The 72,089-nt window shown below is 31.3% G+C and overlaps 1 protein-coding gene across 1 annotated transcript; it reads right to left on the reverse strand.

Moving 5' to 3' along the window:
• Positions 1-9,699: 9,699 nt before the first annotated feature.
• On the reverse strand, positions 9,700-32,299 carry LOC117910776. The gene is made up of 6 exons (XM_034824926.1): positions 31,873-32,299; positions 24,895-25,471; positions 22,775-22,975; positions 22,108-22,147; positions 15,754-16,288; positions 9,700-10,594 (listed from the first exon to the last, which is right to left on the reverse strand). Exons 2-6 carry the CDS (start codon positions 25,421-25,423, stop codon positions 9,827-9,829), a joined length of 2,073 nt encoding a protein of 690 aa, XP_034680817.1. The 5' UTR covers positions 25,424-25,471; positions 31,873-32,299; the 3' UTR covers positions 9,700-9,826.
• Positions 32,300-72,089: the final 39,790 nt, after the last annotated feature.

Raw genomic sequence — 72,089 nt, forward strand, 5'->3', positions numbered from 1 at the left:
AAAAATTATGAAATTCTAAGTTAAAATATCCATGTAAAATTATGAAATTGTATGTCAAATTATCTATGTTCTTCCTATTGTTAATATCTATTATGCATGAAATTTACAATTTATTGGTTCTATCTATTTAACCAATTAATGTAGTCGATATGAAGTATAATGTCAAGAGAAGAGCTAGCTTACAAGGGCATATTAACATCTAATCATGTGAGGATATCTATTATCCTAAGTATACATCCTAAATATGAAACTTACATGAAATGATTTTCTAAACATGAAATTTATTCATAAAATTAACAATAACCTAAACATCTTACCTCAATATTCTTTTATGAAAATTTTCAACTATTGCAGGGTGTCCTTCATGTCATTGATCATGTTCAGGTCTGAATAAGCAAGAGTAGTAGTGATGCACTTAAGAGAATGGCCTATGTATTTCAGTACAACCTAAAGAATATACAATAAACAATTTAGAAACAAATTAGATTCTTAAAAGTTTTAACACATTAAATTCAATAAGCTTATTAATTTCAAAGAAGGTTGGTAGCCAAAGGTAGAATAATTGAGATAAACAAACTAGGAATGAAGATAAATTAATTTAAGCTAAAACATTATAATTAAATTGATCTTTTAACTTGACATGTTATGAATCCATGAAAAATAATACATTGGCAATACTTTATTGATTAAAAGAGTAAAATAACACCAAAGATAGCAAAAAATAAATGATAGGGACAAAAGGTTTATCTTTGTAATAATGATCAGCAGACTAAAAGTAAAAAGGCCTTGGTGGAGGAAAAAACTATTATGTCAGAATGACTAGTTTCTTTCCTTACAATTGCATTTAGATTGAGGAGCTAGTATTCACGTTGATACCCTATTTTAGACAAAGAGGCTTTAGAGGCTTATTTAAGGAGAAGGAGTCGTTATTTATTTATTTTTCCCATAGGCTTATTTGTAAGAAGTCTTAATCTAACTTCCTATTTTTTTAATCTCAAAGAAAATATAAGTACAAGATATTTTAAACTTTAAGCCCATTAGTTTAGGAGGAGGCCTCTAGAAATTTAGATTGAAAAAGTTATAAAGTAAGTGATCTTAAGGATCCAAAATGGTTTTTTTTAGGATAGACATATTCCTAATGCATGCACATGTAATGAGACTAAAGACTTTACAGAAAAGAGCTTCAAAATGCATGAATTTTTGTACCATTACAACACTAAGACTTCTACAAATCCAACTAATAAGGATGTGTGCAAGAAATACACAAAGGTTGTGACACCTACCATGTCTATTAAGCTTCACCTCTCAATTTGCCAATTACACATCCATCAAAATAAAGCAACCATTGCATGATCCATATTGAAAACATTGCCAACTAGGAGTACCAAGATATACATTAACAAATCATGACTAAGAATAAATTATAAAATTAACATTAACAAAATATTCACTAGATTTTTAGAATAATATGATGTTATATTATACTATAGGTCATACAAGGTACCTTCAAGCATGAGTAATGATTAATTAAGTCATTAGCATAACCCAATATGAGCGAACTTCATTAATCTCCATTTCACTATATGTTTTTCTTCCATTAAATTGAAATGGAATAACATACACCTTCACTAAGTTGAATTGACAAATCAAATGCTATAGTAAAATGACCAACCTATGAATTGCATTGTGTACAAACCTTTGATGTTAGTTGGTTTGGATTAGCAATGATTTCTTTCATGTATCTCATCACTTAATACCCACATTCCACACTACCTGGTTGTCTTGGACACTATGACAAAAGTATCAACAATTACAACAAACGTAGAATGATATATGTTCTTACTTCTTTAGTATCTAATTGATCATCATATTAAAAAACCATCCATTTCCTAATTTTGTGTAGTGAATAAAGTGGTCAAACAATATATTTTAATATAAAGGAATAAGTACTTACAACCACTTTCAGCCAAGTCGGCTCTCTCTTTGATGTTTTTTATTTTTCTGGTGGGTTGATTATAATTGCCTTATAAAAAAGAAATGATGTTCTATAGACAATATGCATTGTAATAAAATATGAGCAGTACACACTTACATGTTAACTATCTCCCTAAGATCATCACATGGTTGACAAGCCATTGGATCAAGGTAATATGCTATCATTCTCTTCATCTCTAGTGCCACTAAGACCTAGTGGAAACTAAAGAAAAAAGAAAAATAAATTAATTTTGTAATATAATATCCACAAATTAATACATCACAAACTAACTTATATACACCATATCAAGATTTGGGATAAAAGGTTACTTTGGATTGTATGGAATAAGCATATATTCAGCATGTTTTGCATTCCTTAATCAATCCGCAATGACCCTTGACCTGTTTTCTTTACTTCCTTCTCCCATTCCAGCTTTTGAAACCAATGTTGGATTGAAAAAAACATATCGTTCAACTTGCTTTCCATCAATCAACTTTCTATGCAGGTGTCTAATTAAATCCCACATAATAAGTTATCAACAATCATTATAGGTCATTAGCAAATAACCTTTTACCTTAAAAAAGTGTGAAGAGTAATTAAAAAAATTATAAAATCCCTCACCAAATGTAGTATAAGATATAATTGAATGACACTTCTTTTGATGATATAATCATGTCCATATCTTCTTTCATTAGGAAGCTCTTGAAACTCTCACCAAAAACATCATCGGGGAAGTCAATAGGTTGTACTCTTGAGGTGCTCAACATAAGGCCAACCAATGCCTCAAAATTCTTGATATCTTGTGTTTTTTCACCCTTAGATTTGACTTCAACTTCATTTTCTTTTTGTTTCTTTCCTTTCTTAGATGTCTATACAATTAAAAATCATGATATAAATCAAATCAACTAGTTGAATATGAAAAAAAATGAAAAAAAAAAAATTAAGGTTATCATAAAGCTTGGTAATTAAATTTACTTACCGAGATAAGAGTATGAATGATGACTAAATAAGCTGGCCACAAAACTTGGTAACCAATTGTAGCCTCAACAGTAGTAGTTTGTCCAAGAATAGGAATGGGAAGGGGTGCACTTGAATCATAAGGAGCATCAACAACTACTAGATAGTTGGGACCACATTCAAGTATAATTGTGCCACCGACCACTATATTTTCCTTGGTCTCCATGGCCAACTCACATTTTCTAACCTAAAAAATGAAGTTATATTATTAGATATGAGCCAATATTTCTCTATTTCATTCTTTCAAGTCTATATCTTCAAATTAACATTGGTGAATATTGAAAACCATCTATAAGGTACAAGCAAAAATTTGAGATATGAAGTAATTTTAGATAACATTGGAAAGATTGAATTGAGGCATGCAAATTATTATGTGGTTATATAAAGAATAGCTATTCTTAAAATAAAAGAGGTTAGTAATGCATAGTAAATCAAAATAATTACTGAATATTAAAAAGTTTCATAATATAAGAAATAAAAATCCCATATGATCTAGTTATGTAGACAACAAAATTATATTATCTATTTTGTGAATGAACAAAATGCTAAAATATTTTTTTGACAACTTTTTTATTTTCTTATATAATCACCACATAAAAGAAGACCATATATGTGCCACCAACAATTGAATTAAATTCAAAAAAACAAAATTTACATAAATTATATCTCTTATTACAACAAACATTATCATCAAATTAGCTTAACTAGATAAAATACCTTGTTCTTTGGTTCTATTGTCATTGGTGGGGCTGCATCTTCACCTCTACAAATTGGCTTCTCCACTACTTCTAGTAGGAGAAATTTTTTTTGTTTCATGTTCAAACTACTAACATTAGATTGGGGAGTGACTACTCCCACTTGAGACAATTTTGCTAGCACTTCTACCTAAAATTTTCTTTGTTCTTCTTTAGATGCTGCTATAAAATCCTTGATAGCACGATCTACAACACTATTAAAATATTGACGAGGTGTGTGGTGCTTCCCTTTGGCCCTAACTCGACCACTATACTCAGGAGTACCCAATGCTTCAACAAGTATGTCATTACTCCCACGGACACTCCTACCATTCTCTTAAGACTCTTTCAATAGCTTATCCTTAAAAAAATGTTAATTATGAAGTCCAATTACAAATTTGTTATCATAAATTAGCTATTATAAATAAATGAAATTAAGGTTGAAAATATCCACCTACTATTTTCTCAATCACTGGTATGGCCACTTCATCAAAGGTGCCATCCTTTTTTCTCTTGTTTTCTTCCATAATATGCCTTGATCAATAGTTTCAATTGACCCACTTGCAACCATCTTTTAAAAGGAGACAATGTATAATGTAATAAGCATATAACACTATTATGTATTATGTATAAAATAAATCAAAAAACTATAAATTAGTACAAACTTACCATCTCTTCCTCAAGACCAACATATCCTTTCCTAGTTAGATGGTGATTATAAATGTGTTTCTTTCTTCTTTCTTTTTGAACTTCTCGATATTCCTATAAATAAAAAATATATAATTAATGAATGTGAACACAAGATATGTAAAGACTTGTAATTATACCTTAAAGCAATTAGACGATTGATCTTTAACAAACATTATCCAATCTTCATCCTTAATAAAAATATATTAAATTGGCAGTTTTTTAAGGAGCTCCGATTGGTCTTTGAAATGAAGAATGTGCTTCACTGTTAGCATGTTCTTAAGTGATCGAAAACATTTTCCAATTGTTAGCATACAATTCCTCCTATTTTTGTTATTTAATGAAAAAGCACCCTACACATTAATAGTATACATGTTAGTAACTTCATGTGGTTAGGAATGATTGATGTTTTGCATAAAGGTGATGCAAGTAAGAATGTGTTACCTCAATGTTGTCCTATAACTTATCCTTCAACTATTTAGGCACAACGTGCCAAGTTTGATATCTTATTGGCACCATAGTGCATGCTAATACACCTAAATAGCTTGTTAGATGAACTATCGATTTTCCTATGTAAATGCCATCGAGATTGTACTTAACCTGCAATTTGATCCCTTTGCTTCTGCTCTTGGTAATCATGAACTTTTGTGTCATTCCTCTATACTTCCTTTTTGTGGGTTTTTCTCATTTCTCTGGATCCATTTTTGTAACAAAAAAAAAAAACTAATAAAGATTAGTTAACATTATATTAGATATAACTTTGTTAGAGAAGAGTTGTAAAAAGAAAATTTTAGACAAAACAATCCCTCATCATTGCATAATGAAATGCCACCAATGAAAGGACCTAATCTATTCTCAATTTCTTATTCACTAGTGCCATAAAAGTGAGACAAAGACAATCTTTAATTAGCTTAATTCAGTTGTGTGCTTCAGTTATTTATACTTTTTGTTGTTTCAAATATTTATTTTTTTTAGTGAATTGTATGTATTCAGATCATAAATTTCATAAACCTCTTTTTGGAATGGTTCATCACATAACAAAGTTGACATTTTAGTTTAGCTATTTTTTCTCCCTCTTTCTTGCTCATTTGATTTATTTTAATTTAAATTTGTTTTATTTTATGAACTTGTATATTCTAGTATGTGTTTCTCTTATTATTTTTGCTAATCTATTGTCATTTCTTTTACATTTTCCTATGAGAGCCTTTTAGAATTGCATATTTAACTTACTGAATTGTTAACTTGTTCCTATGAAAACTAAAAATTGCATATAATTGAATGATTACATTTTATTTTTTACAAACAAGAATTTTACAAGAATCATACTTGATATTTGCTTTAGTACGTTGAATTTTAATGACAAGAAATGTCAAATGTAGAAGAAAAAATAATAATACTAATAGTAATAATAATAATAATAACATCAAAAGGGCATCAACTTAGGCAATCAACTTGATGTTCTTTGGAAACAAAAAGAATAAAAATTACCTATTTTGTGGGATCTGCAACCCTCTCGACATCCTTTATTTGTACATCATTATTATAAGTTTACAATTCAACTACATAGAGGATTTGTTCTCAACCCAAATCCCCTCATAGTCACCTCTTATAAATATTGCATATGAGTTAGCCATTACATCAAACGCTTCAACTTCTGGCAATACCCTTATAAAGGGATGGTGTTCAAAAGAATTGTCTACAAGGCCATCTCCTCCTTCCTTATCCAAGAAATCTTTTTGAGGAGTTGACAAAACAACTGACCATCTTGGATCAAGTTGGTCTTACACATAAAATACTTACTTGGCTTGACATGCCAAAATGAAAGGATCTAATTTATGAGCAATTTTGTTAAAGTTAACTAATGTACAACCAAGATCATCAACTTTTATGCCATTCTTATTATCAACCCAATCACACTTGAAAACCGGTATCCTAAACATGGTATAATCAAGGTCCCATATCTTGTTAATAATCCCGTAGAAACAAAGCTTGCCAAACACTAGCTTTTGATCCTTGGCACTTGGAATTTGTATTATTGAATCTACAATACTAACTATGCTATTTTTGGTAGCTCATAAGTCATCATGCTTCTTGCTATGGTATCGACATCCATTAATGACATATCTATGATATTTCGAGACATGGTGGCTAGGACCATGAGCTATCCAGTTAAGGGTTTCAAATATAGGTTCATTGTTATCAATTGCAACTTCAATCTGTAATTATAAATAATAGTTACTATGTATGTTCAACATTAGAAAAAAGAATAGTTCAAATTTTAGCACCAATCAGATACTTTTTTCGAAACCAATAAGTAAATGTTAGCATGTGTTCATCCTGGAGCCACTTTTGTCTTTTAGATTGACGATGATTTTTCAATTTCAACCATTCCATGTGCTCTCTATGCAATTATTTATAAGAAGTTCAAAGTTATTGTCCTATAGTTAATTTAAGTATAACAGATAAATATTAAGTGTTAATAGTTCTTACTCGATATAAGGTTGGACAATAGTTGTGTTCTCTAAAACATAATGATGTGCATGGAATCAAAAATTAGAATCAACGATCATAGATTGACCTCCAGGTATGGGTGCCCTAACTTTTTGGTTAATGTTTACACTAACAGGAATCCCAATTGCATCTACATTTGATAATTACCTTGTACAAAATTCAATAGCTTCTTCCCTAATATAGCATTCGACTATGCAACCTTTGGGTCGGTTACGATTTCGTACATACCCTTTAAAAATTTTCATGAATCTTTCAAAGGGGTACATCCACCTTAGGTAAACTGGTCCACAAAGTTTGACCTCTCTTACAAGATGCACAGTAAGATGAAACATGATATTAAAGAAGGAAGATGGGAATTACTTCTCAAGTAAGCATAATGTCACCACTACATCATCTTGCAACTTATCTAATGTAGGCACATCAACCACTTTGCTACAAAGAGCATAAAAGAAAAACTCAATCTATAAATAGCATGTCTTACATGCTTTGGAAAAACTGATCGTAATGACACTAGCAATAACTGTTGCATTAATGCATGATAGTCATGGGATTTAAGACCATAAAGCTTCAAGTATTCCATTGACACAAGGTTTCTCATGTTAGATCAATAACCTTCAAGAACCTTTAATTGTGATAAAGCTTGGCAAAAAAGCTTCTTCTCCACTTAAGATAGTGTGTAACATGCAGGTGGGAGATAAGTTCGATTTGATTCAAACCTTGGCCCTAATTCACAGCTTAAGCCCATCTCCATAAGGTTTAAACTAGAATTAAGTCCATCATTTGTCTTACTTAGAATGTTAAGTAAGGTACTGATGATGCTTTCACAATCATTTTTCTCTATGTGCATTACATCCAAGTTATGATGAACATGTAGGTATTTTCAATACTCAAGATCAAAGAATATGAACTTTCTCTTCTAACAATTTCTAGTTTTGACATTCAACTTATCTTGAGTGATCTTATTTTTTTCCCCATGAATTACAAATGACGTCAATTTTCCTTAGAATTTCTTCTCCACTCAATGGTTGTGGAGGTGATCGAAACTCTTGTTCCCTATTAAATGCCTTTTTCTGTTTCCTAAAAGGATAATTGCAAGGAAGAAATCATCTATGACATGTATATGAGTTCTTTTTCCCATGCTTCAATCTATGAGAGTATGTATCTTCCCCACATATGGGGCATGCAAAATATCTTTTAACTATGCAACCAGATAAGTTTTCATACGCAGGAAAATAATTGATTGTCCATAATAGAACAACTCTTAATGTAAAGAGCTCTTGTTGGCGTGCATCATAAGATTCAACCCCCACCTCCCACAACATTTTTAGGTCATCCAATAATGGTGCTAAATAAACATTAATGTCATTTCCGGGTTGTCGTGGAACCGATATTAACAAAGACATCATCATAAACTTCCTTTTCATGCATAACCAAGGCGGAAGGTTATAAATGACCATTATAATAGGCCAACAACTGTGTCTACTACTCATTGAATTGTGAGGATTTATACCATCTGCTAAAATGGTAAGTTTAAGGTTTCTAGGTTCTGAAGCAAAATCAGGCCATCTGTGATCAACTAGTTTCCATAATGGGGAATCGGATGGATGACGCAATTTGCCATCAAATTCTCTTTCTTGGGCATGTCATATGAGGTTTTTTGCAACTTTTATGGATCAAAACAATCTTCTAAGTCTTGGAATTGGAGGAAAATACCACATTACTTTTGCAGGGACTCCCTTTCTCTTTTAGTTTTTGTTCTATCTAACTTCCATCATGAAGTTCCACAAGTTGGACATGAAGATGCATCCTTTAAATCATTCCTATACAATATACAATCATTTGGACAAGCATGCATTTTCTCAAATTCTATTCTCAATGCATTCAATGTCTTTTTTGCTTCATACATAGACAAGGGCTACTAGTTGGTGGTGCACTTGGAGTAGCATCTCCATACCAATACCATGTATGGTAACTCTAATCAATTCCATAGAAAAATAAATGCTCTCTAATTTTTGGAGAAGTATGGAATATCATATTACCACATTGAAGGCAAGGGCATTAAATGGAGTTTTTATATGCGGAATGTTTTAATGCGAATGCAATAAAACTTTCTACCTCATATGCATAATCCTTTGATCTCCTATGCTTTGACATCCAAGAACGATCCATTTGATGTACAAGAGAGAAACAAAACTCCTAGATACCACCAACCACTAAAGTTATTAATAACTATCCTATTAATAGCCTCAAAATATATGATCCACCAATTTCAAAATATATGATGCATCGGAGTCCGACGACATGGTGGGCGAGGTGAGAGATGCAATGTTTAAGGTAGGTGGGTACTAGGGTTAGGCTTTGATACCATGTCAGAAAGTTCTTTTTCTATTCAATATATTCTTATTTTGTTACCACAACCCTATGACTATATATCATAATATATTTTCTATTCTAAGCTATACAGATTTTGCTCCTATAATTAAGCTAACCTGTGAAGGAAAGAAATCCCATTTTCTATAATTACTCTAATTTCCTTTTACTATACAACTCACTCCAACAATATATAGGTAGAATGAAGAGAAAATTAGAACAAATGAACTTTAATTTTTTGGTATTTTCGAGACTAAAAGGGTGTTTTGATACAAATGAACAAATGAACATTTTGCTGAGAGAAATGCTTGGAAGGAGTGAGAAAACCCTCTCTCTCTCTCTCTATATATATATATATATATAGTCTCTAAAATTAAAATTTAAAACATACATGCATCAGAATGAGTCAGCAACTAATACTACACTCTCAATATGCTAATTATTAACCTTACACGGGCTGTTACTTTATAGAAAAAGAAGAGAGGACAACATGCTCTGAAAAAAGTTCTGAAACGAAATTATGTTTTTTCTTTCAAACTTGAGTAGTAGGAGCTGCAGTTGGCTGTGGAGATTGGGTATCGGATTTATTCCCACAAATCCAACGAAAAGCCTTTTTCACGGTCCAGAACAGTCCTTTGAAAGCTAGATATAAACAATAGAGGGGGACAAAGGCGAATATTACAACCCCAATGGCAACACCTTTGAGGAATTTTGCAACAAAATATTTGGAAGATTCTGTGCAACGTCCCAGGACTGCTGAACGTAGAGGTGAATATGAGAGAAAAAAAATGGGGACAGGAAGAAATCCAACCACACTCCAAACAGCATTTGTCCAATTATGTGTCATGATCAGGATGATTGTTGCTCCAAACGCCACCGCCATCATTGAGACCGAGAGGATCATACATATAATTCCCTGTGTCAGCTTCTTCAAAAGATATGTTTCGAAGTCTTGTAGTGGAAATGAGGATGTAAGGATGGAGAGAAATTTACCCACAGATGTCAAAGCCAAACTGAGGGAGAACACATCAGCTAATATGAAAACCACAAACAAGGGTTTAGAGTTAAGGATTGGAATACCAGTGTTTTGATTAGGACCTCCTGGTACCGTGTAGGCTGCTGCAAAGGCAACAGTGGCTATGAAAATAGAAAGAATGGTGCAATTCTCAGTGGTGCGCATTAGCCATCCCTTGGCATCTCGATGGAGTCTCTCATTCCTAGCAGCAAATAATTCTTCAGCAGTCTGGTTATCTTTGTTGAGAGGCTTGGTCAAATGCATCTTACAGGCTGACTTCACTTTCTGCACCCACACATACAATCACAAGTAGCACCGTTATTCTAATGTAACACATACAAGCATTTTTGTTCTTTCTAATCCCTCCATTTATCATTGACTAAATTAAAAATATTTGGGAAAAAAAAACCTTCAAAGTAATTATTCATGAACTTTTAGGTTGTGTTTGATTCTTAGACGATTCTTAAATAATTTGAGGGAAGTGGAGAAAAATAAGGGAAAAAGTAGAAGAAAATAAAAAGTGAAAGAAAAAAAAAAGATTTAAAATCAAAAATCATTTTTATATATTACTTTAAACTCATTTTACTTATTTTAACTCTTATCTAAGAATTAAATAATTTCAAAATATTCAAGTATTTTTTTTATTAATTTTAATTATATTTTATTTTTACATTTTATATTTTATATATTAAAACAAAAATGAGAAAATTATTTTTTAATACTTTTTTCTTTCTTTAGTATTTTTCTAATAACTTAAACTTTAAGGTCAATTAGTGGATTTTAACATGGTAAGAGTAGCTTGGTCTTGAGTTTGAATCTCATTGGTGTATTGTTTATTCTCTCTATGCATTAATTTAACCTTGTGTAAGCCTAAAAAAACCTATAGTGATAACTTGAAGGATCATTTTACAACATTGAAAAGCTAATTTTCATATCATACACAAAAGTGATGGCCAAATAAAAATTGATAGGTGGTAAAAATGATCTTATTTATATTTATATTTGTTAAAAAGGTTCTATTTATCTCTATTTGTGAAACCGATCTTGGTTTTGATAATAATAAAACAAAATTCAAAACTAATAATTTATCCTAAGTATGTTTAGGCAAAAAGATTTTCAAAAAAGCAATAAAAGATAAATTAAATCAAATAAAAATTAAGAAGGAAAGTACCTCATAGAAAAGAAGAGTCAAGACCTATTCCCTAAGATCTCTTTGTAAAATTGTTGGTGCACTAGGTTCATAGCACATTACATTTTTATTGAACACATAAAATCATCCAAATGTCTAAATAGATTTTATATTCTTGAATCTAATCCTTCCTAATTAAGCTTTTTTTAAAGGTTTATGAAGTTGAATAAAAGTTTCCAGGAATTCCAGACCTCAAGCTAGCTAGGGTCTTTTATACACTTTACAATATAATTGGTTGAAGTAGAGAGGAATCGATTAAGCCAGTTATGCTCGACTTAGTAACCCTAATAACTAGTAGCCAATTGATTAGTCAAACCTAGACTGTGTCTAACTACTAGTTTGAGTTTCTAAATCCTATTTAAACCATTCTTAAATATTATTTAAGCCTTTTTAAAGTGTTTTCAAAGTGACTTGCTTTCAAACTTGTATTTCATCTTAGTACTATAGGAAAACCCATATTTCTTTGTTCCTTATACCCAGATCAGTTTAGGTACATGCAAATCTTTCCTAGGCTTTATCTAAATCCTATATTTAGAGAAAACAAGCAATTTTAAACAATAATAAGATTTAGATATCAAAAAAGAAAACTTTAACTTAATTTGAATATTTTCAAATCAAATCCATGCAGTGAAGTATTTGAATGAAGTTGTTGGAAGTCTCATAGACCCACGGTCTTCCGCTCGATGGCTCTTCCTTAAACCTTGGCACTCAACCAATGGGAAGAAAAGAAGGGTAGAGGCTATGACTCTTTCTCTGAAGATGGAAGACAAGTCTCTAGAAGCCCTCCCTAAATGGGCATTTATAAGGTTCTCCATAAGCTTAAGTGACTTGAGCCCATTAGGGGCTTGGGTCACTCAATCTAGACTAAAAAAGTTCTTAATTGATTAATTAACCCAATACGGCTATCCAATTAATTAATTAACCCAATTTAGAGACCTTGTTCACTAACTCATGTGCAATCTTATGTAATTATCAAAATATTTGTATGCATAAAAGTGAACCAAGAGCCAACCCAACTCTCATAGACAATGTCATCAAGGTATATGAGCTTGAGCGGGAACCATTGGAACCCATAAGAGAATTAATTCCATAATAATTCACTTTTGAAGTTAATTCAACATCCCACAATAGAGAATCAACTACACTTCAGTATCCTATGCAAATAACAATGAGACAAAGCTTGGATCTGTGATCTACTGTCCATTGCATGTAGAGTACTCCCCATGAACTGGTGTCTATAATCTAATAAGTTAATGTTATATCACCTATCAAGATTACCCTTCCAATCCTTGAATTACATATCTCACTTACTATATGATTAATTGACATACTCTACCTTCAAAAAGCATATGTCAAGTTTCCATTAATGGAAATGCTATGACCAAATTCTTCTAGATCACATGCCCTTTGAATCAACTAAGGGACACACTGTCTCAAACCCATAAGATATTATGGCTCCTCTATTGAGAATACCTATTACCACCACTAGCCTCCATCAACAATGACTCCATCCATAAGGATATGTGACCACCTTAGGGTCTTACCCATGGGTCAAAGACTCAATACCTTCTCAAGGTTGAGAGTCTATGCAGTATAGTAGCTTGGTGAATCATGATAATTAATTAATAGTCTTACATCATGATTCACCATTAGTCTTATCTAGTGTGCATTGCGTACACTAGTACACTCACTGTGGGAAAACCATCCTGATAACCAAGACAAGTCATTCCTCCAATTAAGAGATAGTGCACTAAAGTCTCATGTGGACTTCCCAAATCCATGACCCGATTGTGGACTACTTATCACTCTACAAGGAACCCATGACATGGATCTTTTGTGCAACTCCTGATACACCCAAGTCATATACAATGCAAGTGATGTGAGCATGTATGTTCAAATAACCAATTAATGCATATGGGAAACCAAAAAACATAGATAAATAAATTTATAAATGAATCTCAATTCGTTACTTTATGTCATGCTTTATAGGACTCAATCCTAACAAGTACACCATTCAATTCTAGTTTTTGTATATTCCATTGTACCAAAATTGTAAACTAGAAGTTTTATTCTTATCAAATTTTTTCTTATACATCTTGTGAGTTAGGCTTAATTGTATAAGGTATCAATTTAGTGAAAAATTTAAGTGTGAGGTATCATTCCCTTACCATTTTTAGAAAATCATGCTTTAAATTAGAAAATGCTCTAAGATTGAGAAAATTTTTATTTGAAATATATTTTCAAATGAAAAACAAAAAGAAGAGGAAAAATGATGTTATTGTTATTATTTATTTTTTGTGACATCATTTATGATTGATAAATAAATTCTCTTATTATACTTAATTGAGACTTTTTGTTGATGACAAAAAGGAGGAAAATTAGTAATAAGTTAGTATAGTACTAGGATGATAATATTTGTTTCAGTAATCTTGAATATTGATGCTTCATACTTCAATTATTATATACATGCATGCATCCTGTTTGTTATCTTACCAATTGCTAATTGCTCTTTGTGTTGTTAATATTTTGGTTATATTATTTTTTAGCACCAATATAATCCTTAAGATTCTTAAAATTGAACATTTTCTAAAAATCAAGGAGCATATATTAAGGGGGAAGTATTTGAGCAACTTTGATTTTGTCATCTCAAAAAGGAGGAGATTGTGAAACTAAAGTTTGGTTAATTTTTGTTTTGATGATAATAAAACAACGTTTGACACTAATGATTTATTCTAAGTATATTTAGACAAAAAGATACCTAAAGAAGCAATAAAAGAAATATCAAGTCAAAGGAAAATCAAGAAGAAGGAGAAAACTTCAAAGAGAAGAGGAATAAAGACCTATTATCTAGGATCTTTTTGTAAAGTTGTTAGTGCACTAGGTTCATATTACATTACTTTTTTTAATTGAAACACATAAATTCATCTAAGTATCTAAATCGATTTTATTCTCTTATAAACTAAATGATTTCATGTTCTTAATTAAAACTATGAATCTAATTCTTTCTAAACTTGTTTTAAAAGATTTATGAAGTTGAATATAAGTTGTTAGAGGTTCCAAGCCTCAAACTAGGTCTTTTATGCACTTTACAGTGCAATCGGTTGAGGTAAGGAAGAACATGTTCAATTGAGGTGCACTTGCACTTTGTTTCTTTTAGTAGCATGTGTTCAACCATTGAGGTTAAGCCTCAACTAGTTGAGCCGATTAGCCAACAATAATCACAATGGCTAGTAGTTTGTCAATCGGTTCATCAACTTGTTAAACCTAAACTATGCTTAAGAAGCATGACTAGTTTAGGTTTCTAGCTCTTATTTAAAGGCTCCAAGATTCTTGTATTAATGGGAAAGAGTTCTAAATGATTATTAAATATTATTTAAGCTTGAAGGAGTGTTTTTAAAGTGTACTTAAAGAGTTCATCTTAGTGCACCGTTCAACCTTATTTTTCTTATATTCCATTATGCAAAAATTGTAAACTAGAAGTTTTATTCTTATTTAATATTATTTTATGTACCTAGTGAGTTGGGCTCAATTGTAGGGTATCACTTGAGGGAAAAATTTAAGTGTGATGTATCACATAAGTTTTGCCAAGTGTGAGGTATCTCTTGGAGATCTTCAAGAGTAAGGCATTTCTCAAGGAAAAATATAAGTGCCCACTGAAGCCAATTAATCAAAGTGTAAACCTTGAAGGCTTGATTTGGAAGCTTTGGGATAGTGGAATCTCAAGCAAGGGATTGAATCTTAAAGAGAGTGGATATATGCTAGGTTGCTTGAACCACTATAAAATCTTAAGTTTGCATTTCTCTTTTCCTTTACTTTCTTTACTTTATATGCAATTGCATTTCATTATACTTGTTATATTATTACATACAATTGCCACTTGCTTTTTATATTTAAATTTGTTAAAAGCAACCATCACCCTATTCACCCTCCCCTAAGCAATTATCTTAGGTTGGTATAGTCAAAACCCTAACACTATTTAATTAAGACTTATTTACTGCATCTAGGTTTTATTTCTTAGTACCTTGGTTTTATTTGGAATCTAATGATCTAAATTTTATTAAATACATTAATGACACAAATTTGAAATTTAGTACCTAATAAGTACCTTATCATTTTCCTAACTTGGATACATATTTTCCATTACTTAATAATTTATTATAATTAGTAATGAAGATTAATAATTAAATGACTTGCCACAAGTGTATGCATGAGCACAATGTTTATGGTTATCATTAATGGGTAAGTAGAAGTGCACCTTAAACAACAGCAACTCTTCTTGTAGTTGGGATGCCGGGATTTGCATCTTTTCACTAGCTTGACTTTTTCTTTTTAGGCCAACCATATGTAGTAAGGAGTTCCCTTTGTTATCTGTAGCTGATAACAGACTTCTTGCAAGCAATTCAGATTTTGATACTATATCAAAAATTTCAATATGACGGTAAAGGATTGCCACATGTAGTATGTTCATTCCCTCCTTATTAATATGCTCAAGTGCTTGAGGATGACAAACCAGTATTTCTTCAACAATGTCTTGAATGTTTGATATTGTTGCCAAAAATAATGGAGTTTCATCGCTCTTCTTGTACTTGTAGTTGGTTGAACTTTCTTGGTAGTTTTGCCCTTCATTTTCTTGGAAATTTTGGCCTTTCTTTTCTTGGGATATTTTTTCTTCCTTTTCTATATCCAACTCCTTAGTCTCACTTAAGCCAACTTCTTGAGAATTAACACTAGCATGCCATGATGTATCATTCTTTACCAAAAGCTTGACAAGTCCTTGAAGTGAATAGCATCTACTTTTAGTAATATGAGACATGTTAGATTACTTTTACATAATTTATTGAAATACAAAAATGTATCACAAGTAAATAATCTAGTATTATATGATGTTAAGGTATGGAATATTATTATATTGAAAAGGGTAATTGAAGTCTAATAGTACATATTAATCCAACCACAATAGCTTTCAATAATATATTTGTAATTTAATCGATTATAAAGGGTGAGCAATATTTTACAATTTCTTTTACAAGTAGTGCGTAGATGGATCTATAAAGAAGATTTTGTTTTCCTTTTCTCTTTTTTTAATATTTTCTAAAGGCCTTTTAAAGTAATAAAAAATTGGGTAATTGCCAAAAATGAGAAATAGTCACATGGAAAAATAGTTTCATTTCTTTTCTACATTGCATTTGTATTGAAATATCATTTTTTTTATATTTAATTTATTCAACATTGCCTTGGTATGATATCTATTTGTTTATACCTTAGAGTTGTTCTTTAAAAGTGTGATCTTTGTATGAAAATATTTATTTTTTAAATTTTCCTTCTTTCACTTTGAGTAAAATAAAAATGGGTTCTAGAATATGTGCATGTGAAGGATTCCCCTTTTGGTCACTCCTAATCATATAATTATTTATCTACCAAAAATTTCACATAGCGTGGCTAAAAGTTATATACCTAAATTATTTAATAATCTCCTATACAACTTATGTAACCTATCATAACTTAATTTATAGAACCAAATGTTTTTGAACAAAAAAATTATATATATATATAACTTATAAAATTTTCAATTACCATTTTCAATAATCACTTAATAAATTTGAGTTTAAATATAGATTTATGAGGGATTTTTTGTCATCCATTAGAAATTGGCATCATATGGTTTAGAAAACATCATTACTTTGTACTTGATTATTATGATTTACATATTTAACTCTCATTCCTTTCTATAACTAAGTTATGTTTCTTCATTTCTTTATTCAATGGTCAAGATTTACCCATACACATTAATGACTCAAATTCAAAATTCAATAAAATAATAAATCGGTATCCTAAATTTTTTTCTATGAAATCTAAAAGAACAATTGAAGCCTTTTTTAGCCTAACAATAGGCTTGGGTTGAGTATTGAGTCTTTTGAGCATTTCAGATGTTGGTCAATCAAGAATTCTTGTATGTTCAAGAAAGAATTCATGTAGTTTGAGAAGCAATTTGCAAAACCTATTAATAACATTTGTCTAGTTACAAATTGAAGTGAAAAGCTACCCATGTGTGTTTTTTTAATTTGTTTTCCTTTAAGGAATTATGTATGATAAAATTTATCAAGTATTTAGTTTGAATATATTTAAGGATATAAAAGAAATAATGATATATGTATAATTTTTTACTTTAAATTTTTTTATAATTTATTTATAAATTTTAGTTTTTTGATATTTAATTATTATACAAAAAAAATATAAACATATTCATTAAGAAGATTATTATGATAGTTTTTATATTTTGGATGATAAGGCAATGAAATTTACAAATAAAAATTGTTAGCCCAAGGGTTCTCCTAATCCCGTTTTAATGATAACAAACCATGGTTAAGTAGCTAATTGGTTTAAATTATAAAGAATTTCAAGTGTTAGTTTGGAAATTCATCAAATGACTCAATGGATTCAAGATCAAGACATTTGGAAGACCTTTAATCATAAGAAACATATGTAAGATGAATGCATGGGTGCATTTAGGATTTTTTATGAATTCCCCAATTTTTTATGGCCAATGCCAAGGGAATTTTGATTTTTGGTAAAAAAAATTGACCATTTTCTAAGTATATATTTATATGATGTTCTATATGATGCATATGATTGCATGCTGTGAGAGCATCACTCAAGTACTCCCCTATGGTCGCTTCCTTTCCCAAGTATTCAAGGATGTTGGCATTAACCTTAGTAGAGAGACGAACTTTGAGGATCCCAGTACATATGATACATATGATGATCAATCCATGGGGTGAATGAAATTTGAGAAGACTCCAGATGGTTTTTGGATCAGAAAAGCAAAGAGAGCATTGCCACGGGGACAACAGTAAACACACCTTAGAGTTGAGAAGGAGGCAAGGATTAGGTAAATGAAGAGTGGAGTAGAACCTCAGGGTAGACTAGACCCTCAGAGTGGCTACTAGCAGAGAGGGCTCGAGCTTGATATTCCCTTACTTCAGGCAGAGATTCCTTCATAGATCAGGGGTGTTTAGTTTGAGTCCACTTTCTCTAAGCCGATGATGACTCAGCCGGCTTTTATAGATGGACCATCTATTCAACCATTATACACCGAGCCCTCCTTCTCTAAACCAGCATTCACTGAGCCCACCTATACTAAGATACCACGGCCTCAAGTACCTTCTACTCCTAACCATACTCCTTGAATGGATTTATTTGCTCAAATTAGCTTTCTTGGTACTTGTATGGTGGAGCTTGTAGTGGTTAGTGACACATGATTTTATTCTATGGAGGATAGGATGGATAAGAATCAGACTGCGTTCACTTCGCAGTTTGAGTATCTCCAATAGAGGATTAATTGCATTAAGGATTGCATGGTGCGTTAGCATGAGGACATTATGGCCTACTTGCGTTCCGTGTTTCTACCTCCACCTCCTCAACCTTGATTCATTTAACAACTCCCTTGTTCCTTTTTATGTTGCTAAAGGGAAAGATATTTTAGGATCTAGGAGGCTAGATATAAGAGACTCATACATGCATATCATCTTTGTTAGATCATACATTGCTTATCTTTAGTTATGTTAATTTGATTGGACATATGATGTACTGACTAATACATTTGACTTATGATATATGATATGCCTATATATTTGATGACTTGTATTGTTTGTTGTTGTAATACTCTCTAACATGTCTTGATCTTTTTGTTTTCAATTCTTAAATTTTGATTGTTAATTCATGATTGGTTTAAGGGGAAGATTTTTTTCCTCCTAGGTAACCAAGGTTTTTCATCATAAAAAAGGGGGAGATTGTTACCCTAAGGGTTCTCCTAATCATGTTTTAATGATAGTAAATCATGGTTAAGTGGCTAATTGATTTGAGTTATAAAGAATTTCAGGTATTAGTTTGGAAATTCATCAAAGGACTCAATGGAGGCAAGATCAAGACATTTGGAAGACCTTTAATCATAAGAAACATATGTAAGATGAATGCACAGGTGCACTTGGGATTTTCATATACATTTTTAAAAACTGAGTTTATGCATTAAAGTTACATTTTCATCAAAACCCCAAGTTTTATCAAATGAACCTTACGCAAATCATTTAAAAATTGGCATATTAATTTACTTAAAGACCTTGCCAAGTGTTAGAAGAGAAAAAAAAAAATAGGTTTTGGGCCAAAAAAGATGAACCGGTTGAGGCAGTGGCCAATGGGCTCAATCAACTAGGGTACCGATCGACCAATTACACTTTCCCAGTCAATTTCCAATCGAGAGATGCAAAAAATCTACTCTCTCTTCCAATAGGCTTTCTTTCTCGGTCGAGGGATATCTCTTCCCGATCGAGGTCCAGTCAAGGCCTAATGGCCACCTACCATGCATTTAATGCCCAACAGCTAGTGAACCAATCGACCCCCAACTTGACCAGTCAAGACTACTTTTTGGCATTTTGGCTCCTGACGGTAGAAACCTATAAACTGAGAGTTCCACTTCATTTATGAGTAAGAGAACACTTGAATTTATTTGTTTACCTACTTGTTCTTATCGCAAAAGCTCTCATTCTTTCTTTGGTGCATTAAACCTTCATTTGCATATTCCTTTGTGCACTCATGTGATTCTTCTTAGCTTTTAAGTTGTATTTGAGCCCTTGTTGAGTTAGGTTGAGAGATTTAAGCTTATTATTTGAGTGTTAAAAGCTTCAAGTGAGTAGAGATTTGAAGGGATTGTATAAGAACCCATTGAAGCCAGAATCCAAGTGTAAAGGTGATTAGAAGCTTGGTTGAAGCTTCAAGTATAGTGGAACCCTTACTCGGTTAGGAGCTTGAGGAGAGTGAACATAGGCAAGGAAGTGTTGAACCACTATAAAATCTGAGTTTGCTTTATCTAACCTTATCTATTTATATTTGTGCTTCTTGTGTTTAAATTTATTGTGTTTGAAAAAGAATTTTAATATTTCAGGTTTTATTTTAATATTTCTTTTTTTTTTTTTTTGCATGGGATGTCAAAATATCATAAATATCAACAATTGGTCTTTCTCTTGGTGGACCAATATTCTATCGATATATTTGACAATATTGTCCAATTTTTGGCAAGCAAAGATTTCAACCTTTTTTTTTTTTGTATCAAGGCTAGTATGATATATCGAAATTTTGATTATATTTCTAGAAATTTTAATCTTTGTAAATAACTACTATGTTTTAATTTTAAAAATAAAAAATAAGAAGTATATCCAATTGATACCTTAGTGCTCATTTAGATATGCTTATTGGTTTTTATTTTGAAGGGTAGAAAATAATAATAACTTCTATAAAATATATAAAATACAATAACTTTTATATAAAAAGTACAAACTTAACTTATGTTCTTAAAAATATAAACTTAATTTATATTTTTAAATTAAAATTACTTTTAAATTTTCTAAAATTTGAAGTAATATTTTTTTAATATCTCATATTTTTTAAAATTTTAAAAATCATTTTGTTTTTTAATTAAGTTTCAAAGAGTTCTTATATTTTATAGAGATATGATGATTACTTTCTATTTTAGAAAAGAGAAACAAAAAGTTTATCCAAATTACACCTTATTGTCTATTGGAGACACTTATTATTTTTTATTTTTAAATGTAGAAAATAGTAATAGTTTCTATATATATATATATATATATATATATATATATATATATATATAAAATATAGGATTTCTTAGAGGTTTATATTGAAAATGTTATGGATTTAAAAATTGATTGAAAATTGAGATAATAAAAAATTTACTATCTTAAATTATAAAATTTATTAAAGTAATTTTTAAAGACATAAGATATGTTTACCTTTTGTTTTAAAGTTTTCACTTTTTATTTAGATGTCTCATATTATATATATAGGAAATGGAAACAGTGGGTGGTTTGAAGGCCACTAAATAATAAATGTGATATCCTACATTGGATAAGGAAAAATGTTTTTAATGTGATATATATATATATATAGACTTCTTTTAACCTTGTAGACACATTTTAAAGTCGCGAAGGCCCCTTTAGGTCCATAGTGGTTAATATCTACACGATTGAAAGCGATTCATTATAGATGTATCAAAGTTGATCCTCGACTCCTATATGGGGGTTTCTTTTGGCTTCATGAGAAGTGTTTCTCTATTTGACCCTACAATCTCGTGAGACACAATGAGTATATTGTATTTATATGACGGAGGAGGGGTTGGGGTATTTATGTCTCACATGGGATAGGGGAATATATATATATGAGTTCCTCTTAATCTCATAGACATTTTAAAGTTGTAAGAGTCCCTTTAAGCCCAAAGTAAATAATATCTACACAATTGGGATGAGACCGTTACAATAGATATAATTTTTAAAACTAAGATTAGAATCAAGAAAGGAGGTTTTCTTGGTCAGACCATGGGTGGGGCATTTTTACAAAAGATTGATCCTATTCTTCCTCCTCTTGGCTAGATGCATTAAATTGAAATAAAATCTTATTTACTTAGGAAGTATGTCCAAATGAAGCACTAATATTTAAATTTCTAATTATATTCGAAATTTCTTATGCAAGAGATTTTAAGAATACTAACCTTCAAAATAAATAAGTATGGTGCTTACCAAAACTTTTCATATCTCACCTTTCATCACTTGTCTTGTTGTTGTCCTCGGAGGGCCACTCTGGAAAAGAACTTCAATTGTGAGATGTTTGGGCCACTATTTGTTAGGAAAAAAAAACATATGTAACAGAAAAGGAAAGAAGCACTACTTAACAATTATAAGAAGTTGAGGTAAATAAATAATGGTGAATGGAAATAAAAAAGAACCAAATTTTATTAAACAAATCCATCAGACCAAATCCTTATTTTACTGGACAGGAAAATTTGAGGGAAAAAAATTACATCCATTAGAGCCCCATTTCGTAATATGGAAGAAATTATAAACATTAAATTTTACTTGTTCAAGTTCCATTCTACACCATGCATGGGTTCTATTCTATTTATTGAGCAAATAAATATTAAATCCATTAAAATATGTTCAATTGAGTTGGATTAACTTGAAAGCTTGAATGTGAACCATACATTGTTTTATAAGATAGCTAATTAACTTGTTTCCAAACTATATTTTTCAAAAAAAAAAAAAAGGAGAAAATATATAAAACTATATTTATCATTCCAAAATTATGTTAATGCCCATACCCATACCCAATTTCTAAAAAATGTTATTATCTAAATAAAAAAAAAAAACAAGAGTGATTGAGTAAATGAAGAATAGATATTGATGAGGAAGGAGTTAAATGTACTATACTGGAGTTAATGAGTTTCTCCATGAGTCCTTGTGGCGGTCTTGTTGAGATCATGAGTTCGTCCATGAATCCTTGTCTTGTTTTGATCTTCTTCTTTTCAAATGCAGTTGGATTGCATGCAAGATATTGAAGAGCAGTCATTGAATCTTGATCTCTTTCTTCAATTAAATATGAGTAGCTATCCGCAATAAAATGGGCCAATTCTATTTCATGTTAATTTTGTAGAGATAACACAAAAAACAAAAATGTTAGATTAGTAACCTAATGTTATCTTTGCATCCCAAAAAATATTTGAAAAAGAAAATATACATAAATTATCTTATTTGATTAATGAAATAAAATCAAAATTATTTAAAATTTATAAATTCTTATAAACTATTTAATTTTTATAAACAAAGAAAAACAAAGAAAAATAAATTTGAAGATGATATTTAAGTAAAGCTTATTGATTTTAAACTTATTATTAACTTTTTTTATTTTTGGATTTTTCTTTATTTTCTTTCCTCGATACTTTCTCCATTTCTAAGATCCACATGGCATGCACCTAGACTAAAGGGCATATGCAAATTATCTAAAACGTGTAACTTAATTTTTTTTTTTTACTAGTAACATTTATGTTTTGAACTTTGAAAAGAAGACATGACATGATATGTCCCCTTAAAGTATAAACTCCCTTTGTACAAACCCATCACATGCCTTTCAAGCTTAACCAATTAAATATGAAGTTTTTAAATTATTTTAAGTGGGTTATGAATTTTCTTAACCAACATAGTTTTGGGTACCATTTTTAGGCCTAAAAAAGAGGTTTTGAATAATAAAAACTCTTTTGTTGTATATTTGATTACATTTAAGAAGTTGTTTGGAGAAAAATATTAAGACTTAAAAGTAGCAAAAGTAACTGTTGGCCAAAAAGGGCTTTGGGAAGCTAATATTTCTTTAAAAGTTTATTTAAAAAATTATATCAATATTTATAACTTCGTTTAAATTTGGTAACCAAGCATGTGTCCGGGTACATTTTTAGTATTTTTTAAGAGTAAAATATAGTAATAAATTCTATATAAAAACTAGAACCTTATGTCTTTAAAAAATTTGCAATTTGAGGTAGATAAATTAAATATTTTGATACCTTAATTTGTAAAACTATTTTTTTTTTCTTTTTTTCTTTTTTTATACATTCATTGCTTTTCAATGTAAGTATCTAAAAAATTCTGGTATTTTATATGAAGTTATTATTATTTTGTAATTTTAAAAATAGAAATGAAATGAAAATAATAAATATATTTTCAAGAAATTAAATATATTTCTTAAGAAGTTCCTTTAAGGAGGAGTTAAGCTACTTCAAACAAGGCTTTAATTAGAATATGTACTAATCTTTTAAATTTTCAGCACTTTGGTTTATTAGAAAATGCTATCTAAAGCTTTGTTTGGATTGTAAAATATAATAGAAAAAATAAAAATAGAAATGAAAAGTTAATTTACCTTGAAAATAACGAAAAAAAATAGAATAAAAAATAATTTGAAAAAAGGAAAAGAAATAATGAGTTTTCATGCACTCGTGTAAAAATAATTCAAATTTTATGTATTCAAGGGTTAAAAATAGTACTTAAGATGATCAAAAGTAATACCTAGATTATTAAAATGTAAAAATATTAATTATTTTTATATAGCTATTTGAAATTTATATTTTATAAACTTGAGTTTTTATTTATGGTTTTTTTTTCATTTTAAGTCTATGAAAATACACTTTTTCAAAAAAATAAAATAGAATGAAAAATATTTAAAGTTTATATATACAAGAGAGAAAGAAGAAAAAGAAATTGCGAGAATGATATAAGAAAGATCTATTATGTTGAACTTTTTTTATATATATAAATATTTATTCAAAATTTTCTTTTTTGGACTTTTTCTTATTTTTATTTTTCCATTTCTCAAACATATTTTCCATCATCCTCCTATTTTCACATCTTGCAAGAACATGAAACATCCTCACCTAACGTACCTAGATTGGTTGGGGTTTAGCCTTCCTTAACCTACACTTGGGATAGCCTATAATTTCTATATTTAATAATAGAAATGGATATTATAGGAAAAAACTTGCAGATGAATTGAGAGAAGAACTCACCGAAACACTCGGTGAAGATGGAAATATGAAGAACTGTTGTTCCATCATTCCTCTGCAAATACTCTTTACCATCTTCTGGACTTCGTTCCGTTAGTTTCATTTCCCGAGCCAGAAACTTAAACATTTCAGTTTGGCCGTAGCGGGCTGCACAAAAAATAGGCGTCTCTCCTAAGTCGTTAGGCGCAATTAGCAACTCTGAATCTCTCTTCAACATCTCCTCCGCCACATCTTTCATAGTATCACTGGCCGCTACTTCGTGGAGTATATTGCTGCCGGCGTTGTTTTTTGTAGCGGCAAGTTCATGGTTGCGTTCTTCAGGCAATATTTCCAGTAAGTCGCGCACCAGTTTACTTCGTTTGAAGCGAGAGGCCATGTGGAGGACTGTGTCATTGTAAACACTAATTCTCTGTAGCGGGCCTTCACGATGAGAACTGCAGAGTTGGGTCACCTTCTTGTCGTCTTTGCTGATCAAGTGAATGAACAATTGATCTTGGAGTTCCTGTTGGTCGGTAGAGTTGGTGTCGGCCATGAGAGCGTCTTTGGAGAGGGATGGGGTTCTTACAGCGTTCCAGAGTCACTGCAAAATCCCAATTCATAAGGTTATAAGCAATCTTATAAAACTTGGATGGGAGTGGCCAAACAAACCGTTGACCGGTCTTCTATCGGATTCCATTTGCTAATTGAACCGATTCAAGACTCAAAAACGAATTAAACCGAGAGAAGACTCGAATGAGAGACATTCCATCGAACCAAGTTTTGATGTCATCTTCAACTATTAATTTTTATTTTTTATTTTTTATTTTTTAATAGAGGCCCGACACTTGATTTTTTTAATTTTTATGAAACCATTAAACGGTGGATCCCATTGCTGGTTTCATAAATGTCAAAGGGCAGTTCCAACCCTTTTTTTTCCCCCCGCACATTCCTTAGAGATCAAGCGGCAAAACTCTTAATATATATATATATATATATATATATATATTAAATATAAATCCTTAATATGTATTAAATATAAATCATCAAGTAAAAGTGTTTTCTTATGGCATGAATTATTTGTAATTAATATATAAATCACACAAAATTATAAAAAATCATAAAATGCAAAACTAAGAATATATGAATAATATAAAAAATTATTTGATTAATAAAAAATATTCATATGTTTGTATAATATGGTTATCATGATTAATATATACTAATATTAAAAATAAAATGATGAAATAGTTTAATAATATATGAATTATAAATTTATGATGTTATTAGTTTCATCATAGTTCAACTATCAATTTTAACCATAAATCAATAACTTTTTCTATTTAATGACTTGTTTGGTTTTGAAACATTGGTTATAAGGGGTTATTAAAAGAACAAAAAAATGGTAATTTAATTAAGGCCATTTTTTTTCAATATCTCTAAATATATTCAAGATAAAAAGTAATGGTTTTACTATTATTATTATTATTATTTAAATAAGAGTGTTTGGGATGTTTTTGTAAAAATAATTTTTAAACAAGGAAATAAAATAATTTTCATTTTTTAAAAAAAATTAATTTTCTACTTTAATTTTGTAAAAAGTTTGTAATATTAAATTAAATTTAATACAAATCTTATGAAAAAATAAAAAATATTTTTTGCAATTATAAATGAATTAGAGATCATTTTTTTTATATAATATGTAAACACTAATATTATAATAAAGAACAAATTATATTATTTTTTGTTGGAAAAAATGATAATATTTTAATAGATATAAAGGAAAATTAGGGTATTGAATTAGCACCTATGGAACATATAATCTAGATCAATGAAAGTGTATATTAAAATCTAAACCATTAAATAAATGTACAAATAATCAGACCCAAGTACAAAAGAATAGAACTATGTACAATAATGAGATCAATGTATAAAATAATAAATCAATCAAAATAATGGGACCTATGCATATGTAGTGCAATTTGATTCACATTTTTTGATATGTAGCAATTCAACATTGTAGTGAGACTCAAATATGAAATATGGATGTTAATATTTTAATATAAAAAAATAAGTTATATTTTTTATTAAAAATAAATAATAAGTTTTTGTAAAAAACATGGATTAATATTATTTTATTTAAAATGAATAGTAAAAAGAAGTATATTAATTTTTTTAATAAATGAATAATCTTTGTTTTTAACTAAGGTACATGTTTACTATATCTAATTATCTTGAGTATTTTATACCAAATTTGGTCTTGGAATTTTTGGCATTAGACGAGTTGCAAACACAACTCTGGGCTTTTAGGAAGTCCATCAATACATTTATGAAATGGTGCATGCACATGCTAATGTTTTGAAGCAAAATAAATGTTTTTGTCCTATCAAACAAAGCTAAAAAATTCTTGATTATAATTCTCATTATCTATCCATATGAGACTAATAAGCAAGGATATAATTATAGGCTTCCCAAATCTCAGCATGCATATAATTAGAGATAGTTTATTAACACAAGGTCATGACACTTACAACAATAAGATGAAAAGCTGCTTTGTAGTTTTAAAAAAACTTTTTTTTTCTATTATAAAAATTAAAAAGTAAACAAAAAATTATGTAAAACTTCAAAAATTGAATTATATTTAAGAAAGATTATATGATGTTTCATATATTTAAAATACGGTGTCTTAATAATATAAAAATACAATTTCTAAGAAATTCAATGTTTTTTTTTTATGAATTTTTGGTCAAAATGACCCCTTTTAAAACTTATATCCAATGTGATATCTTTCCAATCACATGAGTCTCACATCATTCTCCCACAAAAATATAGGTTCAATTGACAATTGAGACTTCATATTAAAAAATGAAGTTGCAATTACCAATTGATACTTCGATTAAAAATTGAGATTGCATTTTTTAACTGAAATCTTAATTGGTAATTGAGGTTTCAGATTAAAAAATGAAGTCATAATTAACAATTAAAACTTCATTTTTCTAACTAAACCCTCCATTGCTAAATGAAACTTTAACTTAAATTATATATATATATATATATATATATATATATATATATATATATATATATATATATATATATATTATTTCTACATGGTAATAAAATGGTCACTTTGAACATAAGTTTGACATAATGGTTACACTTAATTTTTTTCCCATAATGGGGCTATTTTGGCCCAAAACTCATTTTCTCTAACCTAACATGAATATAAAAACTTGAGATGATGAAATCATTGTTTAATATATTTAAAATATAGTACCTTACTAATTAAAATAATATAAAAAGTGAATATACACATTTGTGGACCCTACATTTCACTCGATGCGTTCTCACTTGATGGCGAAACTCGCTTTTTTATTTTATTTGATGAAAAATTATGATTTTTAGAAAAAGACTTGGAATCGCCACTTATTCTTGTTTTATTTTTTAAGGAAAAAACAAAATTAAAAATTAAAAAAAAAAAAAAAAAAAAAAAAAAAAAAAAAACTAAATGTGACTCTTGAAGGAAAAACAAATTTACGAAAAATCGAGTTTAGGTTTGAGGGTCAGGTTATTAGAAAGATACGGTAAAAACCGTAACACCCTTTTAAGTCCCTAAAAATGAATATCTACTAAATAAGATGAAGCAAATGTGACAATTAATAAGGAAAGTAATTGATACCAATGAAATGATCAAATAGTAAAACGAATCATGCATAAGAATAAGCAAAGTGGGAGTAAAATCGTACCTTAATAGCAAGTAATAGTGCGTTATCATAGAAACAAGGTTAGTTCAAGTACAAAATTATCACATGCATATCAAAAAACAATCCAAAGATCAAACAATGTCCTTTAAGCATAACAGTCGACAATCAGAAGAGAAAAACTCATATATAGGACCCTCACTAAAGCCCAATTGATTTTGCATGAATCAATCTCACAAATTCCATTGTTTTGGAATTATGAAAAGGATCTTCATACTTATTAAAAATCAAGAAAAACGGAAAATTATTTTAAAATCAAAAAAAATTTGTACAAGTGCATATCAAAATGAGAATGACAGCAGACTTATTAAAATCAAGATTTTTCGCGACCTAAAACCTTAATAAAGGATGAAAAGTTGTAGAATTAAAAAAATATTTAAAACTGGAGTGGAATTAAAATTATTTAAAAGAAAACTAGAGTTTTAAAATTTATTTGAAAATTGAAATTTTGAAAATTATTTGAAAATTAAATTTGAAAATTGAAATTTTGAAAGATTATTTGAAAATGGGAGTTCTGAAAATTAAATTTAAAAATTAAGGTTTTAAAATTTAAATTTGAAAGAAATTGAAGTTTTAAAAATTAATTGAGAATTGGAATTTTGAAAATTAAATTATGAAAATTGGAATCTTGGAAATTATTCGAAGATGTAATTTTATAAATAAATAATAATAATAATAATAATAATAATAATAATAATAAACAAATTTAAAAATTGAAATTTTGGAAATTAAAAATTAAATTCAAAAATTAAAATTTTGAAGAATTATTTAAAAAATGAATTTTAAAAATAAACAAATAGAATAATAATAATAATAACAAAAATATAATGATTAAATAAATAAATGTGAAAATTGAAATTTTGGAAATTAAGAATTAAATTTGGAAATCGAAATTTTGAAGAATTATTTAAAGATGGAATTTTAAAAATAAATAAATAAATAAAATAATAATGACAAAAATAATAATGATAAAATAAATAAATATGAAAATTGGAATTTTGAAAATTGAAAATTAAATTTGGAAATCGAAATTTTAAAAAATTATTTAAAGGTGAAAATTTAAAAATAAATAAATAAATAAAATAATAATGATTACAAAAATAATAATGATAAAATAAATAAATATGAAAATTAAAATTTTGAAAATTAAAAATTAAATCTAAAAATTGAAATTTTGAAGAATTTGTTAAAAAATGAAGTTTAAAAATTAAATTTGAAAATCGAAATTTTAAAAAATTATTTAAGAATTGAATTTTTAGCAATCATTTAAAAATTGGAATAAAATGAGATTTTTGAGAAATCGGGATTTTAAGAATCATTTAAAACAAAAAAATTACGGAAATCAAACTTGGACACGTGAAAAAAAAAAAAAAGTTCCGCCATGAGACCACAACTGCATCATTTCACTGCCACTTATTTATTCTGAAAACTTGAAGTGCCCTGCCACTTATGAAAATTCCCATGCCACCCTTGACTTGTCATTCCGTTTGCTTACACCGCCTTATGTCATTAGTTCGCTACCAGCTTCTGGAGGTGAAGTAATGAAGCCCCACTTCTCCATGAAATGCACCAACTTGCTGCCTATTTACACCTGGCAGCACCTAAATCACCATGCAGGGCCTCGTTCCACCTCCCAAATGCGGCAACCCTGAAATCCTTTCCAAGCTTCCTTTCTCATCTTTGCTTTCCCCGCGTTCAACTTATCCATTCCGAAAAAGAATTTTTGAACTGAAGTTCCCAAGTCTCCAGCTGTATATGCTTCATTCTTGAGCACCTGTTGTTGAAGATACTTGGCACAAAACTTTGCAACTACCTTACCTCCATAGCCATCACAAACACCAAAAAAACGAAGTGGAAGCATCCAGATCAGGGTATGCAGCATGAGCATCTTCCATGGTTGCGCGCCATCCTTGCATGGATGATGAACCATATCTAACCCTGCCATTCTCACCATCCTCAGATAACTTCTCAGTTTTTGGGGTGCTCAGGTATATACCCATCTCTAGCTGCGCGATTGGCTCAGATTTATGTTCTGAAAGCTTGAACTCTAGGACTCTGTTCTCTGCCTTCTGGAAGGCTAGAATCCTCCTGTCAAGCTCTTTCGCAAGACCGTCCCCCTTCCTCTTTGTTGTCGTTCCTCCCCTTGATGAATCCACAAAGCTTTTATATCCTTCCCAAGGCTTTTCATGGCCCGGGAAACAGTCTCGTCCGGCAACTTCTGTAAGAAAAATAGCCAATCATGGCAGGTTATGAGCAGCGGTGGCCCATCGGCTCGGCATGGCGGAGCTGAGCTTCTGCCTCGTGAGCAGAATTCAACCTCAGGGACTACGAACTTGGAGAGCCATCCATGGAGAGCTTCAAAAATGGAACCGTGGGCGTGTTCACCTCCCTGCCGGTCAGTTCTGTCCAGAAAGACTTCCCATTTCGTGTCACAAATTGAGCTGTGAGATTAATAACATCCAACTCTTCCCCTGTAATCCCTTCTGGAAGACGAACAGCGCATTGCTCAGTCTCTGGGGGGCTCAAGAACCTTGCGGAATGGTTTAAACTGGGACGAGGGCTCAGGCTTCATCAATGTCTCACTATTGTCGGCAGGTGGAGCAGATGGGGTAGATTCAGGAGCAAAAGAATCTGCAAGTTGTGAAGGAATCTGCTGTGCAGAGGACTGATTCTGAGAGCGAAGTTCAAACAGGCGGTGTTGGAGGTATGCATGGTAGGGATCCGAACCATTCAAGAAATTGAACTTTACATTGCCAGCATGAGCATCGGTAAATGAAGTTCCAATAGGGGTTTCTGCTCTCAGACCCAATTCCTCAACAGTGACACTTGAAATCAATGCGAACCCACACACAGGGGAGGCACATACGGGGAATGCACAAAACAAGGAGGAAATACAGAAAAAGAAAGAAAACAGGAAAAAAGGAATGACAGTAAAAATAGGCCAGACTCTGATAGTCGTAGTGAACAAAGCTCCAAATCATGCATTCTCAATGAGCTTTAAGAGTAAATGAAGAGACCAAAAGAGAATTCGGAAAGAGAATGAAACATACTTCTGAAACAAAAGACACGAAAAAAGTCAAGGAATAATCTCCAGATTCATTAATCACCGTACAACTTTGGATATCCATACATAGCCAACTAATAACACCCACACATAAGCAACAAATAGAATGCCAGAAACTCAACAAGAACAGAGTGAAGATAGTGATATGCATAAATAATCTGAGAGCTGGGATAATCATACCTGAGAAATCTCCCTTACACGCAATGTTTTCTACACCTATAATTCACCCCGAAGCCCACGATAAATTCTCTCTTTTTCTGTGTATCCCACTCTCCCCGTCAAACTGGAGAATGCCCTCTGCTCCAAAGAAGAAGGAAAAAAAACAAAAAACCTTCCTTTCTTGCCCACCCCCCAGATTTGTCACCCTCTCCTTTTTCATCCTCCAGATCCCAAAACCTCACCTGCTCCAAAGAAAAGTAGAAAAGAATAATAATATATTGAAAAAATCCCCGCCTTTTTTCATCCTCCAGATCCCAAAACCTCATCTGCTACAAAGAAAAAGTCTCTCCCGTCCCATCTTGATCCCAAAACCTCATCTGCTACAAAGAAAAAGTCTCTCCCGTCCCATCCCATCTTGATCCCAAAACCTCATCTGCTACAAAGAAAAAGTCTCTCCCGTCCCATCTTGATCCCAAAACCTCATCAAAACCTCATCTGCTACAAAGAAAAAGTCTCTCCCGTCCCATCTTGATCCCAAAACCTCACCTGCTCCAAAGAAAAGAAGAAAAGAATAATAATAAGAATAATAATAAAAACTTCACACGTCTCTCTCCCGTCCCATCTTCAAAAAAATCCCCTCGGTAACAGTACCAAGGGTCTCCAAAAAGCTCGCGGCTTGACCCAGGCTCGGCCTGGCCCAACGGGCTAAAGTCCGAGCAGAGCCCATTTCTGGATGGGCCGGGCCATGGGCTCCAATTTAGGCCCGGCCCGACCCGATAGGCTGGCCCGTCTGTAGGCCTGCCACTTAAAAATATATATATATAATATATATATATATATATATTTTATATATATATATATATAATATATATATATATATATAAATATTCAAGAAATAGAAAATGCTACATTAATAAAAATATTCATTGCTAACTATTTTATTCATTGAATGTATACGTTACATTTGAAAATGTGGGAAAAGTTTACATCACTACAAAATAAATATATTACAACTAGGTTGACACCTACTTATTTGTCAATCATTTGTACTTTTCAACTACAAAAATAAAAATAAAAATATGACATACATTTAGTAAAATATTTTAATCATTATCTCTTGGCGGTGATGACGAACTATCACAAATACATGAAAATCTTGATGATTTTAGTTTTTCCATATCGACAAGCATATTTTCTTCTTGAATAGAATCAAATATCATTGTATCTGCTATTACCTAGTCTTTCACACATATATTGTTTCAATAGAATCCAGCGCTAAGCTGCATCGTTTATCATTAACTACTCTTTCACCTGCACTAAAAGCAGCTTCTGATGCAACTGTACTCACAGGAACTGTTAGTACATCACGAGTAATGATAGAAAGCACAGGATATTTGTATTGTTGTGATTTCCACCATATTAAAATATCAAAATCTTCATCATCTTCAAATGAAATTAAATCAATATTAAGATATCTATCTAAATCAGTTGTGTTGTTTGGAGAACTATTTGTTGTCTTCTTTCGACTTTTTAACATTTCTAGAGCTCCTTTATAAAAAGATGAAGAACTTGTAGATGTAGGTGGTAATTTAATAGAACTAATATCATCACCATATTTTTCTTTATAATAGTTATATAAATTATATAATAATGAATTTATTTCATTTTTAATTTCTTCAATTTTATTTGGTCATTAAAATAAATAATTGTTAACCATTCATCCAAAGCTTCAAATTTCAATCTAGGGTCCACAATTAAACCAAGATAAAAAATTAAAGGTATTTCTCCCCAATATTTTCTAAATTTTTCTATCATTGCAAATATTGCATCATTAAATATATCCAAATTTAAATATTTTTGAAGTACAATAAAAATATTAGTTATTTGCATGACAACTCGGTTTGAAGATGGATAATATACACAACAAAATTTTTTTGTTGAAGTATCAAATACTTCAAAAAGATTTCTTAAAAGATCTGCAATATGCCAATCATAATCATTTAATACATCAATATCTGCTTCGCAATCATTGTTAATTAATTGTATTTCATATAGTTCTACTACTTTTCTATATTTTGTAATAGTTTGTAAAAGTTTATAAGTCGAATTCCATCTAGTGGGCATATCCAAATTTATATTTCTTTTTTTCATATTTAACATTTTGTAACAATAAAAAAATAATTCATGTTTTGCTTGAGAACTATTAAGACCCGCAGCAATGCCTCTAATTTTTATAATGTATCATCAACGTGTTTTAATCCATCTTTTACAATTAAATTTAAAATATGTGCACAACAACGCACATGAAATATTTTACATTGATCTTCTTTTATTTGTCAATATCGTTTTAATCTAGATACTGCTGCATCATTATTAGAAGCATTATCTAATGTTATTGTAAATATTTTATCACGAATGCCAAAATCTATAATTTCATCATTTATTAAACATGCTATATTTTTACCATTATGTGGAGCATTTATTATTTTAAATGAAATAATTCTTTTATTTAATTTTCATTCATTATCAATATAATGAGCAGTTATACATAAAAAACCACTATGAGTTAAAGATGTCCAAATATCAGATGTTAAAAAAATTCTTCCTTCAAAATTTGCAAAAAAAAAATTTAAAATTTTCTTTTTATGTTTCAAAATTTTTTATAAGAATTCTTTTAACTGTATTTCCAGAGCAACCTTGAAACTGAGGATTAACAGCTCGTTGCATTGTTCCTGTAAAATCATGAGTTTCCATGAAATTGAAAGGTTGTTCTGCTCTTATTATATAACCAATCATTTCTTCACGACAATAAGATTCATCATAAGAAAATGTTTTTAAATTTCCACTTTCATTTTTACCTAATTGCATATTATTTCTAATATCTACATTATTTTTAGTTTTACAATTTTCATGATGCCTTTTTAAATGACTTGTACTTGCATTTGAGCCACCACTAAGAAGTTTGTTACAAATTTTACATTTTGCTTTTATTTCTTTTTTATTATTTTCTAAATTTATTTCTATTCTATAAAAAAAATTCCATATATTTGAAGTAAATTTTTTGTTATCACATGCATTAGATGAAGAACAAGAACCACTTGCCACAATTATAATTATTGATAAAATATTATGCTAAAAATAATAAATGTAAAATTAAAATGTAACAAATAAATAAAAGTAAAGGTGAAGTATGTTACTAAATTGGAGAACCGAAGCAGAAATTCCTTCAAATTTGAACTCTTTGAACCACCAATGCTTGTTTTTCACCACCAATGATATTGAATAATTTGAGACAAAATGCAATAATCGGAAATATTGTGGAATGGGAGAGAGCTTAAGAGTTGAGAGAATAGAAAAAAATTGAGGGTATTTGATATTTATAGGGATTTAAATATTAAGACTTAATTTTTTTTTTTTTAATCAAGACCGTTCAACGGTCATAATATTGAATTGAGTGGCAGACATGTTCAACGGTCATGTGACCGTTGAACAGCCAGCTCACTTTTATTTTTTTTCAAAAATCATACAACATTTCTAATATATATATAACTAATGCAAAATAGTTACACAAAAGAGGGCTAGCTCAGTTGGTGGCTAGCTCCCTTATGGATCCATAAGGGAAGGGGATTCGAACCCCTTCCCTTCAAAACTAAAAACTATTTTAATTTTTACCCAAGCCCGCCCGGGCAACGCCCAGCCCCGCCCATCCAAATAATAATGGCCCACTAAGCCCGCCCGCCCAACTGGCCCGCCAAACCCGCCAAACCTGCCCAGCTTGAGGGCCCATAGGCTAGGCCATGGGCCTTAGATATACCAAGGGCCCGGCCCGTTGACCAGTCAACAGGCTTAGTGGCCCGCCCCGAGCTGGGCCATGGGCCTTACTCCTCCGGGCCGGGCGGCCCGGCCCGGCCCGTTGGAGACCCTTAGGTAACACATCCATCTCATCCTCAAAATCAATAAGATATTAACTAACAAATTAAATTGGTAAGAAATTCAATGTATAACCCAATATGAAAATTTTCGATATAATGAGACTTTGCCCAACAACTCAAGTTTGTAAGATAGATTTTAAAATGGGAACAATTAGTTGATGATATTTAATATTTTCTTTAACTTAAGATGAATATAAAAATTTGTGAAAATGAAACCGTTGTTTCTTATGTTTAAAATACAATACCTTAATAATTAAAAATAATATATATAATTTAAAATATATTTGTTTATAAATTTAAGTTGTTAGCTAATGCATCCTATCATATCCTCTGAATATGACTTTACCTAACAACTTGAGTTTGTAAATAAAGAGATTTTAAAGTGCGAATAATTGATTTATGATATTTAAGAAATTTAACACCTCAGAGTTTGTAAGCAAAAAGATTTTAAAATGCGAATAATTGGTTTATGATATTTAAAAATTTTAATATTTTCTCTAATTTAAGACGAATGTAAAAATTTGAGATAATGAAATTGCTATTTCATATAGATAAAATTTAGTACCTTGAAATTAAAAATAATATAAAAATGAATATACACATTATTTAAAATCTATTTGCTTATAAATTTAAGTTGTTAAGTAATACATCTCATCATCCTCCAAATGAATAAAATGTTACCTAGCAACTCCAATTTGTAAAAAAATAGATTTTAAAACGTAAATAATTGATTGATGATATCTACGAAATTCAACGTTTGACCTAATATGTGTATACAAATTTGAGATAACAAAATTATTGTTTCATATGTTTAAAATACAGTAACTTAGTAATTAAAAATAATGGATACATATTCTTTAAAATCTATTTGTTTATAAATTTAAATTGTTAGGTAATACATCCGATCTCACCCTCCAAAAGAATAAGACTTTATCGAACAACTCAATTTATTAAGTAAATAGATTTTAAAACACAAACAATTGGCTAATGGTATTTAAGAAATTCAATATTTTTGCTAACCTAAGATGAATTTAAAAATTCAAGATGAGGAAATAGTTGTTTCATATATTTAAGATACAATACCTCAATTATTAAAAATAATATAAAAATAAATATAGACATTATTTAAAATCCATTTTCTTATAAGTTTAAGTTGTTAGATAATACATCCCATCTTATCATCTAAATGAATAAAATGTTACTTAACAATTCAAATTTGTAAGTAAATAGATATTAAAACAACAACGATTGGTTGATGATGTAGTATCCCACATCACCTGAGGAGTGAATGGTGAAGAGCCATACACGAAGGACTTTCACAATATACTATTAAGGCCTTTTATTAAGGATGTAGGTCTAATAAAGAAATAAAATTGGGGCTGATTGGTGGGATCTGTGTACCACTATAACCTTGAATCGAACAACATTGGGTGAAGAGTGGGGTTATGACAGAATTGTATCAAAGCCTAATCTTCAACAGAAAGTATGCTAGTGAAGACATTGGGCCCCAAGGGGGTGGACTATAATGTTCCACGTCGCTCGAGGAGTGAATGATGAAGAGCCATATATGAAGGGCTTTCATAATATACTATCAAGACTTTTTTTTGAGGGTGTAGGCCCAATAAAGAAGCAAAATCAGGGTTGATTGGTGGGACGTGTGTGTGCTACTGTAGCCTTAAATTAGACAATATCGAGTGGAGAGTGGGGCCATGACAGATGATATCTAAGAATTTGAATGTTTTCTTGGACCTAAAATGAATATAAAAATTCAAGATGAAGATTGTTTGCTCAACTATTGAAACTTAAATGAGAAGATAGGAAGACACAAAATTCATGGTGATGCGTTTGCCAATGGAGGAGGGGGAAAACAAGGAATGGACAACATTTAGTACTTCATTCAAAGAGTAGAAGTTAAACTGAAGCACCAAGAGACATGATAGTGTGCATTTTAAAAGCCATATGTAGAGAGAAGAGAAAATTAGAACAAATGAAGTTTAACTTTTTGGTATTTCAGATTGAGAGGGTGTTTAGTAAAATAATTTAATATTATAATTTAAAATTAAAAATGACTTAATATATAAAAAGTTAAAATAATTTATTTTTTCTACAACACAAATATCCTTTATTTTCATAGATTATGTCTCTTTTTTCCATCGTTTATTTGTTACAACCTTTTTATTCAATATCAATTAGGATAAATATATCAATTTAATTGTTTGGAAAAATTTTTAAATTGGTTTAAAAAAAAGAACACTAGAATAATAATTAAATATTGAATTTTATTCAAATAAATTAATCATAATTTTGCTTAAAATTGTTTTAATTTATTTAGCATTAAGTACTTTAATTCATTAAGAATTAATGATTAAGTTATTGAATACTTGCTAACTTTCAACCTATTTCTCATCTTTTCCATAACATTCTAAAATAATATATAAATATAATTCAAAACATTGAGATTAATGGATAAAGCTGAAGTTCAAATTGTGGAAAAGATAGTGAGAAGAGGAGATTTATTGATCGGGAAATCAATTTCACTCTATTCCAATTGTTAGAGATGCAGTACTAGCCCCACAGAAATAACTCAAGTATACCAGCTCTATAGCAACAACACAGGTGCACTACGTCTAAGTTCTGCTTTACACTGTATAGTATAAAATTAAAAATAATTCTAGTGGTTCAATCGAGCAGTATAGAACTTGATTAGTTGATAAGGGGTTCTCTTAACAGTATGGTATGGATTATGAGGAGACTTTTGCCTTTGTTATAAAGATGACTACTATTTGTACTCTTATAGCAGTTTCCGCTATTTGTTAGTGACATATATCTCATATGGATTTTAAAAATACCTTCTTGAATCATGATCTTTAAGAAGAATTCTACATGGTACCCTCTTTTTATCTTTCTCCTAACCCTGAAGAAGTTTGCAAGCTCAAGAAAGCCTTATATCGTCTCAAATAAGGACTTCAAGCTTGATTTGCAAAGTTCTCTTATGTGTTTACTTCTCTTGGTTTTTATCCCAATCATCATGATCATGTATTCTTTATAAAATACACTACCATTGGTTGTATTCTACTTTCTTTATAAATCATATTTGGCTTTTAATTTTGAAATGAAGAATTTAGGTTCTTTACGATAGTGTTTGAGAAGTAACTTTTTCTCCAAAAGGTTATCTTCTCTAGTAGTCTAAGTATACAACCGATATTCTTGATCGTGCTCACCTTATTGATACTAAAAGTACTGTTGATACTCTCCTTCAAGTTAATGTTCGATAATCTTGTTCTTATGATAACCCCTTATTAGACCCTACACTATATCATACTATTGTTAGCAGCTTAGTCTATCTCACCATTATACGTACGAGCATTACTTATGTTGTTTATATTGTTAGTTAGTTTGTTACTTCTCCTACCACATTTTATTGGGTTGTTGTTCTTCCTATTCTATTGTATATTTGGGGCACTCTATTTTAGAGTATTTCCCTTCCATCCACTTCCTTTTTGGAGCTATATGCACATTTTAACATTGATTGGGGCCAATGATCTCGAAGATTGCAAGTCTACCATTAGATTTTGTATGTTTTTATTTTTATTTTTTGGAGATTCTCTTATTTCTTAGTAGAGCAAGAAATAGACTATCATTTTTTGATCTTCCACAAAAGTTGAATATTGTGTTTTGACATCTGCCACTTGTGAGATAGTTTGGTTATGTCAGTTACTTATTGATATGAGTGTTTCTCTTCCTTATCTCACTCCTATTTACTGTGATAACAAGAGTATTGTTCAGATTGCACACAACTTTGTTTTTTATAAAGGGACCAAACATATTGAGATTGTTTGTCACCTTAGTCATCTCCTTTATCATGACACTCTTACTTTGCTTTTTGTTCTGTCTTCCCTATAGATTACCGACTTGCTTACCAAGTTACACCCCACTTCCACATTCTAAGTTTTGGTTGGCAAACTCTTGTTATTTCTTGTAGTTGCATCATGAATTTGTAAGAGGATGTTAGAGTTATTTATTTGTTAAGAGTTATTTATTTTTTATATTAAAATTATTATCTTTCTTTTTAGGAATAAAGATAAATTAATCATTTTTTTTATTTCCTTTGATTGTAAACTTGTTTAAACTCTATTTGTATTATATTTATTTTTTAAGTAATTATATAAAACACCTTAGATTTTCTTTCTTCTCTTTGTTTGTGATTCTTTTGAAGCTCATATTTGTGTAGAACTTGGAACAATCCCTTATGTTTTCTTGAAAGAATAAATCATGGAGTCCATGCGTTCTACCATTTTGGAAACATCTTAGTTTACCTACATGCTGATGCTATAAATTTTTTTAAAAATTACTTGAATTTGGAGCATCTTTTAATGTGATTTAACATTACCTAATGAACCCAACATTGGTTTTATGCGGTGTTTGAAAAATTAGCTATCGACTATGGCCAAATGGTCACCGATAATCGGTTGAGAGAAAAATCGACAAAAAATCTACAATTTCGCCAATAAATCGGCGAAATATCGGAGATAAGTCGGGACTTGTGGCAATGCATGCATGGGCGATGGGGCAGTGTCAAAAAAATTGTCCATAAATGGGATTTTTTAATTATTCATTTTTAATTTATCATTTTATTTTATATTATCCTTTTATTTTTAACTACTTTCCATATTTATCTCATTAATTCTATTTAAAAAAATTACTATCACTTCAATCTTAATACATATATATTATGTTTATCCTTTTAATTTTATTTAATTTTAAATGTTTTTGTTTTAAAAAATTAAAAATATAATTTTACTCAAAAATTGCACAATATAAAAAAAATTAATAAAGTTCTAATATTTTATAAATTAAAATTAATTTGATAAGATAAATTATTAATAATTTTAATTATATAAATAAATTAATGTTAATAGAAAAAGTTATCACCACAAGATTTGTAATAAAATTTTAGAAATTAAATCTCAAATAAAATATGTTATATAAATCAATTTAATTTTTTATTTAAATGTAATAAAACATGGTTTAATAAAAATATTTTTAAAATTTTAAAATAAATGAATATAAATATATTAAAGGAATTTAAGCTATTCTTTTATATAAAAATTTGATAAATATTATTTTTAATCATAGTTATCAATTATACTTATAAAATAACTTTAAAATGTGTATTCTTTATTTTATTATTATTTTTTTTAAGTTTTTAAGCATTTTATTGAATATTGAACTATTTCTATTCAATCGATATTTTTGTCAAAATACTTATTATATTTTCCATATATCCGTAAAATCTAATTACCGATATATCTGTATTTACTAATATTTTAAATCTTAGGTTGGTGATGTTGCTGGACTAGTGTTAGTCCATGCTTTGACCCATTCAGCTTTAATGAGTAATAATAATCTTTTCATCACAATTTTCTGTGGACCCCGCATTTCGGCTCATGTGTTTTCCACTCGATGGTAAGCTCGATTTTTATTTATTAAAAAAATGACTTGAAGTCGCCACTTATTTTTGTTTTATTATTTTTTTTAAAAGGGTAAACAAAATAAGAAAGAAAACCCTAAGTGTGACTTCTCATTTTGGAAAAGGTGATCTATGAAAAACCGGATCGGGCTCAGGGGTCAAGGTACTTATTGGGAAGGTACGGTAAATACCGTAGCACCCCTCTAAGTCCCTAAAGTCAGGTCTCTACTAATGAGATGAAGCAATCATGACAATGGATGAATGAATCAATAAATATTCAGAGTGGTTATGCACATATGAGAGTCAAAAAAACGCATATAGGCTAACCAGAGTGAGAATGAGTGCGTACCTAAGCAACGAACCATCATGCACTATCAAGAGAGGGGGTTAGTGCACAATAACAATCACAAGATATGTCACAGTGCATAATAAAATCAATCATTCATGACAATTAAATCAATCAATCAATCAATCAATTATAACTTCATGTATGTGGGGCCCTCACCAAAGCCCGATTTGTTTTAGCATGAATTAATTTTATAAATTCCATTAATTGGAATTACAAAATTAAAGTCTTGCTTATTTTAAAATGTTTTAAAACAAAGGAGATGTGGAAATTGTTTGCCAGAAGGAAAGATGACAACAAAAATTATTGGAAATGAGATTTGTGAGTGATTCTAAAAAAAACCTAAAGATGAAAATTAAAAATAAATTGATAAAAGTGGAGTTTGGAAAAATAAAAAGAAAACTAGAATCCGGGGAATTATATGGAAAATGGGAGTGTAGGGAATTATTTATGAAGACAGAATAAGGGTGAAAAAGTGGGAATGTGTCACGTGGCCATAAGGTGGCCATGCTAAAGGTGCCTAAACAAAGAAAGGAGAGGCGGCCAAGCATGGCCCAGTAGGAATGGGCCCAGGGATGTGTCTAATGCTGCACTCTCACTTGTTTCCGTTCAATCTTCTGTACATATCACAGTTTCCTTTGGCATATGGGCCATTGATCACCTTGCTTGCAAAGATAGCTCTATCGGGTATTTCAAATTTCACCCCAGCCTTAGCTTCAATAGTTACCTTCCCTTGAGAGTGATACCAGGCCTAAACCATACATCACCAGCTACCTTGAGTCAATCCAGCTTAATAATACTAGGGGTTGACTTGAATTCATTGGCATGTTCATCTGGGACCTGCTTGGGCTTCGATCTGACCCCATGACATTGACCAGCAGAAGATATTAGAGATCCTGAAGCCACAGCTGCATGAAACTGTTTCTGCAAACTTGTTTTGCATTCCCGAGTCAAGACTCTACATGGATCAAATGTCAACTGCAAAAGGGCATCTGGAGATATATGCTTTGAATTCCTCAATGTTGTGGAGTTTGCTGCAAGGTGTAAAGGAGTTCCAGCATGACATCTAGGACGGTAAGCGTTCACATTGGCACCCAATTCAATCAAAGTTTTTGCAACATTGGAAAATTCAGAAAACAGGCACGCCACAATCAATGGAGTCTTTCCTTCTTGCTTCCCGTTTGACCATAGGTGAATATACAGGCCTCCTATCCATTTAACACCGAAATCACCATCAATAAAGCGTCTGCAATCACATCAACCTGATCATCTCTCGGCTCATAAACACAGTCAAACTTGAAATTCTTTCTGATAGATCAGACAGGCAGAATGAAGTGCTGCAAGGTGGCTTCCGTGGCTCGGTCGAAAGCCGTAGCGAAACTGTTCTCGGGGAGCCCCGGAGCCAGCGTCTGCGAGTCCTTCCCAATGGCGCGGGTGACCCTACGAGCCATGGCTTGGCGCAGAGTCCGGGTGGTGAATTCCAGTGCGGCGGTCTTACGCTGGAACCGCCACGTTTCGCCATCAGAATTGAAGATCCCCTCACCGACAGCTTTTAGCACATTAACTGGATCTTTTTCCTCCTCATTCTCTTCACTTCGTCCCTGTTCATGGACTTGAAAAGCTGGAACCTCAGATTCTTCATCTGGCAATGACTTAACACTCTCATATATCTGCTTCAGCCTGTGCTCTAATCCTTCCCAGTCGTTCATTATCAGCGGGATCAGAATTATTAATGCCATTAACTCAAACCTCAGTAGAATCATGAGTGTCAATTGTCACGAAACCAAAAATCTGTTCCTTTAACAGCTGGCATGTCACGAAACAAAAATGGAACCACCGAGATTAAGAATGAGCTTACGTGCGGGCTGCATGGGTATGAAAGAGAATGGGAAAAGAGTACAAGTGGAGGAAGTGGTGAGGGAAAATGGTGTAGTGGGGGAGCGAGTGGACAGGAGGGGTAGAAAGATTGGTGGAATATATAGGTATGGAAGTGGGAGTATTCATGCATGGAAAATGGAAAGGTGATGAGATGGGTGAGCATGAAGGTTAGAAAAGATGGGTATGGGGGGGCATGAAAGGATAATCTTGCAGGGACCGAGGGAGTTCAAGACCCATCCGCGCAGACCTGGGTATGGAAGATATGATGGGCATAGGATGAATTGATGGTATGTATGGGTATGAAGTAACGAAGGTAGGATGGTGAGGAATAGAAATGGCCATGCATAGGGTTCGGTGAGTAACCATGCATGCATGGTTCATGCACGTGACATAGGGAAAGTGATAAGAGAGAGTGGACTTGATGAGTGAGAGTGCAAAATGGGTATGAAAAATGGATGGTGATGTTAGCTACTGTAAGTGGGTGTAATGAACGGATGAGGAAAAGTAATGAGGAGTGGGCTTAGTGAGCTCGGAATTGGAGGATTGGTAGTGGGAGTTAGTGAGAGATGGGTTAATGAAGGGGGTGAGTGGCAGCCAAGAGGGTAGTGTATGTTACCAAGGATGGTTTACAGATTTCTTGGGTTTTAGAGATTGATGACGGAATAGGCCTTGCATTGGAACAAAGGCATGGATGTTTAGAGAGAGAAGTGGGTAGATGAATGTGAAGGCTGCGCGGTACAGGAGATAGGTATGGGTTTTGTGAGGGCCATGTATAGCCATGCAAAGATGATGAGTGCGTCATCCACTTCATATGGTTGTAACAATCTCTCAAATTCATCAGGTACATCATGCAAGACCCGAATAGAGCCAAAAACAACATCAAATGGTGACAGCTCTTATGTTTTTCAATGGCTCTTCTGGCTCTTGATTCCACTTTGGTCTTAGAAGGAAGTGCACTTATGCTTTTCATAATTTCATTAGCACTTCTATCATTTGGATGCAGACCCACTTTGGCATGCTGTCGAAGCAATGAGTATAAGTCAAAACGACCACCCTCTCCACTGTCATCAACTCTCAACACCATGAAGGCATACTTCAGCAGAGAAATGGTGGTTATGATCCAGAACATAAGAGAGAGGAGCTCATATATCCTCTGTTCTGATATCATATCCTCTTTTGGAACTGACATGAATACCTACAGTGGAGCAGTCCTCAAGCGGCCATAAACTATCCCGAGGCTTTGAAATGCCAAAAGGAATGTATGTCTCCATGTCTCTTTCTGTAGCCATTCTTTTTCTTTGTTGCCTACTTCACAAAGCTTCCCATTCGCAATTACCGAACGACCATCCTAGTGGTTGACTGAACCCAGAATCTCCCGCTGAAAGTTTTCATGCTATTTCCAGAACTCGATCCAGATTTCCTCGTTCATGTGTTCAGCAGATATAGGCATAAAATCATCTAGCCATGATAAGCATGTCGTGGCCCTTCATGCCCATAGTCTGAAAGCATATTCCTGTGTCGCCTTCTTCCAGCAGAGATGGAGAGTCTGATGCATATAGCCAAGCACAGGAACAGAAGAAACGGCAGACAGAACACGGAATGATAGATACCAAATGAAACCGTACGATACTTCATTTCATGTAATAGTCCATGAGCTCGCATGTAAGAGGTAGGCAAAAATGAATTTCAAGAAGGTTCGCAAAGAGCAATCAAATCATGATGGCAAACAACTCATGAAGGAAAAAAAGAAAACTCGCAAAAAATAATCCCATAAGAATAGGTTAGTAGTCAAGCACAACAATTGCGTGAGCGTACTTCAACCTCAAAACAGAGTATCTGGACAAAATGGTATTGAGACGAAAAGAGTTAATAGTTTATAGGAATAATACCTGAGACGACTTCTTTCACAATGATTCCTCCGCGTATTCCTTCTTCTCACTGGTCCTTTAGAATATTAAGCTCCCCTATGACAAAACCTCCAACAGTCACAACGCCCCTCACTCTCCTCTACTATCATTCAGCTTGCCCCCCCGAGCCAAAAGAACACACTCCTCTTCCTCTGCCCAAAAAAAAGCTCCTTTCCCCCCACTGATCTGGATGTCCCGCTTGAAGAAAAGCCCTCCCCGCCACCTATACCTTTTTTTCCTTCCTTTTATTTCCTATCTCCCCTGTTTCTGTCTTCCTTAGCAAGCCATCACCAACCCTACTGTTCCTCCATCAGCCAGCATGGCTTCTCAACCACCTTCATGGCCGACCATCACGCCCCTTGCCGTGTGCATGGGATCCATGCATGGAGAGGGGTCCCCCCACGCATCTCGGGTGCTGCCAGCTCCTCCAAGTGGTGAAATAGCATTCTCCCCATGCTATAAAAATCTCTAAAAAAACTAGTAGTCTTTGATTTTCTGAAAGGGGGTCTATATTTTCCAATTCATAAGGTTATAATAGGTTATTAAAAAGAAGAAAATTTTGGTAACCTAATTGCTCGAGTTCAATTTGTTAATATTTCTGAATATATATTCAAGATACAAAATAAAATAATAATAATTATAATAATTATTATTATTATGGGATATATTTAATCCAAACCACTTAAAATCTTAATCGTTAAATAAATTAATAAATAAAGAAACCTAAGTATAAAAGAATAGAAATGGGTACAAACAATGAAATTGAAGTACTAAAGGATGAAACAAATGTATAAACCAATAAGATGTTCAAAATAATGGGATCTATGCACATGTGGTGCAATTTGATTAATTCCAATTTTGATATGTTGCATAATTCAGTAGTGTAGTGAGAACCAAGAGTATACAACATGAATGTTAATATTTTAATAAAAATATAAATTATATTTTTTGTTAAAATAAATAATAATTTTTCTAAAAAAATACATATCAGTAATATTTTATTTAAAATGAATTCTAAAAGACATACATAACTTTTTTTAAATATATAAATAAAATTTTTTCATTTAGTTATTTATTTATTTATTAACTTAGGAACATGTTTACTATCTAATTATTTTGAGTATTTTATACCAAATTTAGTGTTGAAATTTTTTCTATTAAATGAGTTGCAAATACAAATTCTCTATTCAAGAAGTTTAGGCACGGTGGGTTGCATTTTTGTACTCCTTGTCCATTAATGCATTTATGAAATGATACACTAATGTTTTGAAGCAAAATAAATGTTTATGGTCTATTGACAAGAATTAAAGAACTTCTTGTCTATGATTCTCTTGTCTATCCATACGAGACTTGAAGGCAACGATGAAATTATAGGCTTCTCAAATCAGCATGCATATGATTGGAGATGGTGTATGAAAAATAAGGTCATGAAACTTATAACAATAAGATGATTAGCTGTTTTGTAGCTTAAATAAAACCTTTTTTCTATTATAAAAACTGAAAAATAAAATGTAGAAATTTGATAATTGAATTACATTTAAGAAACCTTAAATATTGTTTCATAAATTTAAAATATAATACCTTAATAATTAAAAATGAATATACACATTGTTTAAAATCTATTTGCTTATTATATAAGTTTAAGTTGTTAGATGATACATCCCATCTTATCCTCCAAATGGATAAGAATCAACCTATTTCCTAACAATTCAAAATTTTAATCAAATAGATTCAATGTTTTTCTATAGCTTAATATGAATATAAAAATTTGAGATAATGAAACTATTGTTATATAATACATCCCATCTTATCCTCCAAAAGAATAAGAGATTACCTAACATTTCAAATTTGTAAGCAAATAGACTTTAATATGAATATAAAAAATATTTAAAAACTATTGTGAACAACTGGTTTATGATATTTAAGAAATTCAATGTTTTTTCTAACTTAATATGAATATAAAAAATATTCTAGATAACGAAATCGTTGTTTCATATGTTTAAAATATAGTACCTTAACAATTAAATATATATATAAAGATGAATATACATAGTATTTAAAATCTATTTGCCTATGAATTTGAGTTGTTTAGTAATACATCCCATCTTATCCTCCAAATGAATAAGGCGTTACCTAACAACTCAATTTTGTAAACAAATGGATTTTAAAATGCAAATAATTAATTAATGATTTGAAAAAAAATTCAATGTTTGACCTAATATGAATAAGCAAATTTGAGATAGTGAAATTGCACATTGTTTTATATGTTTAAAATACAATACCATAAAAATTAAAAATAATATATTTAAAGATGAATATACACACCATTTAAAATCTATTCGCTTATAAATTTAAGCTGTTAAGTAATACCTCCTATTTTATCCTCCAAATGAATAAGATGTTACCTAACAACTCAAATTTATAAGCAAATGGATTTTAAAATGCAAATAATTGATTGGTAATATCTAAGAACTTCAATGTTTGACCTAATATGAGTATAAAAATTCGAGATAACCAAACTGTTGTTTCATATGTTTAAAATATAGTATCTTAATAATTAAAATAATATAAAGATGAATATAAATATTATTTAAAAACTACTTGTTTATAAATTTAAGTTATTAGGTAAGACATCCCATCTCATCCACCAAATGAATAGGCCATTGCCTAACAACTTAAATTTGTAAGAAAATAGATTAAAAAGTACAAACAATTGGTTAATGATATTTAAGAAAGTTGTTGTTTCATATTTAAAATACAATCTTAACAATTAAAAATAATATAAAAATAAATACAGACATTATTTAAAATCCATTTCCTTATAAATTTAAGTTGTTAGAAAATACATCCTATTTTATCCTCCAAATAAATAAGATCTTACCTAACAACTCAAATTTGTAAGTAATTAGATTTTAGAATGTGAACAGTTGGTTGATGATATCAAAGAAATTCAATACCTAACAACTCAAATTTGTAAGTAATTAGATTTTACAATATGAACATTTGATTGATGATATATAAGAAATTCAATATTTTCTTTTACCTAAAATGAATATAAAATTTTGTTATGAGGATTGTTTGCTCAACTATTGAAACTTAATAAGAAGATAGGAAGGGACAAAGCTTATGGGGATATGTTTGCCACAATAGAGTGAGGAAAATAAGGAATGGGTAGCATTTAGTATGATAGCGCACTTTTTAAAAGTCACATATAGGTAGAATGAAGAGAAAATTAGAACAAATGAACTTTAATTTTTTGGTATTTTTGAAACTAAAAGTGTTTAGTAAAATAATTTAATATTACAAAACTTACAGTTAAAAATGACTTAAATACGTAAAAAGTTAAAATAATTTATTTTTTCTATATCACAAATATCCTTTCATTGGTTATGTCTCTCTCTTCCATTGTTTATTTTTTTTACAGTAAAATAATTATTTTTTCAAATAATTATAATAAAAGTACAAACAATTAAATATATCAACTTAATTGTTTAGAAAAAAATTTAAATTGGTTTTTAAAAAAACTTAAACACTAGAAACAATAATTATATACTGAATTTTATATAAGTAAATTATTCATAATTTAACTTGAAATTATTTTAATTTGTTAAGCATTAAGTACTTTAATTCATTATGCACTAACTATTAAGCTTTACTGAAAGCTAGATATAAATAAAGAAAGAGGACAAGGACGAATATTCCAACCCCAATGGCAACGCCTTTGAGGAATTTTGCAACAAAATTTTTGGAAGATTCTGTGCAACGTCCCAGGATTGCTGAACGTAGAGGTGAATATGAGAGAAAAAATGGGGACAGAAGAAATCCAACCACACCCCAAACAGCATTTTTCCAATTATGTGTCATGATCAGGACGATTGTTGCTCCAAACGCCACCGCTATCATTGAGACGGAGAGTATCATACATATAATTCCCTGTGTCAGCTTCTTAAAAAGATATGTTTTGAAGTCTTGTAGTGGAAATGAGGATGTAAGGATGGAGAGAAATATACCCACAGATGTCAAAGCCAAAGTGAGGGAGAACACATCAGCTAATATGAAAACCACAAAGAAGGGTTTAGAGTTAAGGATTGGAATACCGGCGTCTTGATTAGGACCTCCTGGTACTGTGTAGGCTGCTGCAAAGGCAACAGTGGCTATGAAAATAGAAAGAATGGTGCAATTGTCAGTGGTGCGCATTAGCCATTCCTTGGCATCTCGATGGAGTCTCTCATTCATATCAGCAAATAATTCTTCAGCAGTCTGGTTATCTTTGTTGAGAGGCTTGGTCAAATGCATCTTACAGGCTGACTTCACTTTCTGCACCCACACATACAATCACAAGTAGCACCGTTATTCTAATGTAACACATACAAGCATTTTTGTTCTTTCTAATCCCTCCATTTATCATTGACTAAATTAAAAATATTTGGGAAAAAAAAACCTTCAAAGTAATTATTCATGAACTTTTAGGTTGTGTTTGATTCTTAGACGATTCTTAAATAATTTGAGGGAAGTGGAGAAAAATAAGGGAAAAAGTAGAAGAAAATAAAAAGTGAAAGAAAAAAAAAAGATTTAAAATCAAAAATCATTTTTATATATTACTTTAAACTCATTTTACTTATTTTAACTCTTATCTAAGAATTAAATAATTTCAAAATATTCAAGTATTTTTTTTATTAATTTTAATTATATTTTATTTTTACATTTTATATTTTATATATTAAAACAAAAATGAGAAAATTATTTTTTAATACTTTTTTCTTTCTTTAGTATTTTTCTAATAACTTAAACTTTAAGGTCAATTAGTGGATTTTAACATGGAAAGAGTAGCTTGGTCTTGAGTTTGAATCTCATTGGTGTATTGTTTATTCTCTCTATGCATTAATTTAACCTTGTGTAAGCCTAACAAAAACCTATAGTGATAACTTAAAGGATCATTTTACAACATTGAAAGCTAATTTTCATATCATACACAAAAGTGATGGCCAAATAAAAATTGATAGGTGGTAAAAATGATCTTATTTATATTTATATTTGTTAAAAAGGTTCTATTTATCTCTATTTGTGAAACTGATCTCGGTTTTGATAATAATAAAACAAAAATTAAAACTAATAATTTATCCTAAGTATGTTTAGGCAAAAAGATTTTCAAAAAAGCAATAAAAGATAAATTAAATCAAATAAAAATTAAGAAGACCTACTCTACCTTTAAAAAGCATATGTCGAATTTTCACTAATGGAAATATTTTGACCAAAGTCTTCTAGATCACATGTCCATTGAATCACCTAAGGGGACACACTGTCTTAAACCCATAAGATATTATGGTGCCTCTATTGAGAATACCTGTTACTACCACTAGCCTCCATCAATAGTGACCACATCCATAAGGCTATGTGATCACTTTAGGGTCTCACCCATAGGTCAAAGCCTCAATACCTTCTTAAGGTTGAGAGTCTATGCATTATAGTAGCTTGGTGAATCCTGATAATTAATTAATAGTCTTACGTCATAATTCACCATAAGTCCTATCCAGTGTGCATTGCATACACTAGTGCACTCACTATGGGAAAACCATCTTGATAACCAAGACAAGTCATCCCTCCAATTAGGAAGTAGTGCACTATAGTCTCACACGGATTTCCCAAATCTATAAATCAATTGTGGACTACTTATCACTCTATAAGGAACCCATGACTTGGATATTTTGTGCAACTCCTTATGCACCCAAGTTATATACAATGTAAGTGATGTGAGCATGTATGCTTAAATGACCAATTAATGCATATTGGAAACCAAAAAACATAGATAAATAAATTTATAAATGAATCTCAATTTGTTACTTTATGTCATGCTTAATAGGGCTCAATGCTAACAAGTAAACCATTCAATTCTAGTTTTTGTGTATTCCATTGCACCAAAATTATAAACTAGAAGTTTTATTCTTATCAAATTTTTTCTTATACATCTCGTGAGTTAGGCGTAATTGTAGAAGGTATCAATTTAGTGAAATATTTAAGTGTGAGGTATCACTTAGGGTTGTCCAAGTGTGGAGTATCACTTGGGGATCTTTAAGAGTGAGATATCTCTTAAACAATGAGGTATCACTTAAGAAAAATTATAAGTGCCTATTAGAGACATCTATTAAAGATTGAGGTATCACTAAAGAAAAATCATAAGTGCCCATTAGAGCTAGTTAATCCAAGAGTAAAGTTTAAAGGCTTGGTTTGGAAGCATAGATATAGTGGAACCTTAAGCTTGGATTGAAACTTGAGGAGAATGGATATAGGTTGTATTGCTTCAAACCACTATAAAATCTTAAGTTCACATTTCTTTCTTCCCTTACTCTCTTTACTTTATATACAATTCCTACAATTGTCACTTGCTCTATAAGTTTAAATTTATAAAAAGTGATCATCACTTTATTCAACCTCCCTTCCTCTCCCTCTCTCTTCTAAGGTGATTACCTTAGGTTGGAATAACTAGAATCATAACAATTGATATCAAAGTAAAGCCTTTTGCTTAGGATTTAATAATATGTAAGGAATAGCAAATCAACCTAAGTCTCTACTCATGGGAGGTTTTTTAGTTTCAAAATAGATGCCATATTCCAACGAAAATTGAAAACAAAAGTAGATATCATATTCTTTTTTAGATATGATTATTGGTATTCAAAAACAAAAATGACTTGGTTTTTAAAGTCTGTTGATTTTGATTTATGGAAAGTCATTCAAAATAGATATCATATTCCAACTAAAATTGAAAATGAGGTGTCCATTCCAAAGTCAATCCATGAGTGAAATGAGTAAGAAAAGAAAATGTGTAATTAAATGCTAAAACTATATGTCACCTGTTGGAATAGAGTCCTTATAAGCATGATATGATGTAGTTAGATTCAAAATTAAATTCCTAAATGAATTTTTTCATTTCTAAAGAATAAAAAACTCTTCTAAAGGAATAGATACAGTGTCAATCATCATGAAAAGGATGATCAAATTGGCATAAGAAGTTTAGAAATGCTTCAAATTGTTTTTTCTATCTTATCCTATTGATTTGAATTTTTTTTCACAAAGAACAATTGAAAATGTTTTGAATTATGATCATAAAAAGAAAAATCATTTTAATGAAATTGACATAATTGCTATCCCAAGGTTTGGATTAAGAAGTCATCATTTATGAAAACCTTAGGTGAAATAAAATGATCACATGCTTGCATGTTTTAATGATGTTAAATTATGTGTTATGTGTTGAATCTTTTAAATTGCATATGTTGGGAAATAATGATATGCTTTAAATGAAAAATATTTCATTCCCATACCATTTTTAGCAAATCACGCTTTAAGTTGGAAAATGCTCTAAGATTGAGAAAATTTTTAATTGAAATATATTTTCAAATGAAAAAGAAAAAGAAGAGGAAAAATGATGTTATGCTTATTATTTATTTTTTGTGACATCATTTATGATTGATTAATAAATTCTCTTATCATACTGAATTGAGACTTTTTGTTGATGACAAAAAGGAGGAAAAATAGTAATAAGTTATTATAGTACTAGGATGATAATATTTGTTTCAGCAATCTTGAATATTGATGCTTCATACTTCAATTATTATACACATGCATGCATCTTATTTGTTACCTTACCAATTGCTAATTGGTCTTTGTGTTGTTTATATTTGGTTATATTATTTTTTAGCACCCTAAATATACTCCTTAAGAGTCTTAAAATTGAACATTTTCTAAAAATCAAGGAGCATATATTAAGGGGGAAGTATTTGAGCAACTTTGATGTTGTCATCTAAAAAAGGAGGAGATTGTGAAACTAAAGTTTGATTAATTTTGGTTTTGATGATAATAAAACAAAGTTTAAAACTAATGATTTATTCTAAGTATATTTAGACAAAAAGATATCTAAAGAAGCAAAAAAAGAAATATCAAGTCAAAGAAAAATCAAGAAAAATGAGAAGACTTCAAAGAGAAGAGGAATAAAGACCTATTATCTATAATCTTTTTGTAAAGTTGTTAGTGCACTAGGTTCATATTACATTACTTTTTTATTGAAGCACATAAATTCATCTAAGTATCTAAATCGATTTTATTCTCTTATAAACCAAATGATTTCATGTTCTTGATTAAAACTATGAGTCTAATTCTTTCTAAACTTGTTTTAAAAGATTTATGAAGTTGAATATAAGTTGTTAGAGGTTCTAAGCCTCAAACTAGGTCTTTTATGCACTTTACAGTGCAATCGATTGAGGTAAGGAAGAACATGTTTAGTTGAGGTGCACTTGCACTTTTTTTCTTTTAGTAGCATGTGTTCAACCATTGAGGTTAAGCCTCAACTGGTTGAGCTGATTGGCCAACAATAATTGCAGTGGCTAGTAGTTGGTCAATTGGTTCATTGACTTGTTAAACCTAAATTGTCCTTAACAAGCATGACTAGTTTAGGTTTCCAGCTCTTATTTAAAGGCTCCAAGATTCTTGTATTAGGGAGAAAGAGTTCTAAATGATTCTTAAATATTATTTTAGGCTAAAGGAGTGTTTTTAAAGTGTATTTAAAGAGTTCATCTTAGTGCACCATCCAACCTTATTTTCCTTATATTCCATAATGAAAAAATTGTAAACTAGAAGTTTTATTCTTATCGAATATTATTTTATATACCTTGTGAATTGGGCTCAATTGTAGGGTATCACTTGAGGGGAAAATTTAAGTGTGAGGTATCACGTAAGGTTTGCCAAGTGTGAGATATCTCTTGGGGACCTTCAAGAGTAAGGCATTTCTCTAGGAGAATTATAAGTGCCCACTGAAGCCAATTAATCCAAGTGTAAACCTTGAAGGCTTGATTTGGAAGCTTTGGGATAGTGGAATCTCAAGCTTGGGATTGAACCTTAAAGAGAGTGGATATATGCCAGGTTGCTTGAACCATTATAAAATCTTAAGTTTGTATTTCTCTTTTCCTTTACTTTCTTTACTTTATATGCAATTGCATTTCATTATACTTGTTATATTATTACATACAATTGTCACTTGCTCTTTATATTTAAATTAGTTAAAAGCAACCATCACCCTATTCACCCTCTCCCGAGCAATTATCTTAGGTTGGTATAGTTAAAATCCTAACACTATTTAACTAAGACTTATTTACTGCATCTAGGATTTATTTCTTAGTACCTTGGTTCTATTTGGAATCTAATTATTATTATTATTATTATTATTATTATTATTCATCACAATGTTTATGGTTATCATTAATGGGTAAGTAGAAGTGCACCTTAAACAACAACAAACTCTTTTTGTAGCTGGAATGCAGGGCTTGCATCTTTTCACTAGCTTGACTTTTTCTTCTTAGGCCAACCATAAGCAGTAAGGAGTTCCCTTTGTTATCTATAGTTGATAATAGACTTCTTGCAAGTAATTTAGACTTTGCCACTATATAAAAAATTTCAATATGATGGTAAAGGATTGTCACATGTAGTATGTTCATTCATTCCTTATTAGTATGCTCAAGCGCATGTGGATGACAAACCAGTATTTCTTCAACAATGTCTTGAATGTTTGATATTGTTGCTAAAAATAATGGAGCTTCATCACTCGTCTTGTACTCATAGTTGGTTGAACTTTCTTGGTAGTTTTGCCCTTCATTTTCTTGGAAATTTTGTCATTTCTTTTCTTAGGAGTTTTGTCCTTTCTTTTCTTGGGATATTTTTTCTTCCTTTCCTATATCCAGTTCTTTAGTCCTAGCTAAGCCAACTTCTTGAGAATTAATACTAGAATGCCATGATGTATCATTCTTTACCAAAAGCTTGACGAGTCCTTGAAGTGAATAGCATCTGCTTTTACATAATATATTGAAATACAAAAATGTATCACAGGTAAATAATCTAGTATTATATGATGTTTGGTTACAAAATATTATTATATTGAAGAGGGTAATTGAAGTCTAATAGTACATACTAGTCCAACCACAATAGCTTTCAATAATACATTTGTAATTTAATCGGTTATAAAGGGTGAAGAATATTTTGTAATTTTTTTACAAGTGGAGCGTAGATGGATCTATAAATAAAAATTGGGTAATTGCCAAAAATGAGAAATAGTCACATGGAAAAATAGTTTCATTTCTTTTCTATATTGCCTTTGTATTGAAATATCATTTTTTTTAATATATATTTAATTTATTCAACATTGTCTTGGTATGATATCTATTTGTTTATACCTTAGAGTTGTTCTTTAAAAGTGTGATCATTGTATGAAAATATTTATTTTTAAAATTTTCCTTCTTTCACTTTGAGCAAAATAAAAATGGGTTCTAGAATATGTGCATGTGAAGGAGATTCTCCTTTTGGTCACTCCTAATCATATAATTATTTATCTACCAAAAATTTCACTTAGCGTGGCTGAAAGTTATATGCCTAAATTATTTAATAATCTCCTATACAACTTATGTAACCTATCATAACTTAATTTATTGAACCAAATGTTTTTGAACAAAAAATTATATATATAACTTATAAAATTTTCAATTACCTTTTTCAATAATCGCTTAATAAATTTGAATTTAAATATAGATTTATGAGGGATTTTTTTCCATCCATTAGAAATTGGCATCATATGGTTTAGAAAACATCATTACTTTGTACTTGATTATTATGATTTACATATTTAACTCTCATTCCTTTCTATAACTAAGTTTTGTTTCTTCATTTCTTTATTCAATGGTCTAGATTTACCTATACACATTAATGACTCAAATTCAAAATTCAATAAAATAATAAATTGGTATCCTAAAATTTTCTTTTATGAAATCGAAAAGAACAATTGAAGCTTTTTTTAGCTTAGCAATAGGCTTGGGTTGAGTATTGAGTCTTTTGAGCATTTCAGATGTTGGTTAATCAAGAATCATTGTATGTTCAAGAAAGAATTCATGTATTTTGAGAAGCAATTTGCAAAACCTATTAATAACATTTTTGTAGTTACAAATTGTAGTGAGAAGCTACCCATGTGTGCTTTTTAATTTTTTTCTTTCCTTTAAGGAATTATGTATGATAAAATTTATAAAGTATTTAGTTTGAATATATTTAAGGATATAAAATAAATAATGATATATGTATAATTTTTTTATAATTTTATTTATAAATTTTAGTTTTTTGATAGTTAATTATTATACAAAAAAATATAAACATATTCATTAAGAAGATTATTATGATAGTTTTTATATTTTGGATAATAAGGCAATGAAATTTACAAATAAAATTTGTTAGCCAAAGGGTGCTCCTAATCGCGTTTTGATGGTAACAAACCATGGTTAAGTGACTAATTGGTTTGAATTATAAAGAATTTTAGGTGTTAGTTTGGAAATTCATCAAAGGACCCAATGGATGCAAGATCAAGACATTTGGAAGACCTTTAATCATAAGAAACATATGTAAGATGAATGCAGGGGTGTACTTAGGATTTTTTATGAATTCACCAATTTTTTATGGCCAATGCAAGGGAATTTTGATTTTTGGTCAAAAAATTGACCATTTTCTAAGTATATGTCTATATGATGCATATGATTACATGTTGTGAGAGAACCACTCGAGTACTCCCCTATGGCCACTTCCTTTCCCAAGCATTCAAGGATGTTGGCATTGACCTTAGCAGAGAGACGAACTTTGAGGCTCCTAGCACATATGATACATATGATGATCAGTCCATGGGGTGAATGAAATTTGAGAAGACTTTAGATGGTTCTTGGATCAAAAAAAGGAAAAAGAGCATAACCACAGGGATGGGACAGACACACCTTGGAGTTGAGGATGAGTCAGAGATTAAGGAGATGGAGGGTGGAGTAGACCCTCAGGGTGCACTAGACCCTCAGAGTGGCCACCAACAGAGAGGGCCTAAGCTTGATATTTCCCCACTTCAAATAGAGATTCCTTCATAGACTAAGGGTGTTCAGTTTGAGTTCACCTTCTTTGAGTCGATGATGATTGAGCCGACTTTTATAGAGGGACCATCTACTTAACCATCATACACCGAGCTTTCCTTCTCTGGACCAACATTAACCGAGCCCACTTATACTGAGATACCATAGCCTCAGGCACCTCCTGCTCCTAACCATGCTCCTTAGATGGATTTATCCGCTCAGATTAGCTCCCTTGGTACTTGCATGGAGGAGCTTGCAGTGGTCAGTGACATATGATTTTATTATATAGAGGATATGATGGACCAATATCAGACTAGGTTTACTTCTCAGTTTAAGTATCTTTGATAGTGATTAATTGCATTGAGGATTGCATGGTGCGTTAGCATGAGGAGATGATGGCCTACTTGCGTTCTATGTTTCCACCTCTACCTCCTTAGCCTTGATTCATTGGATACCCCTCTTGTGCATTTTTTATGTTGCCAAAGGGGGAAATAGTTTAGGATCTAAGAGGCTAGATATAGGAGACCCATACATGCATATCATCTTTATTGGATCATATATTGCTTATCTTTAGTTATGTTAGTTTGATTAGACATATGATGTACCGATTGATACATTTGACTTATGAGATATGATATGTCTATATATTTGATGACTTATATTGTTTTTTGTTGCAATACTCTCTAACATTTCTTGATTTTTTTTTTTTTTTTGTTTTCAATTCTTAAAATTTGATTGTTAATCCATGATTGGTTTAAGGGGGAGATTCTTTTCCTCCTAGATAACCAAGGTTTGTCATCTTAAAAAAGGGGGAGATTATTAGCCCAAAGATTCTCCTAATCGCGTTTTGATGATAACAAACCATGGTTAACCGACTAATTGGTTTGAATTATAAAGAATTTCAAGTGTTAGATTGGAAATTCATCAAAGGACCCAATGGATGCAAGATCAAGACATTTGGAAGACCTTTAATCATAAGAAACATATATAAGATGAATGCATGGGTGCACTTAGGATTTTTTATGAATTCCCCATTTTTTTATGGCTAATGCCAAGGGAATTTTTATTTTTTGTCAAAAAATTGACCATTTTCTAAGTATATGTCTATATGATGCATATGATTTCATGTTGTGAGAGCATCACTTGAGTACTTCCCTATGGCCACTTCTTTTCCCAAGTATTTAAGGATGCTGACATTGACCTTAGCAAAGAGATGGACTTTGAGGCTCCTAGTACATATGATACATATGATGATCAGTCCATGGGGCGAATGAAATTTGAGAAGACTCCAAATGGTTTTGGATTAGAAAAGAAAAGAGAGCATAACTACGGGGACAAGGATAGACACACCTTGGAGTTGAGAAGGAGTCAGAGATTAAGAAAATGGAGGGTGGAGTAGACCCTCAGGGTGGACTAAACCCTTAGAGTGGCCACCAGCAGAGAGGGCCTAAACTTGATATTCCCTCACTTCAGACAGAGGTTCCTTCATAGATCAAGGGTGTTTAGTTTGAGTCCACCTTCTTTGAGCCGATATTGATTGAGTCAGCTTTTATAAACGGACCATCTACTCAACTATTATACACCAAGCCCTCCTTCTCTAGACCAGCATTCACTAAGCCCACTTATACTGAGATACCATATAGCCTTAGGCACCTTCTACTCCTGACTATGCTCCTTGGATGGATTTATCCGCTTAGATTAGCTCTCTTGGTACTTTCATGAAGGAGCTTACAGTGGTCAGTGACACACGATTTTATTCGATGGAGGATATGATGGACCAATATCAGACTGGGTTCACTTCTCAATTTGAGTATCTCCAGTAGAGGATTGATTGCATTAAGGATTGCATCGTGTGTCAACATGAGGAGATGATGACCTACTTGTGTTCTGTGTTTCCATCTCCACCTACTCAGTCTTGATTTGTTAGACACCCTCCTTGTTCATTTTTTATGTTGCCAAAGAGGGAGATATTTTAGGATCTAGGAGGCTAGATATAAGAGACTCATACATGCATATCATCTTTGTTGGATCATACATTGCTTATCTTTACTTATGTTAGTTTGATTGGACATATGATGTACTGACTGATACATTTGACTTATGATATATGATATGCCTATATATTTGGTGACATGTATTGTTTATTGTTGTAATACTCTCTAACATGTCTTGATTTTTTTGTTTTCAATTCTTAAATTTTGATTGTTAATCCATGATTGGTTTAAGGGGAAGATTCTTTTACTCCTAGATAACCAATGTTTTTCAACATAAAAAAGAGGGAGATTGTTAGCCCAAGGGTTCTCCTAATCATGTTTTAATGATAACAAACCATGGTTAAGTGGCTAGTTGGTTTGAATTATAAAGAATTTCAAGAATAATTTTGGAAATTCATCAAAGGACTCAATGGATGCAAGATCAAGACATTTGGAAGACCTTTAATCATAAGAAACATATGTAAGATGAGTGCATGGGTGCACTTAGGATTTTCATATCTTTTCACGCATTTTTAAAAACTTGGTTTATGCATTAAAGTTACATTTCCATCAAAAACCCGAGTTTTATCAAATGAACCTTAGGAAAATCATTTTAAAATTGCCATATTAATTTACCTAAAGACCTTGTCTAAGTATTAGAAGAGAAAAGAATAGAAAAAGATAGGTATTTGGGCCAAAAAAGGTGAACCAATAGAGGTAGTGGTCAACCGGCTCAATCAATTAGGGTACCGATTGACTGGTTACACTTTCCCAGTTGAGTTTTGATCGAGATGTAAAAAATCTCCTCTCTTATAGTAGGCTTTCTTTCCCGGTCGAGGCCTAACGATCACCTACCATGTATTTAATGCCTAACGGCTAGTGAACCGATCGACCCCCAACTTGACCAATTGAGGCTGTTTTTTGGCATTTTAGCTCCCGACGCTAGAAACCTATAAATTGAGAGCTCCACTTCATCTATGGGCAAGAGAACATCTGCATTTATTTGTTTACCTACTTTTTTATTTTGCAAAAGCTCTCATTCTTTCTTTGGTGCATTAAACCTTCATTTGCATATTCATTAGTGTACCCTTGTGATTCTTCTTAGCTTTTAAGTTGTATTTAGGCCCTTGTTGAGTTAGGCTGAGAGATTTAAGATTATTATTTGAGTGTTATAAGCTTCAAGGGAGTAGACATTTGAAGGGATTGTGTAAGAGCCGATTGGAGTTGAAATCCAAATGTAAAGGTGATTAGAAGCTTGGTTGAAGCTTCAAGTATAGTGGAACCCTCACTCGATTAGGAGCTTGAGGAGAGTGGACGTACGCAAGGAAGTGTTAAACCACTATAAAATCTGAGTTTGCTTTATCTAATCTTATCTATTTATATTTGTGCTTCTTGTGTTTAAATTTATTGTATTTGAAAAAGAATTTTTTAAACCCCAATTCACCCTGCCTCTTGGGTGTTTTTCTCTATTAAGATTAGCCTTTATTTTCTCAAATTAATTAAGTTAAAATAATTAAAATTAATTAATTTAATTAAGTTTTATTTTAATATTTCCTTTTTTGCATAGGATGTTGAAATATCATAAATATCAATAGTTGGTCTTTCTCTTAGTGGACTAATATTCTATCGATATTTTCAACAATATTGACCAATTTTTGGCAAGCCAAGATTTCAACTTTTTTTTTTTTTTTTTTTTTTGTATCAGGGCTAGTATGATATCTCAAAATTTTGATTATATTTTTAGAAATTTTAATCTTTATAAATAACTACTATGTTTTAATTTTAAAAATAAAAAATGAGAAGTATGTCCAATTGACACCTTAGTGCTCATTTACATATGCTTCTTGGTTTTTATTTTGAAGGGTAGAAAATAATAATAACTTCTATAAAATATATAAAATACAATAACTTTTATATAAAAAGTACAAACTTAACTTATGTTCTTAAGAATATAAACTTAACTTATATTTTTAAAAACTACTTTTAAATTTTCTAAAATTTGAAGTAGTAAATTTTTTTTAATATCTCATCTTTCTTAGCATTTTTTGAAAATCATTCTATTTTTTAATTAAGTTTCAAAGAGTTCTTATATTTTATAGAGGTATAATGATTACTTTATATTTTAGAAAAGAGAAACAAAAAGTTTATCCAAATTACACCTTATTGTCTATCGGATATACTTACTATTTTTTTATTTTTAAATGTAGAAAATAGTAATAGTTTCTATATATATAAAATATAGGATTTCTTAGAGGTTTATATTGAAAATGTTATGGATTTAAAAACTGATTGAAAATTTGAGATAATAAAAAAATTTTACTATCTCAAATTTTAAAATTTATTAAAGTAATTTTTAAAGACATCATATATGTTTACCTTTTGTTTTAGAGTTTCTACTTTTTATTTAGATGTCTCATATTATATATATATAGGAAATGGAAACAGTGGGTGGTTTGAAGGCCACTAAATGGTAGTTCCAACACCCCCCCCCCCCCCCCCCCCCCCCCCCCTTTCCCTTTTTTTTCCCGCACATTCCTTAGAGATCAAGCGACAAAACTCTTAATATATATAAATCATCATGTAAAAGTGTTTTCTTATGGCATGAATTATTTGTAATTAATATATAAACCACACAAAATTATAAAAATTCATAAAATGTAAAACTAATAATATATGAATAATATAAAAAATTATTTGATTAATAAAAAATATTCATATGTTTATATAATATCGTTATCATGATTAATATATACTAATATTAAAAATAAAATGATGAAATAGTTTAATAATATATGAATTATAAATTTATGATATTATTAGTTTGATCACAGTTCTGTTGGGTTTTTCCTCATGTGGAAGGCCCAAATTAAAGGCCCAAATTAAAAGCCCAAAATTTAAGGCCTCTTAGGCCTTTATATAAAAGGGTTAGAAGAAGAATTCCTCTTCTTCTTCTTCTTCCAATTTTTTTAGCCATCGAAGGTAGAAGAAAAAAGATAGTAGAAGGAGAAAAGAGAGAGAAGGGGAGAACCACCATTTTTGAAGTTAAAGAGAAAAACTTAGTTTTTCTTCATTGTCCAGATTTCATCAAAGGTCTGATCCCGCTTCATCTGTGGGGTCGATCGATCTTAAATTTGGAGGAGAGGTTCGTGACTCATCGATCTTCAATATGAATGGTGAAAATCAGATTTGGAGTTTCGGACAATCATATTTTAGTCTGAGAATAAAGCCTCTGTTTTGGTGAGTTTTCTATTCGGACAGTTTTGATTATGAGCTCCGATCAAGGTTAATCCATGGTTCAATTGAACTGATTTTTGGTGAGCATGTTCCGAACTCATTGATCTTCATTCTGAACGGTAGAGATTGGATTTGGAGTTCAAAACAGTTATATTTTAGTCTGAGAACAATGGGTGTGTTTGGTGAGATTTCTCCATTGTCTTTATGCAAAATTGTTGAAATTGCCAAGATTAATTTGTCTTGAGATATGGTTGATGTATGCCTCTAGTTTTATCTAGAGAGAATTGTGTAACCCATTGATTATATTAGTGGAGTTTTTAAGTGGCCTAAAGGTCCCGTGGTTTTTACTTCTCACATTGGAGAAGGTTTTCCACGCTAAAAATTATTGGTGTTCATATACTTGTTGATTGGGTGAATTCTTGTTGCTCTATATGATTGACTCCTATTAGGATCTCACGAGGGGATAAAATCTGGTTGTGCATTGTTTGTGTTTATTCTATCAAAGTGGTATCAGAGCATTGGTTCAAGATAATTTGTGTCTTGTGTAGAACAATGGAAAGCAATACAAGTAGAATGATTACTCTAAATGGCTTCAATTATCATGTTTGGAAAGGAAAGATGGAAGGCTTATTATATGTGAAGGATTATTATTTGCATGTGTTTGCTTCTGAAAAGCTAGAAAATAAAACTGATGCAAAATGGAATTTACTTCATCGGTAGGTTTGTGGTTATATCAGACAATGGGTATATGATAATGTTCTCAATCATGTTAGTGAAGAGAAACATGCACGGAGTCTATGGAACAAACTCGAATAGTTATATGCTTGAAAGAATGGTAACAATAAATTGTTTATGATCAAGAAGATGATTAACTTAAAGTATCAAGATGGAACTCCTATGATATATCACTTGAATACATTCCAAGGTATTATTAATCAGTTGGCTGGAATGAATATCAAGTTTGAGGAAGAGGTGCGAGGGTTGTGGCTTCTTGGTACATTGTCGGACTCGTGGGAGATGTTTAGAACTTCTTTGTCTAACTCAGCCCTAGATGGTACTATGAATATGTATTTGGTTAAGAGTTGTGTTCTGAATGAAGAGATGAGAAGAAAGTCACAGGGTTCTTCACAGTTAAATGTCCTAGTTACTAAAAAGAGGGAGAGGAGTAAGAGTAGAGGTTTGAAGAAAAAAGATAGAAGCAAAAGCAAGACTAACAAGTTTGTAAATGTTGAGTGTCACTATTGCCATTTGAAAGGGCATATAAGGAAGTATTGTCGCCAATTGAAGAGAGATATGAAACAAGGGAAAGTGAAGGACAAGAAGAATGACAATGGTGGTGAAGATGATCGAGTTGCCACTACCACTTCAGATTTCCTTATTGTTTATGATAGTGATGTTGTTAATTTTGCTTGCCAGGAGATCAGTTGGGTGACTGATAGCGGTGCCTCAATCCATGCTACACCTCGGAAAGATTCCTTTACATCCTACACATCCAGTGATTTTGGAAGTGTTAGGAGGGGTAATGATGGCTCAGCTAAAGTCATTGGTATGGGAGATGTGCGTTTGGAGACTAGTAATGGTACTTTGTTGATTTTGAAGAATGTCAAACACATTCCGAATATCCGCATGAATTTAATCTCCACAAGTAAGCTTGATGATGAAGCGTTTTGCAACACCTTTTGTGATAGTCAATGGAAGCTCACCAGAGGTTCTATGGTGGTAGCAAAAGGAAAGAAGTGTTCCTCATTGTATTTGATGTAGGCAAGGGTAATTGATTCCAATATCAATGCAGTGGATGATGATAACATAGTTGAGCTTTGGTACAATAGACTCAGTCACATAAGTGAGAAGGGCTTGATGATTTTGGCTAAGAAGAATCTTCTTTCTGGTATGAAGAAGGGATCTTTGAAAAGGTGTGCTCATTGTTTAGTAGGAAAGAAGACCAAAGTTGTAATCAAAACACACCACCACACAAGGAAGCTAGGTATGCTTGATTTAGTGTATTTTGATGTGTGTGATCCTATGAAAACAAAAACACTTGGTGGATCTCTATATTTTTTGACTTTTAGAGATGATCATTCAAGAAAGATTTGGGTGTATACCTTGAAAACAAAAAACAAAGTATTAGAAGTGTTTAAGCAACTTCATGCTCTTGTTGAGAGACAATCTGGTGAAAAATTGAAATGCATCCGGACTGATAATGGGAGTGAGTATTCTGGTCCTTTTGACGAGTATTGTAGACAACATGGTATTTGACATCAAAAGACACCTCCTAAGACTCCTCAGTTGAATGGGTTGGTTGAGAGAATGAATAGGATATTGGTTGAAAGGGTGAGATGTTTACTTTCATAGTCACAATTGCCAAAATCATTTTGGGGTGAGGCTTTGAATACTGTTGTACATGTTCTCAATATTACACCATGTGTTCCTTTAGAATTTGATGTTCTGGATAGAATTTGGTCAGATAATGAAATCTCTTATGATCACTTGCGTGTCTTTGGATGCAAGGCTTTTGTGCACATATGTAAAGATGAGAGGTCTAAGCTTGATGCTAAGACAAGACCTTGTGTATTCATTGGCTATGGTCAAGATTAGCTTGGTTATAGGTTTTATGATCTGGTGCAGAAAAAGCTTGTAAGAAGCTGAGATGCTATGTTTATGGAAGATCATACCATGCAGGACATTGAGAAGACTGATGCAATAGAGTTTTAGTATAGTGATAATCTAATTGACTTAGATCTAGTTCCTTTGACACACCTTCCTACACAGGTTGAAGATGAAGCACATGATGACCAACATGACATTGGTGATGTTGAAACTCCCACACAGGTTGAAATGGATGATGATGTTCATGAGTAGTCACCAGTAGCAGAGGCTCCACCAGATATTTCACTCATGAGGTCTACCAAAGACCGACATCCTTCCACACGGTATTCTGTTGATGATTATGTATTACTAACTGACGGGGGAGAACCTGAAAGTGAATGAGGAAGTCATGGGAGATGAAAATAAGATGAAGTGGGTTGATGCTATGCAAGATGAGATGAAGTCATTGCATGAGAATCATTCTTTTGAGCTTGTCAAGTTGCCAAAGGGAAAAAGAGCTTTGAAGAACAGGTGGGTTTATAGAGTGAAGCAAGAAGAACACACTTCACAGCCACATTACAAAGATAGATTGGTTGTCAAAGGGTTCAGTCAAAAGAAAGGTATTGATTTTGATGAGATTTTTTCTCTTGTTGTTAAGATGTCGTCTATTCATGTAGTTTTGGGCTTGACAGCTAGTCTTGATTTGGAGATTGAGCAAATGGATGTTAAGATTGCATTTCTCCATGGTTATTTAGACAAAGAAATTTATCTGGAACAGCTAGAGGGTTTCACAATAAAAAGAAAAAAGAATTATGTGTGTAAGTTGAAGAAAAGTCTTTATGGCTTGAAGCAGGCACCGAGTCAGTGGGAGAAGAAGTTTGAATTAGTTATGGGGGAGCAAGGCTACCAAAAAACTACTTCTGACCATTGTGTATTTGTGCAGAAATTTTCTGATGATGATTTTGTTATATTTTTGCTCTATGTTGATGATATCTTGATTGTTGGTAGAAATGTTTCAAGAATTGATAAGCTGAAGAAGCAGTTAAGCAAATCCTTTTCCATTAAGGATTTGGGGTTAGCAAAGAAAATTCTTGGTATTAGAATTAAGCGAGATAAAGCATCTAAGAAGCTGTATATGTCATAAGAGCAATATATTGAAAAGGTGCTTGAAAGATTTAACATGAGCAAAGCTAAAATGGTCAGTTCTCCTCTAGCTAGTCACTTTACACTAAGCAGCAAACATAGCCCTTCTACAGATAAGGAGAAGGAAGACATGAGAAGAGCTTAGTATGCCTCGACAATAGGAAGTTTGATGTATGCCATGGTATGTACTAGACCAAACATAGCTTATGCAGTTGGTGTTGTTAGCTGCTTTCTATCTAATCCAATAAGACTACATTGGGAGGTAGTCAAGTGGATTATGAGATATTTACGAGGTACTTCCAAGTTGAAACTCACTTTTGGAAGTAAGAAACTAGTACTTGTTGGCTACACTGATGCAGACATGGTAGGGGATGTAGATAATAAAAGGTCTACTTCGGGCTATTTGATGACATTCTCAGAAGGTGTCGTGTCTTGGCAATCAAGACTACAGAAATGTGTTGCACTTTCTATAACAGAGACAGAGTACATTGCAGCAACAGAAGCATGTAAAGAGTTGTTGTGGATGAAGCATTTCATACATGAGCTCGGGTTTAAGCAGCAACGCTATGTGGTATACTGTGATAACCAGAGCACCATTCACCTTAGTAAGAATTCTACCTTTCATGCAAGATCGAAACATATTTATGTGAGGTATCATTGGATGAGAGACGCTCTCAATAACAGCTTGTTTGAACTTAAGAAGATACATACCGATCATTAATGAAATCCTTACAAAGGGAGAAGCTTGAAGTTTGTTGTTCAATCGTCGGGATGGTGAGTCCCTCCACATAATCGGAAAATGGAAGATTTGTTGGGTTTTTCCTCATGTGATAGACCCAAATTAAGAGCCTAAAATTTAAGGCCTCTTAGGCCTTTATATAAAAGGGTTAGAAGAAGAATCCCTCTTCTTCCTCTTCTTCCAATTTTTGCAGCCATCGGAGGTAGAAGAAAAAAGATAGTAGAAAGAGAAAAGAGAGAGAAGAGGAGAACTACCATTTTTGAAGTTAGAGAGAAAAACTTAGTTTTTCTTCACTGTCTAGATTTCATCAAAGGTCCGATTCCACTTCGTTTATGAGCCGATCGACCTGAAATTTGGAAGAGAAGTTCGTGACTCATTGATCTTCAATCTAAACGGTGAAGATTGGATTTGGAGTTCCGGATGGTTGTCTTTCAATATGAGAATAGAGCCTCTATTTTGGTGAGCTTTCTATCCGAACAGTTTTGATTATGAGCTTCGATCAAGGTTAATCTATGGTTCGATTGAGCAGATTTTTGGCGAGCACGTTCAGAACTCATTGATCTTCATTCTAACAGTGCAGATTGGATTTGGAGTTCAGAATAGTTATATTTCAGTCCAAGAACAATGGATGTGTTTGGTGAGATTTCTCCATTGTCTTTATGCAAAGTTGTTGAAATTGCCAAGATTAATTTGTCTTGAGATATGGTTGACGTATGCCTCTAGTTTTATCTAGAGAGAATTGTGTAACCCATTGATTATATTAGTGGAGTTTTTAGGTGGCCTAAGGGTCCTGTGGTTTTTACTTCTCACATTGGAGAAGGTTTTTCATGCTAAAAATTATTGGTGTTCATATACTTGATTGATTTTTATTAGGTTTTCACAAAAGGGGATAAAATCTGGTTGTGCATTGTTTGTGTTTATCCCATCAAGTGCAACTATCAATTTGAACCATAAATCAATAACTTTTCCTATTTAATGACTTGTTTGATTTTGAAACATTGGTTATAAGGGGTTATTAAAAGAAGAAAAAAATGGTAATTTAATTAAGGCCATTTTTTTTCAATATCTCTAAATATATTCAAGATAAAAAGAAATGGTTTTATTATTATTATTATTATTATTATTATTATTATTATTATTATTATTTAAATAAGAGTGTTTGGGATGTTTTTGTAAAAATAATTTTTAAACAAGGAAATAAAATAATTTTCTTTGTTTTTAAAAATTAATTTTCTACTTTAATTTTGTAAAAAGTTTGTAATATTAAATTAAATTTAATACAAATCTTATGAAAAAAAATATATATATTTTTTTGCAATTATAAATGAATTAGAGATCATTTTTTTTATAATATTTAAACACTAATATTATAATAAAGAAAAAATTGTTGTAAAATTATAAAGTGGAAGGAGAAGAAAATAAGAAAGAGAAATTAGAATGTAAGAATAGAATAGAATGCACGGGAAAACTCTATTGAAATTCATAAGGGGTCTCTCCCTTTTATAGGGAGTTACACAAGATATTTATGGATGATCATCCACAAGTTACCATAGTGGTACAAAATTTCATATTTTATAACACTCCCCCTTGGATGATCATAAGAATATGCCTCATTAAAACCTTACTAGGAAAAACCCTATGGGAAAAACCCTAGTTAAGGAAAAATAGTACAATATTCTTTTGGATTATTATAACTGCCTCGTTAAAAACCTTGCCAATAAAACCCAATGGGACAAAACCTGGACGAAGGAAAAAAGAGTGCAGTATATCCATATTATCATTCTCCCCCTCATGTAAACATGATTATGATTTCTTCAACATTTCAAATGGTAGATCTCTCAATCTTTGCATTCCAAAGTCATACCTTAACTTTTTCAATGCGGTCAAAGGTAATGCCTTTATGAATAGATCTGCTAGATTATTGCATGACCGAATCTGTTGAACATCGATCTCACCTTTCTTTTGGAGCTCATGAGTATAAAATAATTTAGGGGAGATATGCTTAGTTCTGTCACCTTTTATGAATCCTCCTTTAATTTGTGCAATACAAGCAGCATTATCTTCATGTAACACGGTTGCATTGCCTCTGATGAAAGGTAGTCCACATGTTTCTTGAATATGTTGGATCATTGACCTTAGTCATACACATTCACGACTTGCTTCATGAATTGCAAGAATTTGTAAATGATTTGATGATGTGACCACCATTGTTTGTTTTATAGATCTCCATGAGATAGCAGTACCATTGTAATTCAACACATACCATGTTTGTGACTTACCTATATATGGATATGAAAGATATTCTGCATTTGCATATCCAAGCAATTGTTGTTTTGATTCCCTTGAGTAAAATAAACCCATATCAGTAGTTCCGCGAAGATAACGCAATATATGTTTGATACCATTCCAATGCCTTCGAGTTGGAGCGGAACTATATGTTGCTAATAAATTGATAGAAAAATCAATGTTTGGACGTATACAATTGGCAAGATATATAAGTGCACCAATAGCACTAAGATATGGTACTTCAGGACCAAGTAATTCTTCATCATTTTTCACAATGACAAAATAAGTCATTTTTCACATTAAGTGATCGGACAACCATTAGAGAACTTAAAGGATGCGCTTTATCCATATAAAAACGCTTCAAAACTTTCTTAATATATGTTGATTGATGTACTAAAACTTCATTTGGAAAATGCTTGATCTGCAAGCCGAGACAAAACTTTGTTTTTCCAGGATCTTTCATCTCAAATTCCTTCTTAAAGTAATTTGTTGTTCTTGTGAGCTCTTCAGGAGTTCCAACAAGATTTAAGTCATCAACATATACTGCAATAATTGCAAATTCGGTTTCTGATTTCTTAATGAAGATGCATGGGCATATAAGATTATTCATATACCCTTCTTTTAGCAAGTATTCGCTAAGACGATTATACCACATGCGTCCAGATTGCTTTAATCTATATAAGGGTCGTTGTAACTTGATTGAGTACATGCTACAAGGCTTTGTACAATTTGCTTCAGGCAATTTAAAACCTTCAGGGATTTTCATGTATATATCATTATCCATGGATCCATATAAATATGTTGTAATAACATTCATGAGACGCAAATCTAGTCCTTTTGGGATTGCCAAACTAATTAAGAAATTATATGTGATTACGTCCATGACGGGAGAGAATGTTTCCTCGTAATCAATACTAGGTTTCTGTGAGAAACCTTATGCTACGAATCGCACTTTATATCTTATGATCTCATTATTCTCATTGCGTTTTTTGTACAAATACCCATTTGTATCCAACAGGCTTTTCATCTTTAGGTGTTTGGACTATAGGTCCAAAAACTTCTCATTTTGTTAATGAGTTTAACTTTGCCTATATAACTTCTTTCCATTTTGGCCAATCATTTCTATGTTGGCATTCTCCCACATTTTGTGGTTCAGGATTTTCATCATTTCTTATGAAGGTCACTTGGAAAGTGAAAATAATATTATTTTGATCCCATTTTTCTCCTGTGTATACATAACTTACTGAGATCTCACAATTTTTAGGTACCTGTACCTCTTCAATGGCTTCTTGTTCAATATGTGCCTCTTCAGGGGCTTCTTATTCAACATGTGCCTCTTTAGTGGCTTTTTGTTCAATATGTGCATCTTCAGGGGCTTCTTGTTCAACATGTGCCTCTTCAGGGGCTTCTTGTTTAATATTTGCCTCTTCAAGGGCTTTCTAAATTATTTGTGCCTCTTCTAGGGCTATAGATTTATCAATTTTGAATTGATCAGTCATTTTGATGGTCTCTTCTAGAGTGCCAAGTTTTTCTTAGGTTCTCCTTTTTCGGGGAGTTACATCCTTTAAGCCGACAAGTCTACCACGCTTTAGGCGTATCTTATATTAATTTGTTAACTATCCTACAGGGACATCAATCCGTGCTGAAGTATTTGCAGTCGGGCGGGATATATGACTTTGTCACTTTCTTTATATCAATGAATGCATCTTGTAATTGATTTGCAAGATTTTGCAAATGAGTGATTCTTTAAACTTCTAGTTCACATTGATTTGTATGGGGATCAAGATGAGTCAAAGTCAATGCATTCCAAATAATTTCACACTATTCTTCTAGAACTGGCTCTTCTCCCCCTAACGGTGGGAAAATTGTCTCATTAAAATGATAATCTGCACAACATGTCATTCTACCTTTTAAGTATATAGGTAGACTAGTCACTAAATAAAAACTTCTGGTTTTATAATGTACATCCATATGACCTTTTACCCCGGGGGACCAAGTTGGTCTTACAAGATTCTTCTAGATCTATCATCGTATATAGTGTCATTCACATGGAATCAAATACTACTAGTGACATAGTATAAGCTCTTCTGGAGCCTTTAATTAGGTTTCTATCACCTTATATAGTATTAACATTGTTTGTCATCAATGTTGTGCAATTAATGAGACAAGAGTTTCATCAAAGTAACAAGTTATAAGACATGGTCATAAGGACTTCATCTTTATAGAGTTGAATAAATATTATCATAGAGAAAAAGTTAAGATCAATGGAAAAATATTAGTCATCGATGATAACTTAACTTAATAAGTTGTGTAAAAGCAATGAGAGCATATTAACACAATAAAACAAATATGAAAAGATAATTTAAAGTTATGTATTTTGTAAGTATCTCACACATTTGATTTTGTAAGTGTGGAGCAATTTATACATGAAATAACTAGGAAATATTTCAATAATCTGACTAATTGTAGTGATGGATCAAGGTATGAGAGAGATCCATGTATCTTCAAGTATAAATAAAGAAAAGAATTTAAATGATAAATAATAAAATGTGAAATAAACTATAAAAGATGAACAATAAACATTGTGTTCAAATATGATAAAAAAATAAACCTATTTGCAAAGAATTAAATAAAAACATAACGTTTAATCATAACAAACATTTCCATCACCAATTAAATGGTCAATTTTTCCATTAAGATTCTCAAAGAAATTTGAAACATCTAAATGGGTTAGAACCACTTGGCCATCACTATCGATGAAGTTCATTTCAACTTCCTTTCCTTTTATTGATGTTTGGTAAAGGTCGACCAAATGTTTGGGCATACAACAGGTAC

This window comes from Vitis riparia, chromosome 3, assembly GCF_004353265.1.
Source record: "Vitis riparia cultivar Riparia Gloire de Montpellier isolate 1030 chromosome 3, EGFV_Vit.rip_1.0, whole genome shotgun sequence".
NCBI classification, from domain to species: domain Eukaryota; kingdom Viridiplantae; phylum Streptophyta; class Magnoliopsida; order Vitales; family Vitaceae; genus Vitis; species Vitis riparia.

What these genes read in the sequence shown, in the direction of transcription:
- LOC117910776 (XM_034824926.1), bottom strand. Translation starts at nt 25,423, where the DNA reads ATGGCCGACACCAACTCTACCGACCAACAGGAACTCCAAGATCAATTG. An exon ending in CATCTTCACCGAGTGTTTCG is followed by an intron (nt 22,976 to 24,894) that starts GTGAGTTCTTCT and finishes AACATGAAATAG; the next exon opens with AATTGGCCCATTTTATTGCG. An exon ending in GGAGAAACTCATTAACTCCA is followed by an intron (nt 22,148 to 22,774) that starts GTATAGTACATT and finishes GTTCTTTTCCAG; the next exon opens with AGTGGCCCTCCGAGGACAAC.